The 71,740-nt window shown below is 45.6% G+C and overlaps 1 protein-coding gene across 2 annotated transcripts; it reads left to right on the forward strand.

Moving 5' to 3' along the window:
* The first annotated feature begins 539 nt into the window (after positions 1–539).
* Positions 540–50,691, forward strand: LOC129017679 (heparan sulfate glucosamine 3-O-sulfotransferase 3B1). 2 transcript variants are annotated; one of them, XR_008495103.2, is made up of 3 exons: positions 540–3,858; positions 46,333–47,007; positions 49,298–50,691. XR_008495103.2 is itself a non-coding variant. In XM_054458291.2 (2 exons), exons 1-2 carry the CDS (start codon positions 3,305–3,307, stop codon positions 46,949–46,951), a joined length of 1,173 nt encoding a protein of 390 aa, XP_054314266.1. In that variant the 5' UTR covers positions 540–3,304; the 3' UTR covers positions 46,952–50,691. The 2 variants fall into 2 exon arrangements, 1 of the variants encoding a protein (XP_054314266.1); XM_054458291.2 differs by having other exon boundaries at positions 46,333–50,691.
* The last annotated feature ends 21,049 nt before the right edge of the window (positions 50,692–71,740 follow it).

Below are 71,740 nucleotides of genomic sequence, written 5' to 3' on the forward strand. Positions count from 1 at the left end.
TAAGGGCAGAAGCTCAAACTGGGTTCACGGTTAATTTGGCTACCAGCTCCGTCCAGGTTTGAGCCTTGGGTTCTGCATCTGCGGAATGGGAAGACGGTTGGGAGAGACGGCGCTTGCCAAGGGTGGACCGAGAGCGACCGTCGCGCGTGGGAATTTCACGGCGCAGCCTGAGACTCTCTAGAGCAATGGGAGGATCAGCTAAGTGGGCAAAAGGGCCAAAGCGTCGGTTCGCCACCCAGGTAGTCCTCTGGCGCCGCTTCCCAGCCCGCCCGGGCGCTGTCCAGGCCCCAGACGACCCTCCGACCTTGTGCCGGGAAGGCCCCGCGGCATGGTGCGCACCGCGAACTCCCCTATGGTTCTCAATAGCTGGAATTGAAAGGACGCCGGGTGGGTCCGGCCCGAGACTTAGCTATGGGAGCTCAGCTCTGCGCTGCAGTCAGAGCAATTTCCGACGCCCACATCTTTACCTCCACTCCCTCCTTCCCTCAATCCACCCCCGGAAAAAAGAAACGCCAAATGTATTCAGCTGCCTCAATTTGTAATTGCTCACTTATTAGACTTTACTAATCCTCAGGACAGGGACTTTTTATATCGGGATTGTCAAAATCCTTAAAACACTGGAAGACTTACACCCAGGCAGGCCTGAAGTTAGCCACATGGGAGCTACAGTTCGCCTAACACACACCTATACAACATGAATTTTCCACCTAAATAACATAATTTTCCACCTAAATAACATAATTTTCCACCTAAATAACATAATTTTCCACCTAAATAACATAAAATTTGAAGACACTCCCTACAGAGACACTATTTTCTCCCCACGTTTCCAAATAGAGTCGGGCTAGTGCTCAGAAATATATTTGTTCTCATGTTTTAGAAGTTTAAAATAAATGGATTAGATTATAAAATTAAGAGCGAATAAGTCACTTCGAAGAACAAACACAACGTCCCAGTGAGACAGGGAAAGAAAAACTAGAAAGAAGTTATTGCTGAGAATATAAAAGCGGGAGGGAAATCCTCTGCCTAATTTATTTCTCCCTCAACAGTTTTGTAAGAAAACGTCTTGGGCTCAAAGTAGTTGCAAAGAAGTCTCCCGTAGCACAGCCAGGGCGCACGGGTCCGGTGCTGGCAGCTGTGCTATCTGAATCCTCTCTGATCATTACCGCTGCTCAGGCACATTTTCAAATCAGGGGTGCTAACGTCAATCTGGCTTTCTCAGTTTGCTTCCGACGAGGGGGGACCGGACCCAGGGTGGGGCTGCGTAAACTCGGGGACACTTGGGAACATTTACTCAGGAAGTGAGAGGGTCCGGCTGCTGGTGGCTGGTCCTGGACAGCGTGGTCGAGGGACCAGGGCTCAGGTCGGTTCCGCTGCGCCCGCCGTAGCCGACAGTGAAGTAAGTACAATGTGGGCGGCGGCTCCCGGTGAGTCACTTCGTGAGTGACACTCAGCCCCGGGGGTCGCGCTGGGGTCGGAGTCGGAAGGAATGTTCTGTCCCCGGAACCGCTTGCAGCCAGGAGTTGGAGGCCCTCTGGCCCCGCAGAGGCTGGGTTGCAGGCATCGAAAACTTCCTGAACACGACCAGTATGAACTTGATCTCGAGCTTCCGAACTCCAAACGCCTGGGCAAGAATTCAGCAAAGCGCAGCACCGCTCACCCGCACTTCCCCCAGCTAGCGGTTGCTGTTTCTTGCAAGACGCGTTTATCCGCCCCAGTCCCGGGTGGGTGAGTCATTTTGCCAAAGAAAATGTGGTTGGGGGTGCCTTCGAGTAGACTTTCACTATTAAATAAGTGCACCTCAGTGATGGATTTGTTCCAAATTGATGTTTGACTTTTAAAAAAGCGGTGGCGAATGACAACACGAAATAATCAGTGTCAGAGGTTAGCAAATCAAACTGTCTCAAATTAAGGCAAATGTTGGCTTTATATCTGTTCAGGAAAAAGGGGGAGAAGGAAAATTTTCTCAAACCTAACGTCTCCAACAAACTCATATCCAGATAAAACTTCCTACACATGACTCCCACACACATGTTTCGACCAGGAAACTTTTGTTTACCAGACTCTCTTCCTGGTAATTTCTCCTGTCTCTTTTCCCCTCCCCAACCTAGTTTCGGCAGTTTGGAAGGCTGGAGATTTTTGTTAAGGACACTTTACACTGATCTCAGTTAACCGGCAGGCCAAGCTAACCTGGCAAAGAGTAAGAAGGAAAGACACACACACACACACACACACACATACACACACACACACACGACGGCGATTTCCAAACATCCTTTCTACTTAAACTTCCTAATCCCGTGCCTGTCCCAGAAGGGTCTCCGAATGAGTCCCCGGCGTGGGTTGGGGGAGGGGGGCGGTTCGAGTGCCTAGTGCATCTCCGACCCTGCTCTCCCTCCTCCAACCGCTTCCCTACTCTGCAACACGTAAGCATCACGAAACCTGCTGCGAAACATCTGGATGGCGACTCGTGTCCCAACATCTGGGCAACTACCGCCAAGGCTGGCTTCTAGGGAACGAGTGCGGAAATGCGTGCGGGTGTGGGAGCGCACCACTCAGTAGGGTAGGACCTCTCCCAGCGCTAGGTCACTGCAGCATTCTTCCCACCATCTGCTCCTGTCACCAGCCCCTAACTCCGCCCCTCTGGGCCCGCCCCTTGTTCCGAAGCCAATAGGAACCCCTGACCGCCCTACACCGCCCAGAAGCCTTTCCACACCCCCTCGTCCTGGGAGCGGGTTGGCTGCTGAGCTCTCGGAGAAGCGCCTGTATTTGCATGGCGTTCGGGGTTTTTGGTAGGTAGAGCAGCCCGTCACTCTGGAAGGCCGGGACCGCCCACTCCACCTCGGTCCACAGCTCTCTTCCTGCGCAGTTCGCCTCCGCAGCCTCTGCGGAGAAGTGCCGGGGCTGCTCGAGGCTCAGTTCTTAGGACTGCAAGGAGGCAGCCCCGGCGTGCGGTGGTGCGCACAGTCTAGAGTGGCCAGGGCGCGAGAGTGCAACGTCCTCCTGGCCCCGAGCGCGTCGTCGCGCCCCAGGAGCAGACCCCCCCCCCAGCAGTTACCGCCGTCCTGACTTTCCGTTCCAGTTGCAGCTCCTGCCGGGCAACATGTCAAGAGTCGCCGCCGCTACAGCTGCCGCCGCCACCTGGGGAAGAGCAGCAGCAGCAGCGGCGGCCGCGGGCACACGGGGGCAATAAACCGAGCCACCCGGGCGTCCAGTGGGCCGGGGAACCCTCTCTGCGCTCACTGCCCGGCGGGACCCACGCCATGTGCTGAGCCATGCCCCTGGCCGCGCCCGCGGGCAGCGCATGGGGCAGCGCCTGAGTGGCGGCAGATCTTGCCTCGATGTCCCCGGCCGGCTCCTACCGCAGCCGCCGCCGCCCCCGCCGCCGGTGAGGAGGAAGCTCGCGCTGCTCTTCGCCATGCTCTGCGTCTGGCTCTATATGTTCCTGTACTCGTGCGCCGGCTCCTGCGCCGCCGCGCCGGGGCTGCTGCTCCTGGGCTCTGGGTCCCGCGCCGCACACGACCCGCCAGCCCTGGCCACAGCTCCGGACCGGACGCCCCCCAGGCTGCCGTTCCGGGCGCCGCCAGCCACCCCACTGGCTTCAGGCAAGGAGATGGCCGAGGGCGCTGCGAGCCCGGAGGAGCAGAGTCCCGAGGTGCCGGACTCCCCAAGCCCCATCTCCAGCTTTTTCAGTGGGTCTGGGAGCAAGCAGCTGCCGCAGGCCATCATCATCGGCGTGAAGAAGGGCGGCACGAGGGCGCTGCTGGAGTTTCTGCGCGTGCACCCCGACGTGCGCGCCGTGGGCGCCGAACCCCATTTCTTCGATCGCAGCTACGACAAGGGCCTCGCTTGGTACCGGTGAGTTTCCCTGCCAGGGGCAGGGTCTCCATCGTCGATTCAGACCCTGAGCTAAGGGAGACATGGCGTATGATAGGGAAGTGGCAGGGTTACATCTTCGGACCACCCGGGGTGGGGCAGAGAAACTACCGCAGATTGCGCAGCGCATCCTGTCCGAGTGCGGTGAGGGTTGCGCTTCGCTTGGTTCTCGTCACAACCCACAGAAAGTTCTCGCGGAGTACTGGTGCCCTTGAATTAATCAGGCGACCTCGCCGCAAAGAAGAAGGGCAGCGACTGAGACCGCCCTCAGCAAAGCGAGCCACCCTCTAACCATGGGTGTATCCGACTCGAATAGTATTTTATGACTCGTTTTAAATTTTTCCTCCCGGAGCCCGAGACGCTGGGAATGTTCTGAGCCCCTTTGGTCGGTCTCCGCCCTCAACGAACTTCTAGAGCAGCTTTTGCTTCCCAGATGGGGAGAGGAGGTGGGGGCCGCGGCGTCCCGGCGAGGCCGCAGAGTCTGTTAACTTTTTGTTATAGTCCGCCTGGTTACCGGAACCCCAAGGGGGTCAGACCCGCCTCGCTTGCGAGCCGCCTGGGCTCGGGAGGGTGAGCTGGGCGGGTGGCCCGGCGCCTCCGCCTGGCGGGCGGGCGGCGCGCGGAGCGTGGAGCTGTGCTGGTCCCTGTCGGGCAAAGGCGCGCACTGCAACCGGCTGGAGCGGCGCGAGGCTTTGAAGGCGTCCGGGCCCCAGGGCATCGCCGCCCGTTTCCGCCTCCCTGGCCTCGGTGCTGGGATAGGGAAAGCAAGGACGCGTGTCTCCGCGGGGCTTTTACACGTCCGGGGCAAAGAATATTCGGGGCCCATTGATTGAGAAATGAGGGTTGCTTCGAGGTCGCGGCTTCCGGAAATTCTGTACTCAAGTCGGGTTGCGGGTCAGGTTCCAAAGGGACAGCGGCCCCGGGGTCATAATCACTACCTCTGCCCACTGCTTTCCGCAGCTGCTGGTCTTTGGGGTGAGCTGTTGGGTTGCCCGAGCTTCGGGTAAGGCGCGAGTGGGCAGGAGGTCTAGATTTCGGCCTCCGATAACTGTCTTCGACTAGGGGCCCAGGTACCGACCCCCACATTTTCGGTGGGGTCTCCATCCGTAACCCCAGTCAGCACGACATTCAGACACCCCTCCAGGCCCAGTTAGCTTCACAGAGGCCCAAGACTTGGGAAAACAAAAGAGGAGGAGATGACTGAACCCCTCTCCCTGTGCCTATCCCACTGTCGGGACCTGGATGGGTTGGAGAATAAAAGAGGGCTGACCCCGCGGATTAAAACCGCTCGCTTCCCAGCCTCGTCCTACCCCTTCCCCTTTGTCCTTAATGTTTTTTTATTATTGTCAGGAGTTGCCCAAGTCTCGAGGTTTAGCCAGCCGTGACAGTCACCCTTCCCACCGTTCCCGGACTGTGACCCATTCTCGGGACACTGGTGGATAAGAATGGGGGCTCTGGAGTCCCACGCCTGGATTCATGTCCTGGTTAGTCGCGTGAACCTCGGTGCTCTCATCTGTGCAGTGGGAATAATGCAGGTTCTGGGCAGGGATGGGAAGAGTGAATGCGCTGGTACGGTAAGGTGCCTCGCAGGCACGTGAGGGCCTCTCTAATTGTTAGCTATTGTCACCGATTGTATTGTTATGACTTCTACCGCCACCACCACTCCGCCTCCTCCTGGGATGGTGATTCCAGGGCCAGGCGGCAGGCTATAACTAGCGCCCTTCCAGGTGGAACCCGCCAGAGCCCCGAGGCAGCCTAGGATTTTCTGAGATCAGACACACTTGGGGCCGGGTTGGGAGGAACTGGCAGGAAAAGGACTGAACCGTTAATGTCAGGCGATTTTGAAGCACCTGGGGCAAGCTGTGGAAATCCCCACAGGAAGGCTCACGCAGTCTCTTAGGCGGCTGCCCTCCACCTGCCACGTTCATTTTGATTGACTCAAAAATGCCGAATGAAGAACGAAGTCGCGTGGAAACCCTCGCCGCGCGCCTGCAGCGGAGATCGCAGCCCGGGAGGTTCGGGTGCGGACTTGCGCCCGGGGGCTGCGCTGCGAGCGGCCACGCACGGCGGCTGGACCCGGGGGGCTGCAAGAGCTTGGCTGGGCCGCGGGAGGCGGGAGGTTCTTCGTCCTCCCGAGCCCTCTCCCTGAACTGACAAGCAGGACTCCCGAGTCCAGGAGGCACAGGGCCCGGGGCGGTGACCCGGCGGATCGGGCAGCCGGAGGAGCCCACGGTAAATGCCGCAACTGGCCCCAAACACTGCGTTCCTGGACTGCACCAGCAGCTCCTGGCGCGGCCGCAGAGTTGGTGGATATTTTCCAAGGGGGAAAAAAATCTTTTAAATGCTATCTGTTTAAAAATTTTAATTACTTAAGAAAAATGAATGGATGTCTGGGCAAAGGTATGGACGTCACAATTATTTTGAAGGCGTCCTTTTTAACTTTAAACAGACCACGCCAGGAGGAAACTCCTGACCCAGAGCGCATTACCTAAAATCTGGTACCCAGAGTGCACCCTTCGCCCTCGTTGGAGTTCTCTCCTCTCTGCCAAGCTTTGCTCCGTGCCAGAGGTGTGCTCCATTGTACCTCCGCTCTGTCTCTGCAGTCAGGCAACCAATTGGAGAAGAGTATAAATAGTAATTAACCAGGGAGAGTTGTAATTCAGAAACCTAGTTAAAACAAGTCCTCAAAAACTAGAGAATATGAGAGTGGGAAGACATTTTGAAGCCATTAAGAACAAAAAACGATGGACACGGATGGTTGAGTCTGAGGATCAGCATCGTAATCTATTAGAGAACGAGGTCGTGGCTGTGTCTGTGAGTCGTTAATGGGTTTAATCGGTTGATACACAGCCTGCTAGTGGCCTAACCAGTAGCCCAGGGCCTGGCAGATTTGCATGACATCTCGGAGTTTGATTGCTCTTCCTTCCACTTGGAAAAAGGAGACACCATCAGCCGGATCAGGAGGGGTCATGGTGACATGGAACCCACCGAGGTGGTGTACAGAGCTGACGCTGCCACTGGCCAGAGTGGGAGCCTTTCTACCTCCTTAACCCTGCAAAAACCAAACGTGCTAGTACGCACTGTCCATCCACACTGGAATTCCAGTTGGTTTTAGTCTGCGATAATGACTCTTCTGGGTTGACTTTTCCAATTCATTATGCAGCCCTCTTGAAGCAGGCCTCCCAAACTTAGCAGGCACCAATAAGGACCCCACAGAGAGGCTCATCAAGCAGGCTGGTGAAACTGGGTGTTACCTCCTGTTCCATGGGTACCCCATAGTGTTTGGGAAACACGGGGCTGTGGTTCAGGAGAATTTCACATATGCTAAGGTGGAGAAGGAACCTGCCCTGTACATTTGGGCTTCGGATGTTAATTTAAAGTTTGAATGACCAAAAATTAAATCTGTAACTTTTAAAGTTTCTCTTTGTGATTTTACTTAAGTGTTGGTAGATACTGTTAAATTGTAATGACCTCGGTTTGGGAATTAAGTTAGCCAAATATTGTGTAATTATTGTCTGTTATACAAAAATATGCCTTAGACAGTACAGCGGCAGAAACTCCCTCTACCACCTCGGCCCCCCTTTCCATTCTGCATTATACAAAATAAGCTGACACCTTAATGCTGTGGCCCACATTAAACGAAGTATATTGTGTGTGTGTGTGTGTGTGTGTGTGTGTGTGTCATAATAAATGGTGGTAGCTAACACTTACCGAATGTTTTCCCTATGTTCCAGGCACTGTTTCAAGTTTTACAGGATTAGCAAATTTAATCCTCATTACAGTTCTGTGAAGTAGGTACTTTTATAGATGAGGAAACACAGGCACAGAAAGGTTAAGCAATTTGCCCAAGATCTCACAGCTGGGAAGTACCAAAGCTAATATACCAACCCAGGCAGTCCTGCTCCAGAGATCATTCTGGACCATTCTGGATCACGCTTCCTCGCTTAAGTGATCTAAGCGAGATATTTATCATACAGCATAGGTCCAAAACTGAGTTTGCTTTAGAAGTGTTTGACAGCTTTCTGACATGTCTTTAGTGGTCTCAGCGCAGACTGCAGATTTTGTCATTCACTTGAAAAGAATATCAGCCCCCAAACAGGATAGTTACTACATCTAACATTGGTTAATAACTAGAGTGAGGATAATCACACCACTGTGTCAGTTTCATTTTTCTGCAAAGGACAGTTAGAATCAAGGGAATCACTAAAATGACAAAAAATCCCTCAAGCATCTGGACAGAGAAAACATAGCAAGTGTCCCTCTTGAGGAGATTTATCCTCTGCCATTTGTCCTTTTTAAGGCTGGGAGGATGTGAGGTTAAATGACATGTTCCAGAACTTCTTGGAATTAATTTATTCATAAAAAGAGTGCCCCCAAATCAAGTTCGTAATTAACTTGTACTGATTAACCAGCAGACAGTTATAGCTAACACTTTTAGCGATTCATTTAGAATGAAAATAGAAAACCCTGTAACTTCAGAAATCTCTCTCTTGAAAGCTAATAGCTGAAAATAGCTATATTCCCTACATTTTAAATTTAACAAATGCTGAGAAAACAAAATTGCCTCCTATTTTTCTAGTCTACTTCAGAAAACCTGGTAGCAAAGAATGTTTCTGTCTTCACTGAGGGAAATTTAAGATAAGATCTGGTTGGGGATAATCCATTTTGAAGTAATTGCACTCTTAGTCCCAGAGTTTAAACCAAGTATGTAACTCACTTCCAAGATGCTGGGTGAAGATTAAAAAAAAAAAAATCTACATTTGTATGCAACAATTTGAAATACAAACCATCATGTTACAAAGCTCTCAAGATTTATTAGCAAGACAGTGGAGCATGTGTTGAACTCTGTTTTTAATTAGGCACCTAAATTAGACCATAAAATGGTTGATTAATCTTTTACAAGTTGAAGGGAAAATATAACATAAATTAACCTAATCATAAGTGTTTTCCCAGATGCTCTGAGTTAATAAAATAGTCAAAATTTAATAGCAACCCATTTGTTTTAGATAAATATGATGCTAAAATATATGAATTAGATTACACTTATCTTCCAAATGATATGTTATTATTGAACAGGTCTCTGAAAATTAGGTTGCAGTACATGTCTTAAAAATATTTATCAAAATAGAATACTGCAATTAGGAATTACATGTTGGCTGAACTAGATTATGTTTTTTAGTGGAAACTGATAATTGAAAATTTACAATTTAGCATAGACTAGTATTTGTGAAAGATATTTCTCCAGCTAAAGTTGTATTGCTTGAAACTTTAAAATGACCTGTCACAGCTTCTGTGTTTCTAGTTTGATGTTTTAGTCTGAAAAAAAAAAACTTTTTAATATTTTGAAAAGTCAATATGTCACATAACCTCATTCCACATATGTATGCTGATTTATCTTTTTGTTTATAATATGTTGTAGGAATAAGGTTTTCTGGTTATATGAAATGACTCCTTGAATCACTAAAATTATTTATAATTAAAAGCACACCAGGAATTTTTAAAAAGACAAACTCACCAGTCAGCTAGTTTTACGAATCAGGGAGGTGGCATTTATTTAAAGGTTCAGAACTGAAATACGTGACTCAGGCTGCTTGCCGACTGGTTTCTATGTCAGTAGTTTTTTGAATACTTTATGTTCTCACTCTATGAACATGGAAATTAAGTTGATTGACAGAAACACAAAATGCCTACTCTAAAGGCAGGGCATAATGAGCATTTCTTTTACTGTGAATAGACTTAGTTTCCAAATAGGGCGCTACCTCTCTCATTTAACAGTCGATGATTTCAGACAGTAAGAGAAATTTCAATCCTAGGCTGTTGGGATAGTCAGGAATTCCAGCAAAATGAGTCCCCCAAGTATGTGGCATATTTTCAAGGGTAATGAAAACAATATGCTGCCTACCTCGAATGAAAACATTTACCATGACTGAAAAGAAAGGAGATACTGATATCTTTGAAAACTAATTGTAAGTAGAGCATGAAACTTTTTATATATTTAAAACATTACCTTGTTGGAACTCTCAGGTTTCTCTCAAACTATGCCAAAATAAAACTAACATCCAATAAAACTGATGTTCGTGCATGCTGATTTTTATTTCTGATTTTTCTTGTCAAGAGATTTGGGGAAAAGTTTAGGACGTGAGAAGCAATTACCATCTTAATAAAATGATAATAAATAATTTTTATGGCAGCCAAGAGGCTATGTGTTAAAATACTGCTAATGCTAATAAAACCCACCATTAATTTTATTTGTACGTAGATAAAAGTGGTATTAATTTCCTTTATAAATTCTTTTAAATACAAATTTCACACACATTTTGGTAACTTGAAAAATATTAAAAATATCTTGTTACTGGCTCATTCAGAAAATGTACTTCATTGTTCATGGATGAAACATGTTTAAATAGCAAAGTCGTACCGCACAGGTTTTGCCTCCCAAAGATTGCTGTTTGTAAAAATTATGGGTGCATATCTTTAGATTTAGAGCTGGTTAAAGAGTACTGTCCGAGAGCAGTTTATATTTTCCGGACAGTAAAAAAAGTACACACACTATACATCGTTGGAATAAGATATTTTTGTTCTAAATATGGCAAATGTGAAAAAATAAGACTCTGGTGTAACATCAAGTTGATTGTGTTTCAGCCCAGACTCTCTTGCCAAGGGGTCACTATTTTAAAGGCCATTGCCTAGAATGTGAACGATTCCATGTGTGTCCATGAAGCACCTTACACGTAGGATTCAGAATCCCTGTTTTCTCCCAAGTCTTTGCCCCACACTACTTAATACTGTTACACTTGCTTAGAAACCCATAAAATGCTGAAAGATGGTTCTGGGCAATGTGAGGTTTGAGAAGCAAATGGAGAGTGAAAAAAACATTGGGAAGAGCAGTGAGAATCCCACTCTTGATTTAATGAATGGAGCCGGGGGAGAGAGCCGCCCCGCTTTTTCAGGTCTGCGGACGGAAGTGTCCAGCAGGGCCCCAGCTGCCCCCGACGTTGCCACGTGTCCGCTCCTTTCGGGAGCTAGGGGGGCGTTGGCTTGGACATCCCGTTCTGGAAGGGTGGCCGGGGGCGCTGCCACGGGCAGGGAAAATGGCTCCTAGCCACCCGGCCTCGGGCATCAATCGACGCGGCCCTGGTGTCGCGCGGGATCGCCGCCTCTGGCCCGGGGGCCGCTGAGCCGGAGACAGATGGCGGAGCTTCCCAGTGCGGGGGCAGGGCTGGCAGCCGAGACTGCGGCCGGGTAGTCGGCCGTGGCCACGTGACCAGCCCCGCCGTCCGGCCTCACCTGTTGGGCTGAGCCTGGCTGAGCGGCCCTCACTAGAGGTGGGCGGTGCCGGCGGGACCCGTCTTCGCGCTGATTGGGTGGAGGGGCCGCGGAGAGACCATTGGTGTTCCGCCTGCGAGGAGAACCCCGCCCAGAGAGGCGGGCTGAGCGGGCGCGTCCCGCCCCCGCCGGTGCTGGCCTGGCTGTTGGCAGCTCAGCTTCGACTCGGTGCTGCTGATTTGGTCCTGAGCTGCCTTCGCTTTCCAAGTCGAGCCTATCAGCTGTTCTATTGTACTCTCTTCCTTTGGTTCCTCTCTCTTTGTCCTGTTTGCACCCTCCTGCGCAGATTCTCCTGTTTTCTGGAGCGGAGATGTCTGTTCTCCGAATGCTCGGCTCCCGAGTCCTGCAGGGAGACCTCCTCGCCTTCTGCAGCCCTGGCTGGCAGGACCCGAGTGGGCCCGAGTGGATTCTTTACAGCCGGAGAGGACACTTCGGGTTTTTCGGACCTTATTTTGGGTCTGGGAAGCGGGAGGGGTTGCTGGCAAGAAAGTGAATTCAGTTGAGTCAATTTGCAACGAGCGTTTCGTTTCTCCCTTTTCTCCGCCCCCTTTTCTCTTTGGGGTGAAGAAATGGATAATCCTCTTTCCACCCGCTTCTATAATGGGTGCCTGTAAGGCGATTCCTCAGATTCAGTAGATAACAGAAAATACCTTCATTTCCATAATTTGGCCCATTAAATGACAGGACGGAGAGAAAGTGGGAAGGACTGGGATGGATAGGAGGAAAAGGAAAAGGCCAGTAACTCTCAAGCTCCCTCCGATCCCTGAATCTCACCTGGACTCAGGCCGAGTGGTACGCCCCCTCCCCAGCACCTTCCGCGCTGTTCACACACGCCAGGCTCGTCCTCCTAACCCTAAATCCTGTGCACAGAGCCCTGTAGCCGCCCCTACCCAGAGCAGGGGAAGGAACGCTCTCCTGGACAGCCTCAGAGGGGAGAAGGGATCTCTCCTCGTGGGCACTGACAAGCCCACCCATTTCTAGTGCTGCCCAAGGTGGTCTCAGCCCACAAACGCCCCAGCCCCAGCCTTTGCAGATAGGCTTCCTCCGTGGTGCCAATAACTCTTGTGGATTTGAAAGAGGCAACCTTTTTCCTCGCGTTTCTAAAGGCCTTTGAAAAGGGCATGTCGGGAAGTGCACATAAGACGTTGAACATTGTTGCATGAGATGTTAAAGAAATACAAGATTTCGTTCTTACTTCCATTAAAGTACAATCTCCCTGGGGACAGACACACAAAGTACACAATTAGAGACCAGTAATTCTCTTCCAGATCGCTCCTGGTGCCTTTTCCTAGCTAAGCAGCCTCTCCCTGCCCGTCCTGGCCTTGTGTACCGGAAACTTTCTTGGCTGGATCCAGCCATTCCTCTTGATATGCTGTCGGGCTGGTCCCTGGTGCCCTCTTCTCTGATTGTTCCAGTCTGCCTCCGGGCACTTAGCATATGCTAGTGCTGCCAGTTGACACAGATACACAGAGCAGTAAACATCCTGTTCCCACCGAAGATCCCCAAGTGCGTGGGTGGATGGGTGTGGGAAGGGATGGGGTAAAGAGAGAAAGACAGTGAAGTGATCATTACCTTATCATTGATTTAAAATACTTATTAATGGAGGAAGCCAAAGGTGACCATTTAAAATCCTTTTCTATAGTCAATGAATAATACATTCGTATAAATCATGTTTACTTACTTTTTCATTCATCTAACAAGGATTTTTTTTTTTTTTTTTTTTTTTTTTTTTTAAGGCAGGGTCTTGCTCTGTCACCTAGGCTGGAGTGCAGTGGCACAACCTCTACCTCCCGGGCTCAAGCGATCCTCCCACCTCAGTCTCCCGTGTAGCAGGGACTACAGGTGCACACCACCACGCCTGGCTAATTAAAACAAAAAACAAAAAACTGTAGCGATGAGATCTCACTATGTTAGCCCAGGCTGGTCTCAAACTCCTGGGCTCAAGCAGTTCGCCCTCCTCAACCTCCCAAAGTGCTGGAACTACAGGTGTGAGCCACCATGCCAGACCCAGACCATAGTTTTAGAGCCGTTTTAGGTTCACAGCAAAATTTAAGAAAGTACACAGATTTCCCAAATACCCATCAGTCCTGTACATGCAGAGCCTGCCGCTATCACCATCCTCTACCAGACTGGTACATTTGTTACAACTGATGAACCTGCGTTGACACACCATCACTCAGGGTCCATAGGTTTACATTAGGGCTCACTGTTGGTAATGTACATTGTATAGTGTTGGACAAACGTGTAATGACCTGTATCCCACATTATAGTATCATTCAGGGTAGTTTTACCACCTCAAAAATCCCGTTGGTGCACTTGCTCTTATCTAGTGCTCTTATCAAGTACGAGTTAGCACTTAAAACACTGAGGAAGTACAGAAGCCATGAACTTGTCCCTGAGAAGCCTGTTATAGTTGGTGGACTGAAATCTACAGGCTCGAGGAGATCTGTAGGCAATTTAAGCCTGATTTTTTTACTTTTATTTTTGAAATCATTAGTCCTACTAAATTACTAGTAAATCTGAAAACCATTTAAGGAGGAAGCAGAAACATGAGATAAGATAGTACGAATTTTAAAATGTGATTTTTGCATTTTACTTTTCCAGGAGCTTTCCAAAGAGACCTAAGGAGGTAAGAAGGGGCCAGAAAGTCAGTGACTGTGTGATTAAAAAAAAAAAAAAAAAAAAAAGGAAAAATATGTCTTAGCCTCTGTATGCAAGAATTTGCTGTGTGCAGGCGAGTGGGCCAGGCGCTTACTTAATCTTAACAGCGATGCTTCCTGTGTGATTTCCCTTATTTTCCAAGGGAGGAAACGGAAACTCACAGAGATTGCCTAAGGTCATACAGCTGTATCTGTAGGTGGCTCTACCTCTTGGACCTAAGGAAGAAGGGAACGACTCCCTGAGGGCCCTTCAAACTCCATAACTTGGAGGCTGTCTACCTGCCTGAAATTCAATGCCGTGTTCCTTCTGGACCAGTTTTACGCCATCTCTTCTGTTGTTTCTTTCCTCCCAAAGATGTAGACTTTTCCACTTAAAAGCATTTCCAAGATTCTATTTTTTCATCCTTTTTTCTGTCCCTATTCTCTTTCCCTCCCCACACTTGTTCCTAGCCTGTCTCTGTTGCTCTGATGTCCGTGTTGATGGTGGCAGTCTTCAACCACGCCATCCGTGTGCCAACCCAGCACTTTCTGCCATCCCTGTAGCCCTTGCCCCAACATCTGTGCGTTTGACTCCCCTTCTCTGACCGAGGCCTGCTCCCATCCCCTCCTCTACCAGCTCATCCCTTCTCTCCCACCGGTCCTTTGTGCTGCCCCCCACAACCACGCCACTCAGATTCTCAGCTCTTGGGATCACATTGACACCCCCCCACATTTTACACTCTGTGGCCCATTGCTTCTGAGCTGTATTGTCCAGCACCGTGAGCACCCCACCCATGGAGACACTGGGTTTTGTGCCGTCCCCAGCAGGTGTGCGTGAAAATGTCTTTTTTTTTTTTTCAGAGACAGAGTCTTGCTCTTTCACCCAGGCTGGAGTGCAATGGAGTGATCTCGGCTCACTGCAACCTCCGCCTCCTGGGTTCAAGCAATTCTCCTGCCTCAGCCTCCCGAGTAGCTGGGATTACAGGCACCCACCACCACACACAGCTAATTATTGTGTGTGTGTGTGTGTGTGTATATATATATATGTATATATTTTTTAGTAGAGACAGGGTTTCACCATGTTGGCCAGGCTGCTCTCGAACTCCTGACCTTGTGATCTGCCCACCTCGGCCTCTCAAATTGCTGGGATGACAGGTGTGAGCCACTGTGGCTGGCCAAAAATGTCTTACATAAAGCTGATCTGGCCCACCCCAGCTTTATGCGCTCCACCGAGAACTTGTCTCTTACTTACTCTGCAGCTGCTAGCCCTGCTACTCCACCCCTTACCTGTGCCGAGATGACTTGTATGTATTGTTTCTCTGCAGGACCTCCTCTTCCTTGAAGCACCAGTTAATTTAGCTCTCCCTACACAAAAGGAGAAACCTCAGAGAGATGGCAGCCTGTATATGAGCACCACTCTCTTAACCACTTCTCGACGTGGCTTTATTTTGTACCTTCCCCAAGACTTCCCTCCATCATTTATTTATTTATTTTTTATTTTTTTGAGACGGAGTATTGCTCTTGTTGCCCAGGCTGGAATGCAATGGTGCGATCTTGGCTCACTGCAACCTCCACCTCCCAGGTTCAAGTGATTCTCCTGCCTCAGCCTCCCAAGTAGCTGGGATTACAGGCATGCGCCACCAGGCCCAGCTCATTTTGTATTATTAGTAGAGATGGGGTTTCTCCATGTTGAACTCCTGACCTCAGGTGATCCACCCACCTCGGCCTCCCAAAGTGCTGGGATTACAGGCATGAGCCACCCTGCCCGGCCTGGGTTTCTTATTTAAATTTTTATTTACATACTTATAGAAAAGTATACAAATCAGAAGTACACAGCCTGATGACTTTTCTCAAGGCAAACATACAAGTATGTTGTTGGTAGCAAGCTCCAAGATCAAGAAGTGGCAGTTCAAGAACCCCCAAAGCTACCTCTGTATCCCCTTCTGGTTACTGTCCCCATCCCAAGGACAACCACTGTCTCACCTTCTACCACCACCAGTTAGTTTTGCCTGTTGTTGAACCTAATATAAATGAAGCCTAACAGTGAATATTCATGGGGCTTTAATACATGCACATTTACTGCCTATGTTGTTGACAGGTTGGGAGGTTTCACATACAAATCCAGATTTCCTGCTGCTTTTATAAAGGATCGGACAGTACCATGCCTGCCTTTCTCGTGGCAACAAATGGCTGGACCTGGTGAGCCCCTGGGCTTGTGGATGGGGGAATCGTCTCTCCTTCCGACATTCCACCCTCCCTGCCCCTTCCTGTCTCACACTGGGCAGCTTTTCTCATTTGTTACCAGAGTGGGGAGCTTCAAACAGTTTTCCCACTTTTTTCAGGTATGTATGTTTCAGGATTAAATTTCCTCAATCCAGTTCATCACGGGTATTCTTGTTAGAGTTGGGCAGGAGCTTTTATCTATTTGACTTTTTCATTTTACACCTTTGTAGGGATCCCAGGAGAGGCTGTGTGGAGAGGTCTGCTTAGCTGGCTGCCAATTAAAATCAGAATCACCTTGATGAAATCACTTTCAGTGACATGCTTCTCCTATTTTTTACTTTTTTAGTTCCCTAACTGGCTTTTCTTTGATCAGATTCCCCAGCTGGCAAATCTTAGGGTCAGCCTTTTGCTGTGGATAGTCAGGTCACTCAGTCATTCTGGTGTCAGCGGAATACCCGATGTGTACCATAGAAATTGGACCCAGCAGTGTTTCCTAAACCAGTTCTCAGCCAACTCTGCTGTAGGACCACGTTTTCCCCCAATCCACTGTGGCTCAATATGTTGTCCTATTGCATGTGACAAGCACACAGAGCATGCCGTGTGCCTCCTGCCATACAATTAGCAACACGCACACTGGCTAGTGAGTTTACTGATCATGGCGTTGGATGCTGTCGTAATGTCAAATTACTCATAATAGTTTTAAATGCTTCCTCTCAGGTTTTGCACGTATCTCCTCCAGGACAGTTTGTGGGGAGTCTTGCAGATCACACTTTGAGATACGCTATTCCACGTTTCTTTGAGTGAAGAGAAAGTTCTTCTGGGCACGGTGGCTCATGCCTGTAATCCCAGCAATTTGAGAGGCCGAGGTGGGTGGATTACCTGAGGTCAGGAGCTCGAGACCAGCCTGACCAACGTGGTGAAACCCTGTTTCTGCTAAAAATACAAAAAATTAGCCAGGCGTGGTGGCGGGTGCCTGTAATCCCAGCTACTCGGGAGGCTGGGGCAGGAGAATCACCTGAACCTGGGAGGTGGAGGTTGTAGTGAGCTGAGATCGTGCCATTGCAATCCAGCCTGGGCAACAAGAGTGACTCCATCTCAAAAAAAAAAAAATTAATATGTAGAGTATAGAAAAAAAGAGTTCCATGTTAGTATATTAGAGGCCCTGAGAAATACTGTAGCTAAAAACAAAACAATACAAATTTATAAATTAAAGTAAATAAATGTTTGTTTCACCTAGCATTTCCCCCATGAGTACAGAACCCTCCTTTCATTCATACCTACCAGCATCCTGAGGCATTGTGTCTATCCAGATGCCAACTTGGGCCATATTCGCCAAACAGGTTTCTGAGGTTTCTTGCAGTTCTGAGAGTCTGACCCTAATCCTGTGCTCCCGCTCTCTCTCCATCCACCTTTACCCCTTGGAGCAGGCTTCCTGTTCCTATGGCTTGAGTTATTCCTCTCCCACACATCTCCCACTGTGATGTCATCTCAAACCTAATATGTCTGCACCCTCCCTCTGGCCCTAGATGATTGCTGCAAAAAGAATAAAGAGCAAGAAGTGGAGTTGCAGTGAATCAAGGACCCTGGATAAAAAGTGGCTGAGGCTGAGGCCGAGGCCGGGGGAACAGACTTGCTGATTAGGATTTCAAGTCGGGTCTTGCTTTGCCTCCACTTGCTGTTATTCCGTAAGCAGGCTAATTGCAGGTTCAGCTTTCCTCCAAGCAGCTTATGTCTGTTTTCAAAGGTAAGTGTTCTGTGTCGGTGGTGTTTATGGAGCAAGATGTTTGATGGTGTTGGAAAAGGTGAAGCTTTTTTCCACCCTGCCTGGCACTGTGTAGCTCTTGTGGTCTGAGTATGTTTTATGCTAGCACCGACATGATTGCTCACCCTGGTTGTAATGTTGAGGTCTTCACTAAATAAGGTGAGTGCCACATGTAAACATTGGCAGCCTTGAGCTGCAAACGAAGCCAATAACTTTTTAAAAAAATGCGTTTTCCCCCTTTTGTGTGGCCAAGGGGAACACTGAAAAGTGTTCTGCAGTTCACACAGCACCGGAAACAAAGGAAACTTTCAGATTAGGTGTCACTGGGGAAGGAGGGCGAGTGGAGCCTTTTAACAGAGAGAGATGGGGATTGATTTACCTGTTTGTATAAAACTAAAGTTACAGGAGTATCTGGATTTCTCCTGCAAGCACTCTAAGCTTGCCATAGTTATCTTATTATCTCCTGATACACTTACCATAGGTTCTTCGTACTTGGGGAAATTCTAACATCTGCATGGATCGCCTGCTCACCTCTACCTGAGCCCTTGCTCAGGAGGAGGCGTTTGGCAAGGACGTTTCACATGGTTTGTGGGTGAACAGTTTCACACCAGAGTGGGATCCTCTATTGCATGTACTCGACTAGCTTTTCATTCTTATCACACTTCCCTTCCTATAAAGTTACGTATCTTTTAAAGGGAAATTTAATACCCACCTTCGCTTTCTGTGCGGCCTTGTGAAAATCAGGCAATAACAAGGACAGCCTTATTGCCAGTGTATGACCAGAGCATCTAGATGGCACTACTAGTGGAATGTGATCTTGTCTACCATTCATTCACTCATTCATTCATTCATGATTTTCTCTACCAGACAGTTTTGGAACTCCTAGAATGTGTCAGGTGGTAGGCAGGCATTTGGGAAAACAAGGTTTTAAGCCGTTGTCCGAATCCTCAAGGAACTCATCATCTTGGTCGAGGGGACATGGTGAGAGGTGTATAGAACAAGGTAAGAAATGCCGTAGGAGCAGAGAGAGAGAAAGAGGCCCAAAGAAAAAGCCACCATCCAGCTGGGTTCTGAATCATGGATAGGAGCTTGCTGGCTGGTTGTCCTGGAAACTGATCAGAATATTCAGGGCTGGGAAGCTCTGTGTGAAAAAGGCCCAGAGAAGCACAGAAGAGCACTGCAGCTTGGGCAAAACGGTGAAACAGTGAGGGTGCCTGGGACTGGGGGAGAGAGGAGCCAGGAGGCTGGCTCAGAGGTGGAGAGGCTGGAATGGCACATTAAAGAGAGGGCTTTTATCCTACAGACAAGGGAGTTTTTCAGGCCAGCACAGCTCCTATACCAGAGACATTCACAAGCTTTATATAAGTTGTGAATTCAAATTCTTTTCATGTATTTTCAAGGAAAATTTAAAAATTTGCGATTTCAAGACAAAAAAAGCAAGAAAACACATAGATGGTTTTCTAAGATGAACCACATTTAGCCCTGCTGGGTGATGCGAGTAAGGCTCCCAAAGGAACAAGCAGCAGTTCTCGATGGTGTTTGCAAATATGGCTGGGACATGCTTCCTCATCCCCACTCATTGCCCCTGCGGAATCCACACACCCCCTCCCTGCTGCCTCCTTGGGTAGCTTGGATGACTGTCCTAAGCACCTTCATTCTGTGATTTGAAGTATTGAGGGAAAGAGAGCCATTCTTCTCCAACTCCTCTCTCGTCTCCCCAGGCCAGCTTCTCCAGCCCGATGGTGTGGAGAGGCAGGTGGTCTGCAGGCTGGGCCCTGCCACCTCTCCTCTCTCTTCACCAGTCCTGCTGAGAGAGGATCCCTGTCATTCCTCCGGGAGCGGCATGTCAGCAGGCACAGCAGGAGAGGGGATGAGGGAATGCCACGTGTCCACGGCTCTCTGGCTCAACCAGGCAGGGTCGGGGCGAACCTTCTCCCTCTGTCTCAGAACTGCGAGCAGTCTAAAGAAGCCACGCTTGGCTCCTGCTTGCCAGTACTCCCAGTGTGATTTAGTCCTGGGCCCGTCACTCACTGTGGAGGAACTCAGCTAAGTTTGGGAACCTTCCATGTTAGCATATAAAAGTGATTGCAGTTATTGATAAGGTCTAGCTCAGAGTTGGGTTGCCCTGATCGGATCCTATTTCTGTTTAGAGGAGACAGAGAAGAGAGGCTGAGAGGTAGACTCAAGAGGCCACAGCTAGGAGGCAGCTGGTTAGGGGGCTGCCACTGTGGCTGGGTGGCCCCTTGCCCTGACTGTGTCTCCTTCCCATCTGTCTCCTCCAAGGGAATGTTCAGTCTTTAACTGTTATTTTGGGGATGGTGTTTTCTTCCAGTCCCAGCTGGAAACAGAAGTACAGAACAGGCCCATGACTATTTTGTGTTCTGCGAAAAGAGCATTTGCCAGGCAGCAGATGTACTGGCTTCCTCAAGACTGAAGCTTTCATTGGTTTCGAGGACTTTGATGGAAGCCACCTCATTTTACCCAGATGGTGTCTTTTGGGGATGTGAGTTTGGGGGATGGGAAGTGCAAAAGCACATCAGTGAGGGCTGTGAGTTGTTTGTGGTTGATCAGCCTCCAGATGTGGCAGATGGATGGATCGTAGGTCCCAGAAGCTCAGGTGCGGAGAGGGGCACTAGCAGACAGCAGCGGTCCGGGCTGCAGGTAAAGATGCCTCCTAAGTGATTGCAAGCTCAAGTATAGCGGTGGACTTAGATTTCGTCTCACGCATGCCCTCCATAAACAGTTTTCTAGCAGCTTGTCAGTTACATTCTGGTTTGGATTTGGTGCTGTTTTGCCTCCATTATACAATCCTTTGGCTTCTCTTTACTCAATAAGAGTGTATTGAGAGGACAGGCACCACGCACCCTCCTCCCAGAGGAAATTGTCATTAGGGCAATCCCTGAGGATTGATTATATCCATTTGGAAACCAACAGTGGACACAGGGAAGAGGGGGAGGAGTCAGGTTGATTCCAGCTAGTTCTTGGTTTCTCTGTATCTGAATGTCCACTGATTTTCGTTTTGTTCCTTAGAATTTAAGTACTGACTTTATTAACATATTGAGCATCTACTCTGTATCAGGCTCTGGGATTCAAAGATGTGTTCATTTCACAAATATCATTGGGTGCCTATTTTATGAGCACTGTTCCTGCCCTCCTGTAGCTTACATTCTAGTAGGGAGATGGGCAGTAAAGAAATAAACAAGTAGATTAATAAAAATATAATGTCACCAAGAGTGAGGGGGTAGACGGTTTTGTGGGAGAGGGTGATGGGAGAAAAGGGACACTATAGGCTGGAAGTCAGGAGGGCCTTTTTTTATTTCAATAGTTTTTGGGGAAAAGGTGGTTTTTGGCTACATGGATAAGTGGTGATTTCTGAGATTTTGATGCACCCGTCACCCAAGCAATGTACACTGTACCCAATGTTTAGTCTTTGATTCCTCAACACCCTCCCTGCAAGTCCCTAAAGTCCATTATATCATTCTTATGCTTTTGCACAAGAGGGCCTTTTTAAAAAGGTGAAAAGGTAGAAAGATGAGGACTGAGAGAGTCAGAGAGGCAGGTCTTGGTGTGAGATGCCAGCGTGTGTGGGGCTTTATGAGTGGAAGGGACAGGACCTGTCCTACATTTTAGAAAAACCCTGACTGCTTTGCAGAGACAGACTGTAGAGCATGAGAATAAAGGGAGGGGGTGAGATGGCTAAACACAGTATGGCATGATACATGCAAAAAGAGAAGTAGTTCAAAAACAAATCCTACAGAGGGAGAATTTCAATCTGTCTAGGCGGGATGGGGAGCTGCACTGGGAAGGCTTCAGGGAGGAGGTGACATGGGAGTGAAGTTTTGATGGATGAATAAGAGTTCATGAGCAGACCAGGTGGGAAAGAAGATCTTGGCAGAAGGAATGCATGTGAAAAGGCAAGGAGATTCCTATGAAAAAATATGGTTGGTGCAGGGAAGGACCCAGCAGAAGAGAGTGACAGCATGAGGGGGGTCGAGGATGTTTGTAAGTGAGCCTTAACCTCATGACATTGAAGGGTAACTAGTACAGGTTATCCTGTGCTTTTTTTTTTTTTCTTTTTCAAGTATGTCAGCTCAAAAGTGGGAATTGTAAGATGCTGTTGAATAGCATTGAACAGAAATTGCTTTTGCTGGTGATCAAAAAAGATGCCACTCAGAAAAAAGGGCCAGTGCTGGAGATCCTCTCAGGATGTGTTCCAGGTTCCATGTCTTCGAATCTGGTTGCCTTTTTCCTGTCTGGAAGGAGTCTTTCATTAGGTTGAAGCCATGTAATTGGAAATTCCATTTCTCAGCTCCGCGGACCTACAGTAGGAACAGCCCCATCGGCCACTCAGTTCCAGCATTCAGTTCCAGGCTGCCAGTGCCAAAATGCCAAACCTGGTAATTAAGAGGTGGCTCTGCAGGCACACACCTGTTCTGAGTGTGCAATTAGTGCCTGCCGCCCTTCTTACTGAGCTCAGCCCTCTGCACCGACCATTTGCAGGGATGGTGGGGTGTGTGTGTACAACCTTGATTTACTGTACTTTTTTCTGAACATCAAAGTAAGAAAGTCTCACGCCTTTTGTTGTTGTTCAAAAGAGAAAGTGTAAAGGAAGGCCAGCTTGGAGTGCCTGAGGATGGAGTTTGGGCAAGCATTCGGTGGTGGAGCTTTTGCCCAGGATTGCTCACTCATCAGACACTTTCCTGTCTACATTCCGGGTTTATAGCTAGGCTAATTTAATTTCCAGCTGCGAGACTACTCACCATATGATGGTAATCTCAAATAGTTAATGAGCTAGAAGAGGAGGCAGCCTATTGGATTGATTCTGGCTCCTCGGCTCAGTGGTTCAGCAGTACTAATTTATTAGCCTGTTTGTCTCCTGGTTAGAGAGGCTTGTTCAACCTGGCGCAGCTTCATGTATCTCCCCTCTTCTAAAGATGGATTGAGCTTGACTTCTGGCCTCTGAACCTTTAGGATCAGCTCTCTTTTCCATTTACACACTTCGTTTATTTAAAGGGAAGAAGGAGGGCAGAGGGGATAGCCTTGGGTGGGTTCATGAGCTCACGATACCTGTAAAGCACATTGTGAAATTCCAGTTCTTTCCTTCTCTCCAGCTGGGTTTGTATCACCAGCAGAGCCTTTTAGGTGAGCTGCCTTGAGCAGCTCTGGCCTGTGATATTAGTTCCAGGATGTGGGTAAGTGGTGTTTTTCTTCCATAGAACACTGATGGCGGTTGAAAAAAAATACAGGCTGAAGTACATAAAACAGAATAAGAATTGGGAACGAGGAATGAGGGCTGTGGTTTGGAGAGGCTAATCTAGTTATTTTCAGTTTTGTGATCATTTGTTTCAGTGGGATTAAGTGAAAAATGAACTCCTAAAATAAAGGCATTAGTGCCGAAGTGCAAAGAACTAGTAAGAGATTTAGCTTCCACTTTCTAAATTAATTTTTCTCACATATATATATACACACACACACATCACCATCATCATCATCATTATCATTATCATCGTCATCTCTTTTATATATGTATGTATAAAGTGCTGTTTATTTCATTATAATTTATAGGCCCTATAATTCCAAAAAATTAATTTAAACCCAAACCTTTTTTTTAAATTGTCGGATAGGAAAAGAAGATGAAAACCCCTTTAGAAAGGGGGTGGGTAATTAGAGATGAGTCAGAGGTGGGGTGGTTACTATATTTGAGTATTTTGATCTAGGAAGTTCTTAGAAATGTAGAGAAGTGGGATGAGCATGAGACTCAGAGTTTCACATTCTGGATTTGGAGTCCCTGCTTTGTTACATTGCCCAGTATTTGATCTGGGGCCACTTAATCTCTCCTCTCTCAGCCTCACTGTCCCATTCTCTAAAATGAAGTAAACAACCCTTCATTGGTATACGTTGAGCCAGTGAGATCCTGACCGTCTAGTCCTTTGCGGCGGGTAAAGTGCTATACAACTCTTAGAGCTGACATCATGATGGCCAAGGCAGGGAGAACCATCTTCTGATAAAAGGGAAGACTATTTATTCTTTCCAAGAGGCAAACTTATTTTTCTGTAGCATGAACTTTGAGTATTGGACTGGACAGTATCTTTGCGACTTCACAAAACTGTGCAGACTCATCATTTCAATGCTTAATAAAATATAAAGGCAGATCCCATGTGTATGTAGTTCAGACAGAGTGTTTGGGTGGGCCTAAGTGTTATGCTAACCTCCCAGATGGACGAAATCTAGAAAACCTGGAAGAGTCCATGTCGTCTCTCCCCCATTCACTGACCCCTAACACAGATCATGTCAACCAGGCTTTTGACCAGCAGAACAACCAACCCGTGGCTGCTGGACAGCTGCTGGGCTGTGCCAAGGCTCTTAATCTGGGCCCACAGTTGTGCTGGAGTCTGTGAATCTCCTGAAGTTCAGAAGCGAGAATTGTGTATATGTCTTTTTTTTTTTTTTTTTTTTTGAGACAGAGTCTCACCCTGTAACTCAGACTGGAGTGCAATGGCACAATCTCGGCTAACTGCAACCTCCGCCTCCCGGGTTCAAGCGATTCTCCTGCCTCAGCCTCCTGAGTAGTTGGGATTACAGGCACGTACCACCATGCTGGCTAATTTTTTTGTATCTTTAATAGAGACGAGGTTTCACCATGTTGGCCAGGCTGGTCTCGAACTCCTAACCTGGTGATCCACCTGCCTTGGCCTCCCAAAGTGTTGGGATTACAGGCGTGAGCCACTGCGCCCGGCCGTGTATATGTCTTATATCCGCATTTTGCTGCACAGAGGGTCCATCCCTTTACTTGGATTCTCCGGAACTCCTAAAAGCTCCAGAGCTCTGCTCCTTGGGTACTGCACTGGGGAATTTGCACACCTTTTTGCAGTCAGCAAGGGTAGCATTCTGTCATAATAGTTAACAAGGCCTATTTCTGTTCTGAACAAGTGAAGAATCATGTATCTTCAGAGGAAGGAGGAGCCCAGGAAAGGGGATCCTTTTTAAAAGCTGTGAGAAAGCTGTGAGTCAGGTCCATAGTCATTTGGGGTACATTTCTTAGGACAATTCTTAGGTCCATCTTATATCCCCACTTTTGGTTTTCTTCAACTGTCATGTTTTATGTGCTTCTTTTTTGTCTCATAAAGAAAGCTATCTCAATTCCAGATGCATTGAGATGACTTCATATTGGGTGTAAGGAGGCTGATGACTGCACCAGCTTTAGCTTTGTAGTCAGTTGATTCCGTTCCTCAGTTTGTTACCTGATAGTCCTGACTGTCTCCAAGTGACAAGTGAATTGATGTGCATTTAGCAAACCCAGGAAAACATTGTCTTTGGAGAGGTTTGAGCTTGATTAATCTCCAAAACGTGCTAATGGGGCAATAGAGAGCTCAGCTCTTGTTCTCTCCTTCAGGTGGTGTTTGCCTATGAGCTTAGTGCCCTGTGTTCCCAGCCCAGGGAATTGGAAATTGATTCATTTGGGAAAGTAACAGCTTAAAGGTCTTTATTTGATTTTGTCAGAGAATAGAGAACACCGCTGAGCTTTTCAGAGAGAGGCAGTAATTATTCTTGGTGCACCCCCAACCCCTGCCCCCAACCCCAACCTAGGCTGATTCATCTGCCCAGAATGAGCCTTTCTGGACCCAGGAACCCTTTTCTAGCCTATAATCTGGGGTTATTCTTACCTTCTCTCAGTTTTGATCTGTTTTTACACATGGACACAGGACCTAAATCTTCATTTGTTTATAACATTTCTTGGATGAACACCTAAATTCTTCCTCATCCCCCACCCTCAAAACTTCCTGGGTTACTGCTACTTCTGTGGGTAAACACAGAGTGCTTTAGTGTCATGCCCTCCATCAACTTTGCTTAAAAATCGAGGGTGCTCCTTGTCCCCACTTCTTTCTCCACATCTAACCTGTTACTGGCTTTTCTTTCTATCTTCCTGTAAAACATTTGTTTGTTTATTTATTTATTTTTAGAGATGAGGGTCTTGCCCTGTTGCCCAGGCTGGTCTTGAACTCCTGGCCCCAAGTAATCCTCCAGCCTTAGCTTCCTGAGTAGCAAAATGTTTAGAATTAGCAGCCCCTTCTTTTATATCCCCACTGTCCCCTCCCCATTCAGATCTACATATTTCATTTATTTTTATCTATCATTTGTTTTTTAAAAATATATTTTAGAGACAGAGTCTTGCTCAGTTGCCCAGGCTAGAGTGCAATGGTGTGATCATAGCTCACTGCAGCCTCAACCTCCCGGGCTCAAGTGATCCTCCTGCTTCAGCCTCCTGAGCAGCTGGGACTACAGGCACACCATCATGCCTGGCTAATTTTTAAAAATTTTTGTAGGGACAGGGTCTCCACTGTGTTACCCAGGTTGGTCTTAAACTCTTGGGCTCAAGCAATCCTCCCATCTTGGCCTCCCAAGGTGCCGGAATCATAGGTGTGAGCCACCATTAAGGTGATTCTCAAAAATGATACATAAAGCACAGAAAGCACATAAAACATGACAGTTAAAGAAGAAAACCAAAAGTAGGAATATAGGATGGACCCAGGAATTGTCCTAAGAAATGTACCCCAAATGACTATGGACCTGATCCACAGCTTTCTCACAGCTTTTAAAAAAGGAAAACCTTAATTACACAAATCACAAAAACAAGCTGTTTGCTCAAAGGGAACCATGACTGTTCTTGGTATTAAGCCGAGGGGTTGGCATAAAGAGGTTGCCATGGGGCAATGGCTACTGGCACAGATAGGGCCCCTCCAAGAAGCACATGGTTAATCCGGCCTTTTTGTTAAAGGATATTTTTCTTAGAAAAAGGTAAAATCGTGCTCTCATTAAGGTATACAATGACTGTGTTAAAAACCTTATTTCGCTCATTATTAATGATGGAACCAGGCAAATGTTACCATTGGTTCAAAGGAGAAGTCAAAAGAAGACAAATTTACTTGGACTTAAATTGACAAATAGATGAGAAACTGACTTCTTCCACTGAGTAGGAGGTAGAGAAGAAAGTCCAGAGAACTCCCACCAGAAAGAACTTATTTGTATATCTCTGGTCAAGAATCAAGAATTATATTGGATTGCTATATTGCTGTCTATATAATTTAGAAAGTTGCAGAGTCTCTCAAAAGCAATAAAAGGCTGGAGTCAGATAATCAGCGAACATGCTGTAAACAGTGCAGGTTTTCCACTGGAGACACCTAGTGATCTTTTTTTGCTTATTCCAAATTTCTTTACATTTTAAAAATACTGGTCTTCAGCAGGCTTGTGGAGTTTATAATCAGCTCAAAGCCTAAGCCTGTTTAAGATACGCTGCTGGTAAGCTCTGGCTCCCTGACACCTAACACAAGATTTTCATGCTGCCAACCTCCTACATTTTATGTGGCTTCTCATTGCCTCAGAGGTCAAATCCAAAATCTGTCTAGCATTTGTTCCTGCATTTGTTTACTCTTCCTTTATCTAGCAACCGTTTATTTTTGCCACAGTGCAAATAAGCCAGTCCTCACACCCTTGGAGGATTGCTGTAGCAGATGGATAGAGGTTATGATGACTCTGTGTGTGTGCGTACGTGTGTGTGTGTGTGTGCATTTTCAGGAAGGATGCTGGGAATGTAATAGTTATGAAAAAGGAACAAGGAGTGTATAGAAATATATTAGACGAAGGAGGTCCAGAAAGAATATTCCAGGAGGAGGGAAGTCCATGGGGGCCAAGAAACCTCATGATCCACTGGAGAAACCACAGGTGCTTCCTGATAGCTGGGGTGAAGCAGAGTTGGAAGGAGGGTTGGAAAGAGAGCGAGGGAGGAACTTAGAATTCCCTTGGAGTGAATTCATATATGCCCTGCCAGGGAGTTTGCAGATCATTCTCAACACAACGAGAAGCTATGAACATTTCCAGATTTGGCTTTCAGAAAGATGTCTGTGGAAGCAAGGGATGGAGGGATGGCAGAATGGACGAGGATATTCCCAGCCTATTTTCCAATCCATTTTTCTAACCTTATTTGCCATCATGTCTTAAAAACAAATACAAAAACAAAAAACAGAAACTTCAGTCCAGGCTAAATGGCCCAATGGCTGTCTCATTGAGTAGGCTTTGTTCATGTTCCTAAATAGGAACATCTTTTGTTCCTGATTTCCTCACTTCCACCTACTCTTGGGGCAGGCTCAGGGCCCGTGGCTCATGCCTGTAATCCCAGCAGTTTGGGAGGCCGAGGCGGGTGGATCACTTGAGGTCAGGGGTTTGAGACCAGCCTGGCCAATATGATGAAACCCCATCTCTACTAAAAATACAAAAAACTAGCTGGGCGTGGTGGTGTGCACCTGTAATCCCAGCTACTTGGGAGGCCGAGGCAGGAGACTCGCTTGAACCCGGGAGGTGGAGGTTGCAGTGAGCAGAGATTGTTGCAGTGAGCAGAGATTGTGCCACTGCACTCCAGCCTGGGCAACAAGAGTGAAACTCTGTCTCAAAAAAACAAAAAAAAGAAGAAGAAGAAGCTTCAGTTGTCCCGAGCACAACTTCTGGGTGCCAGTTTTTCACATTTCTCATTTTTGAGTCAAGTGTATAATATCTCTTGACTGTGACTGGAATTTCTCTCAACATAAACGGTAAGTCCCTGGAGGGCAAGAATCATCCCGATCCACAACACATACTGGCCATATCACTGACTCCTTCATCATCATGACAAATATTAAAGTTAAATTCGAGTTTCCTTTCCTCTTGCTGCTACCTAGGAGGCATTTGCCATCACTTGAGGGATGCTTGGGAATGCAAACTAACTTTAATAATAATTAAGGCAAAATAATAAGTAATAATTAACACAAATCTGCTAATTAGTGCAATTTTTCTCATTGTTATTAACTGTAACCATTTATTAGTCTGAACAGATGTTGATTACTGGCCACCAGAGGTAAAGCATCCCAAGTTCAATGCGGGAAGATGGGCTCAGGGTTTGCTGTGATCCACAGGTAAAATAAGGAACTCTGATCTTATCACATTTGTTGTGTGTTTTTGCTTAGCATTTAAGTTCAAGAATTTTATGGGTATAGCCACTTAATGTCATTGCGTCACTTAATGTAATGGGTGTGATGTTACATGTATGTGTCATCTTTGGACATCAGGATACTGGGACCATCACCCTTTTGAAGCCTGGCCCCACCTGTTTATTATTCCAAGTTGCCCTCGATTCACCCGAGTCTCTTGACATATTTGCATCATGACCTCCAGTCATTAGCTTTAAGCCTTGCTAGTTGATTCCTTTTCTTTCATTCATTTATTTATTCATTCAACAAATATTTTCAAGTGCTTGCGATGCCTGGTGTCTTGCTGTTTTTCTTGTATTTTTTTTAAGATAGTCTTTAAAACTCACAGTCTAAACAAATACGAGACAAAACATGGAAGGCAATAAGTTGCAATTAAATATTTTGTTTTTAGAAATGGTCATTAGGCTTAAAAATAGTCACAGTGTCAGTTTTTCACCAAGCCAATGCAGGGTAAAAGGCTAATCTCACTTGTAATTCTTAGCAGCTCTCTCACTAATGGTTTAGTTACTTAATCTCCTTGGTGCTTACTGTGTCGTTCCTTAGGGGTGGAGAATGGGAGACGAACGGGAATGCTTTGTCTAAAGCACAGAAGAGTTGCTGGCAATTTTAAGACTCACCAGTCAGGCAACATCATCTACCAAAAAGTTTTCGTAGAATGTAACAAATAATCATGGAACCTGCTCAAATAATGCAGAACCTTTGTCCATAGCTTCAGGCCTCCAACGCTTTCCTTCTCTCTTTGGATGTGAAATGCACAAGGCAGGTTGGGCTCTGTATACTGATCTGTTGCAAATGTATCGGGCTTTTAGAATAAATGGTTGACCACGACAATGAAAAGATGAGAATATAGGGAGGTTTGGCTTACTTTTCTCCTGCTGAAAGTTGATTCTGGGTAGCATCTAAACTTCACAAGCTGAGAATTCCAAAAAATCCGTAAAAAGAATGCCCCTAGGGAAGGGGGTGTGGACTTTAATTGATGGATGTCCAAACAGAGTTTCCATTGACATTGCCATGTCTCTTGTTTTCTGGAGACATCTCTTGGTCAACCTCAAGCGCATGGACAAGCCAATTAGGAAGAAGTAAGTACTGGTGACAAGAAGGAGTGTGAGATGAGAAACAGTAGCCTTTTCTTTGTCTGTAGCATCTCAAGTTTTATACTCTCTGGGATCTTCTCTCTGATTAGAAAGTGCTTCTTTTCCACCTGGCAAGGTGGCACACACCTGTAATCCCAACACTTTGAGAGGCTGTGCTAGGTGGATCGCTTGAGCCCAGAAGTTTAAGACCAGCCTGGGAAACATGGCAAAACCCTGTCTCTACAAAATAAAATAAAATAATACAAAAAAAGAGAGAGCAACTGCTTCATTGCTTTTCTAAAATGTTGTTGAGCTATTTAAAGCCTATGATAATGGGGGTTTATTTGCACTTACTTCCCTTCATTTTAGTTGAATTCAGGCTTATGTCTTCAGATTTTTATTGACTTAGTTACCTTATACTGTTTTTAGTGGATTGCCATGAAGTAGGGTTCTGTTGGTTGAGCACAAGGGAAGCAGAGAGCTGGATGGAGCCATTATCTCAGACTTAAGTCAAGCGCTGATTGAAATTTCTCTTGTCCCAAACTCCTACTGGTCCTGCACTCAGGAGGTAGGGAAGGTCGCTGATGATACTGAGTCTTTTCCACAGTACTTGTTTCTTTTTAGCAGCCTCAGACGGATCCCTGCCCCTAAACTGGGGCTGTTTCTCTCCTTCTCAACCTAATTGTATGCCATGAGAAAAAACAGAAAGAAAGAGAGGAAGGAAGGAAGGAAAGAAGGAAGGAAAAGAGAGAGAAAGAGAGAGAGGAAGGAAGGAAGGAAAGGAAGGGAGGGAGGGAGGGAGAGAGAGAGAAAGAAAGAAAAGGAAAGAAAGAAGGAAAGAGAGAAACAGAAAGAAGAAAGAAAAAGAAAGAAAGGAAAAGAAAAGAGAAAAGGAAAGAAAAGAAAAGAAAGAGCTTGTGTTAAAAGCTGCCTAATTTCCCGTTCCTCCTTGGCTGATCATCCAATTCACTCAGTGATGTCAACCCCAGAAGGAGACTCAGTTTTCCTTTGTCTCCAACATCCTCCAGGGGGACTAAGAAGGAGGGCACCAAAAATGGAATGCTTCATAGCACAAGGGAAAAATTATAAGAAATCCAAACTCCTTTAAATATTTGTTGTTACATGAGCCTTTAAATTTAAAAACCGATTTTATGTCTCTTCTTCCTTAATAGCATTTCTCTCATCCAGAGCCAAATGCCAACAGAGACATAAAGAGGGGGTACAAGTGGGATTCATCCCACCTTACCCTTAGGTAGGAATTTGCTGCTTTCAGAGTGTATTCATCTCCAAACTACACTGGATTCTTGGAAGAATTTTTTTGTAAAAGTGGCCGGACGAATGTTATCCTTTTACAGATGAAGAAAGATGGCACAGAGACGTTGTGCACTTGCCTGAGGCCACACAGCCTGACCTTGAACTCCACTTTTCTTTTGATTCACCAGGCTGAGTGCCTCATTTTAGGGTACATTTGACATTGAGCATCATCTGATGACACCTCCTGGGGGTGGTCTGTACCAATGCCCTTGGGGTGCGTTTTGTACATATTCAAACATCAAATATTTATAGAGGTTCTACTTAACATCTGCCAGCTTGTGCCACCCTACTGCTGGCTGTAGGAGGAAGTGGTATGTGGGGAGTGGTGGGAGAAAGGTGGTTATAATAACTTTAGAGCTGAGGAACACCCTTTTAAACCAGTCCATTAATTTTTACACGTGGAGAACTGAGCCCAAGCTTTTGAGTGTCTTGTCCAAGTACCTCTTGTCTGTGGCAGAACAGGAACTGGAACCTACCCAGTGCCCACTCTGCTTTCATTCTGAGCATTGGGCAGCCCCTCCCCTTGTCCTGTTTCTCTCCTGGTTTCCTGGTGTGTGTGTGTGTGTGTGTGTGTGTGTGTGTGTTGCTTGAGGGTGGAGGTTTAGTGATTTTCATCAACTCTGTGTTGACTGGTGTTGCAGAGTGTTTTGGAAGCTCTCTGGGTGAAGGCCTGTTTACAAACATTTACACTGTGCTACCAAGGGTACAAGGGAAGGCTGCTTTTCTTGGGAATGAAGCTGGGAGCAGGGAGGGGACTACAGAGGCATGCGAAAAAGAAAAGCGAATTGCAAGCTGCCTGCTGGAGGAATGGCCCTTTGTTGCCAGGGAAGTAACCCACACAGGGCTGGAGCCCCACCGGCCCAGAAAAAAGAAGGGTGTTAGAGACCAGGAAGCTAGGACTCATCGGAGACAAAACGCTGGCCCAGCGTGTACAGAGAAGAATCTGTCCAAGCAGGAAAGAGCAGAACTACTTCAACTGCGGCTGGATTTTGGTACCCTCCTCCCCTTCTTTCTGGGTACTCAGCTCTGCCCCGCCCCTGCCCATTGGCAGCACTGATTTTACTTTCTAAAAAGTCTGCTTCCCAGAAAACTCTTATTCTTTCTTTATAATGATTTTATTTTTAAGTTGGATTTTGTTTTGCTTTTTTTCTCCCCTAGGAAATAGGACACAGGATCACTGATTTCACAGGATTTGTCCCGGCATAAACAGGAGTTTGCAAGGTCCTGTAAACAGGAGCAGTACCCCAGAGAGCTCACCCACAAAAGACTATTAGCTTTTAATTGAAACCCTCCCTCCACCCCCACCCCCAGCCCCTTCCAGGAACAGGAACTTGTGGCCATTGTGAAGCGGGGCCTATAACCGAGGATTCTGCCCCAATGAAAGGGATCTTGAGTTGACCCAGAGAAGCGAGATGCTCTTTTGAGCCCCACCCCCTTATGGTATTCAAGGGCTTTTCATTTTCTGAGCAGTATTGAAATTCTAGGACAATGGAGGCCAAATCCTTGTGGTGGGGGTTGGGGGCTGGGCGTGGAGAAAGGAGAGAAGGCCTGGAAGAGGAGGAGGGCTGGGGAGTCCATCCTTTGTTACTTTTCCTCTTTCCTACCCATTACCTTTAAAACGTTTAAAAAAGGAAAGAGAAAAGGCCTAGTAAACTTTTAATGAGTAATGACATCACTTCCGGGAGCCCCACGGATCCCGCTGCGAAACCTGAAATTGAGAGCCAGTAACTATTTACAATTTCAGTTCAAATTATTTTAAACCCTCCCAAAGGAGTTCTTTGATATGCAAACATCTCCCCCAAATGGAGATAATTATTTATGGAGATGTGGGCCTTTGAAGGGAGTTCTCAGAAAGGGTGGCTTTGAGGCTTCCTAGGAAAGGAAGGAGGTTCCAGATAAGGAGTGGCAGGGCTGATACACATCTTCCGCCCAGCCGCCTCCCGCCAAACCCCACTCCCTGGGATGAAAGTTGCTTTAAAGAAGAAACTTCCCGGAGTCACAACTTGCAGTTCAAATTACAGCTCTCCTCTGTCATTGTCCCCATGTCTATGTCAAGTTTTCTGAGAAAACTTCCTTTTCGCATCCCTGGCTGGGTGTCTTATCTTTCAGTAGAAGAAGAAAGGGGAGAGGAGAGACTGTAACCTTTGTCTTTTTGACCCCTGAGGTTCCCTGGGATGTAAAAGGTCATGTAGAAAGATCCCAGGCTGTTTTTGGGGGGTGAATACTTAAGGTTAGTACATTGGCTTTCGGAGAAGACAGTAGTTTAGGCCATGCTTGTTACTATAGAAAATGCTGTGATTAGGACTGTAACGACCTTGCAGCCTACTCTTTCTTTTTTCCTTGGATTTTCTTTTGAAAATGCTTTAACGCATTGGTCTGAAGTACCAGATGCCCTCCCCCCATAACCTGCCAGCATCTTCCACCTCTAGGACTTGCCTGGCAGCTTGGAAGTTTGCTTCTTGGAAGCGTCCTCTACCCTCCCCCATTCGCAGCTAACCTAAAAGTCTGCAACCGCTCCCACCGCCCGTTCAAGCTGGTCACCTGAGTAGGTGTCACCGATCTTCCTGGAATGGAAAGATTGAGCAACTGGTCCACGGAATGCGGAGCCTGAAATAAGCCCTCAGCTTCCATCCCACCGGTTCTTGGGTCCCTCATTTCCCTTATTATCGCATTTCCTTCCCCAAGGAACAGCGCAGGAGCTAAGGATCCAGCTCCAAGCGGCTGAGTCCAAGGAGGGGCTTGGCAACCCCATTCAGCACGGTGAGGGTACACAGCAGAGTCCCTGATAACCGATGGGCGCCCTTCCATAAAAGAGGACCTTTTATCTTTTTTTTTTTTTTAATGTCATAGGTTAAGATGTGCTAACTTTGACAAGTCTCAGTTGTAAAACTGAGAAGGGTTTTTCTTTTTCCTGAGTGCTTGGCGGTGGTTGCTAGGGGTTTCAAGACCAGCAAAGCTGCGCATGCTCCCTGTTCCCCAGGAAGAGCCCGCAGCTCCAAGAAACCAGGTGATGAGAATAATACGCATGATGTTGGCCTTGGTTAAGGGGTGAGACCCTGTGCGTCCCCAGAGGAGAAAATGATTGTTCTCGTAGGAAAGAAGCTAAAGAGAGATGGGATCTGTCCTAGAAAACCAGAGCCATAGTAGTCAAAGCGGTATAAAAAACAGATTTTAGGCCGGGCGCGGTGGCTCACGCCTGTAATCCCAGCACTTTGAGAGGCCAAGGCGGGCGGATCACGAGGTCAGGAGTTTCATACCAGCCTGGCCAATATGGTGAAACCCCGTCTCTACAAAAAATACAAAAAAATTAGCCGAGCGTGGTGGCGGGCGCCTGTAGTCCCAGCTACTCGGGAGGCTGAGGCAGGAGAATCGCTTGAACCTGGGGAGGCAGAGGTGGCAGTGAGCTGAGATGGCACCACTGCACTCCAGCCTGGGTGACAGAGTGAGACTCCGACTCAAAAAAAAAAAAAAAATTTTGTTTAACAACTATTGCAACAAAGGAAAAGAGACCTCAGAACTGGCCTCAGTTCCTAATACAGCATAGACAAGTGGGGATTTATAGCCAAGGTGCTGTGGGTGAGGGGGTGGGGTAGGGTGTGGGAGGAGTAGGGGATGTCTTCGGGCAGGGGGTGAGAGGTTGTCAGTGGTTGGAAAATTACTAAGAGGAATCATCAGGGGTCCGGGGATTCTAGCTAAACCCACCTAGCCAGATTCTTACTGAAGACAGGCCAGGGTGACCCAACATCACCTGGGGGATGGTAGAGGCTGAGAACTTTTTTTTCTGAGACAGAGTCTCGCAATGGTGCGATCTTGGCTCACCGCAACCTCTCCCGGGTTCAAGCGATTCTCCTGCCTCAGCCTCCCCAGTAGCTGGGATTACAGGCATGTGCCACCACGCCCAGCTAATTTTTCTATTTTCAGTAGAGGGGTTTCTCCGTGTTGGTCAGGCTGGTCTTGAACTCCTAACCTCAAGGTGATCCACCCGCCTCAGCCTCCCAAAGTGTTGGGATTACAGGCATGAGCCACCGCTCCTGGCCAAGGCTGAGAACCTTTAAATATCGATGGTGATCAGCTATGGAGGATGGGGGATTCTAGCTAAACCAACTCAGTAGAATTATTGCTAAAATGGGACATTGCAGAGGCAAAGAGAATGACAAAAGTTGAGGCCTAGTTGAAAAGTTTGGGGGAGCCTGAGTCGTTTGATTGGGAGAAGAATCTTTGCCAGATTCCAGTGTTTTTTCATGTTTTTTTTTAATTGACTTTATTTTTAAGAGCAGTTATAGGTTCACAGCAAAATTGAAGGGAAGATACAGATATTTATTTATTTCTTGAGATATGTTCTCACTATGTGGCTTAGGCTGTAGTGCAGTGGATGTTCAGAGGAGCAATTATAGCCAGTACAGCCTCAAATTCCTGGGCTTAAGCAATCGTCCTTCCTCAGGGCCTCTGAGTAACTGAGATTACAGGCGTGCCAGCACGCCAGGCTCATCAGGGATTTCTTATGTACTCCTACTCACCCCCTACATGCATAAACTCCCCCGTTATCAATATTTCCTACCAAAGTGATACAACAGATGAACGTACATTGACATCTCATTATCACCCAAAGTTCATAGTTTACACTGGGGTTCACTGGTGGTGTTGCATAATCTGTGGGTTTGGACATACGTATAATGACATGGAAGCTGCATGATATTTTCCTGAAGGATAGTTTCACTGCCCTAAAATATTCTCTGAATCGTCTCTTTATGCCCCTCACCCAACCCCCAGGATCCCAGTGTTTTCTTTTTGAGTTTAGCTGCTGATATTTGTTGGTTTATCAGGCACTCAAAAAACTGCACTCTCTATTTCCTTTGCTCTTTTTAAGGGGGCATCCTTATTTCCTAGACAGATTTGTGACTGTGTAGATGCTAGGAACATGTTTTGCTTTGGAGTGGGGAGGGGGGAAACATAGCCTTCCTAGAAATCTTGATTCTTGTGTTTGTAAATATTTCTGTTTGTCACATTTTTGACTGGTGAATTCTCAGAGGCTGGACCTGGGCTTCCTGGAAGGTAAAGCAGATGTGACATCACAATTTACTGTCCCATGCTCTTGGGATTGGTGTGAGAACAGTTTATCAGAATGGGCTGACCCTCTGCAGATTCCACTGGTGAACTAATTTTATAGATGAGGAAGCTGAAGCCCAGGAAAGTAATCACTGGGACGTGCCAATTAGGAGCAGATATCTTCAAAAAAATGACTTGTCTTTAAAGAAAAAAAACAACAGTAAATATATCAGTTATGTGAAAATTTGGCCAGATGCGATGGCCTGTAATCTCAGGCTCACGCCTGTAATCCCAACACTTTGGGAGGCCGAAGCGGGTGGATCAGTTGAGGTCAGGAGTTCGACACCAGTCTGTCCAACATGATGAAACCCCATCTCTACTAAAAATACAAAAATTAGCTGGGCATGGTGGCGGCACCTGTAATCTCAGCTACTCTGGAAGCTGAGGCAGGAGAATTGCTTGAACCCAGGAGGCGGAGGTTGCAGAGAGCCGAGATCACACCACTGCACTCCAGCCAGGGCAATAGAGCAAGACTCTGTCTCAAAAGAAAAAAAAAGGAAAAAAAACTTCTATATCTCTACTGACGATTTTTTCATTTCAATCAATATTTTCCCCAAAGCAGTGTCAAAACAAGGATTTGGGCAAACTTTGGCCGTTTCAAAGGGAACTTGTAAAATCTTCATTGGAAGAGGCTGAATAAGTGGATTTGGGGGATTGCTAGAATTGTTCTCTATCTTGATGATAGTGGTGGTTACATAATTCTATGCATTTGTCAAAATTCTTGGAACTGGACACTAAGAATGATTTTTACTATATCTAAGTTAAAAAGTAAGTTTAAAAAACGAAAAAGAATCTTTGTTGGAGTTCAGAAAACATGGGGTATTTCTGCAACTAAACAAGGAAGTCATTTTCCTAACGGGCCAGGAGAAGTGGGTGGGGTGAATGTTTCCCTTGCTCTTCCCAGTTTTCCTCAATTGGCTTAGAAGACTGGGCCTACCCCAACTCAATGTGGGCTGCAGCTTGCTCTCCTCTCTAAAGCACATTAACTTCCATCATCTGTTTTACATAAATTTCCAGGCATCTGTTTGCCTGTTGTGAGTTAGGTTACGCCCATTTCAATAATCTTCTTTTTTATTGTTGTGTAATTTACCAGTTCAAACAGTTACTTCAATTGCTGGGCTATAGGAGGAGGGATATCACCCGAGGAAAGGAAGAAGCAGAAGAAGAAATTAGAGCAACATTTGGTACTGGGTAACATCAGAATTATAGGGCTTTTTAGAACTGCTCTGGTTCATTTTAATTTCCTACACCTTTAGCCTTCAAGGTTGGTTTTTAATAGTCCACTTCTAGCTGCAGTATTTAAGAGCCCCAGCAATAGTTGGGATGTTCAGTGGTAAAGTCTTGTGTTTCTCCAAAGCCCTGGGACCGCCATTCCCCAGTGGGAAATTGACTTGGCAGAAAGTCAGCTCATCTTCTCAGCTGGCCTCTCTGTTCTGGAGAGGAAAGGCAAGGGGCAGAGGCTATCTCCGACTGCAGATGGAAATTCTAAATCCTCAAACATGATTCTGAGCATCCTGCCTCAAGGGTGGGAAAAAGGAAAACAGGAATTTACGCCATTAATTCATCTTACTTTCATGGAATCTTTTCTTTTAAATGAGAACTTAGTGTCTTTCTTTCCTTTTCCTTCTTTCCGTCCTTTCTTTCTTTTGTTTATAAAGAAAGGAGTTTATTTCTTACAGTTCTGGAGGCTGACAAGACCAAGATTTTGGGGACGCATCTGGTGAGGGCCTTCTTGTTGGCGGGGACTCTGTTGAGTCCTGAGGCTGTTTAAGGCATCCGGTGGCGAGAGGCTAAGTGCATTCATATGCTCTAAAAGAGCACTGAGATTCATTTGCAGCCACAAACTCTTATACGAGCATAAATTAGACAATCTAATACTAGTATTATTCTTCACCTGTCTGTTTTTCTTCTGCTTAGGGTAATATTATTTAACTTTTGATGATGAAAGAATTAGATACCTCGTTAGCTTTTCTTTATCACACCAGTAGAGGTAGACTTATCTTTTTTCTAGTTTCCTTTCATTTGTTTTGTTTTACTGGTAGCCTGATTCACATCAGGTAACCAACTCTCAGAGGGGTGTGTGTGTATGTGTTTAGGGGTAACAAGTATCTTATCCTGATTGGATTTTTTTTTTTTTTTGAGATGGAGTCTCGCTCCATTGCCCAGGCTGGAGTGCAGTGGTGGGATCTCGGCTCACTGCAAACTCCGTCTCCTAGGTTCAAGTGACTCTCCTGCCTCAGCCTCCTGAGTAGCTGGGATTACAGGAGCCCGCCATCATGCCTGGCTAATTTTTTTTTTTTTTTTTGGTATTATTAGTAGAGACTAGGTTTCGTCATGTTGGCCAGGCTGGTCTTGAACTCCTGGCCTCAGGTAATCTGCCCACCTCAGCCTCCAAAGTGCTGGGATTACAGGTGTGAGCCATTGCACCTAGCCTGCCTGAGTGGAATGGATTTGTTCTTTTCTCTGCAGTTTGTAGACCATCAGGACACAAGCCCTCACTGGCCCTGGGAAGTGATCTCCAGGCAGCTGAGCATGTGACCTTCACACCTCTATCCATGACTCAAATAGCTAGTCTTGGATTAGCTGAACAACTTTCAGTTCTGCTGACAATGATGTTTTCTCATTTTTTCCCCCGACGATGGTGGACCTCTATACCCACATAGTATCTCCACTTAGGTGCCCATGAATATCAGCAGAATAAATGACTAGATTATGACAAGTTCCAGGCCCACAGATACCACAGCATAATGGTTTCCAGTCCTGGTTGCACATTAGAACCATCTAGAAGAATCCCATTTTTAAGCCCCACCCATCCAGGGCCTGATTCAATGAGTGTGGGGAGGGGCCAGGCATATCACGCTGATTAAAAGCACCCTGCATGATTTAAAATGCTTCCAGGGATGGAACTGAGTGCCACAGAGGTGGCATATACCATTTTTTTTTGAGACGGATTCTTGTTCTATCACCAGGCTGGAGTGCAGTGATGCAATCTCAGCTCACTGCAACCTCCACCTCTCAGGTTCAAGTGATTCTCCTGCCTCAGCCTCTGGAGTGACTGGGACTACAGGTGCGTGCCACCACGCCCGGCTAATTTTTTGTATTTTAGTAAAGGTGGGGTTTCATCATGTTGGCCAGAATGGTCTCAATCTCCTGACCTCGTGATCGACCACCTTGGCCTCCCAAAGTGCTGGGGATTACAGGTGTAAGCCACTGCACCCAGCTCATATACCTTTCTTTGTTTTGGTTTGTTTGTTTTTTGAGATGCAGTTTTGCTCTTGTTGCCCAGGCTGGAGTACAATGGCACCATCTTGGCTCACTGCAACCTCTGCCTCCCAGGTTCAAGTGATTCTCCTGCCTCAGCCTCCCAAGTAGCTGGGATTACAGGTGTGCGCCACTGCACCTGGCTAATTTTTGTACTTTTAGTAGAGACGAGGTTTCGACATGTTGGCCAGGCTGGTCTCAAACTCCTGACCTCAGGTGATCCAGCTGCCTCGGCCTCCCATAATGCTGGGATTACAGGTGTGAGCCACCACACCCAGCCTGGCTTATACCTTTCTTGAAATATCCTTAAACAAATTGAAAGCCTGAAATACTCCAAATCCTCCCGGTTCTCAGAATCATGCACTGTGGCTCAGTTTTTTGAGGCCACTGGTGGTCCTGGAAGTTCATTGTGCTTGTCATCCCCAAACCTTACTGGGGTGACAAGCCTGCTTTGCCCTTAGGTTTAATTAAAGAGGTAGGATCTTTCTTGGGTTCTGTCACCCTGTGTTCATGTGGGCGCACATACCTGGTTAGTATCTCCTAGGCTTGTCCCAAGGAATACTCTTGTGGGCTGTGAGCATTGTGCCTTCCTTAGCTTTGGACTGGAGATGCTTTCTAGCCCTATTGGCCTCACAAACATCTATTAGGAATATGTGCCAGGTTTACGTGCTTTTCAAAAAGGTATCCCTTCCTGCCCACGTGGTAAAGAGGGGAAGAAGAGGCAGGGCCAGGGCTGCTGGAGAGGAGGTGCTATTGCAATGATTGGTAATTTTCCAGGCCCCATAGAAGGCAGTTAACAATAGGAACATGTAAACCAAAGAACCTTATTGTTTCGAAATTGGACGCTTATTTGAACAATTATGATCGGCAGTGATCTGATTAGCACTGAAGTACCTATTAGGCTACTAATGTATGAATGAAAGAAAAAAAATACAGGAATCTATTTAAAGAGAGGACAGGTGTGTAGCTCTACGTGTTCTAAATCATATTAAGAAGAAGCAAAGGAGGGTTGAGAGAGGATCATCATGAATGGAAGAAGGCCCATCAGGAGAGCTGACTACAAGTCCCAACTCTCTGACCTGCAGCCGGTGACCCATCTCCAAGCAAGTCACCCTCTCTCCTTTAGACTCAGTGTCTTCATTTGAATTGGAGATTACAATAACTACCACAAAGGCGTTAAAGTAGATGATAAAGCAGGTGAAAGTTTGCAAGCTCCAGGGCGCTGTATAATTATGAGCTCTGACTATCCCTTTGAGAAGCTGGTTTTTACGATGAGTGACTCAGTTAACCTGCATCATGTGCTCACTCTGGAGGCCAGCCTGGGGCTGGACAGGCTGCTGAGGTTGCTGGGATGGGCACGCAGATTCCATGTGAGGGGGTCTTACCCTCGGCCACATCCTCATCCTTTCTTCTCTGCCACTGTTGAGATCAGAGAGGTTTCTGAGAGTGAGGGCAGGAAGCGTGCCCAGAGGAGGGGAGGAGGAAGAGGAAGGTGTGCCCAGTTAGTGAATGGAAAGAACTTGATTCCAGGACTGCGCGGTTGTGGGGTGAGGGTGGCAGAAGAAGAGCAGCCAAAGGGGCAAAGAGGGACTGGCCTGGATGGTTCTGTGCAAGGAGCCGTTGACACACTTCTCAGGCCTGCCATGCTTCTCACTTGGTGTGACAAAGGTTCTTTGCTTGACCAAACTTCAGTCCGCCTCCTGAACCTTCTCCCAGGACCTCCTGTGCACTTCCTTGTAAAACCCAGTCTTAGCAAAGGGCCCTGATAAGTCATTTTGGCATGAACTCCTCACCCTTGATATCTTATCAGGTTCCTCAGCCTCCACCAGCCCCCACGTGATGTCTGGTCACTTTGGCCAGTCTTCAGGGAGAGTCCTATTAGATCGGTTTAGCCAGAATTCCCTTTACCCCTCATGGCGCCTTGTAGTAAGTTTCTGTCCACTGACCCCCACCCTGCTCCTTGGCTATAAAGCCCACTTGCCCATGCTGTATTCGGAGTTGAGGCCAATCTGTCTCCCCATCACTGCAAGACTCCACTGCAGTGGGTCTCTATACCTATCATGACGGTCGTGAATAAAGTCTTTGCTACTGTGATTTAACAAGCGTGATTGATTACTCTTTTCTTTTTTTCTTTTTTTTCCTTTGAGACAGAGTCTCACTCTGTTGCCCAGGATGGAGTGCAGTGGCACGATCTCAGCTCACTGCAACTTCCGCCTCCCAGGTTCAAGAGATTCTCATGTCTCAGCCTCCCGAGTAGCCAGGATTACAGGCGTGTGCCACCATGCTCAGCTAATTTTTGTATTTTTAGGAGAGACAGGGTTTCACCATGTTGGCCAGGCTGGTCTCGAACTCCTGACCTCAAGTGAACCACCCACCTCGGCCTCCTAAAGTGCTGGGATTCCAGGCGTGAGCCACCGAGCCGGGCTGAGTAATTTTTTTCCTGGCATCTTGGGAGATGTCAGGGTCTGAGCCCAGCACCTACTACAGATGTGCCCCGGGAAGCCTTTGGAGAGGACTCAGGAGGCATTTGCCAAAATGATAAATCCTGTTGTGGATCTCACTTCTCAGCCACTGCTTGTCTGCACCCAAGCATGCCGAGGGGAGAGTGGCCCCGGAGCCTCCACTGGACAAGGGCTTAGGAGTCTCTTTATCACAGCAGTAGTTCCCCTGGCTCCGTTATTTTGACAATAATCAAAATAAATTCTGAGGCTCCTTGAGTGCTTTCTGACACATGTGGACAAACACCAGACTGTCCTGGGGAGAGGGGCCCTCATATGGTTTGGGGGACCAGCAGGCAGTCGAGCACAGTAAATCTGCCCACGGCTCAGGGAATCTTTATTTATGGTTGATCTCTCATTTCCTTTTTACTAGCTTTATTAGGTGGTTTCTTATACACAATTGCCAATTTAGCATCCTGTTCAGCTACTGACAAGCCCTTCTTTAGGGCTAGTGAGGAAATTCCGGCTGCAGAGTTCAGGGAAGGTTGTGGACCCCAGGCAGGCTGAGAGCAGAATCCAGCATTCCTGTACTTAGCCTCTTCCACGAGCCAAACCTCCCTCGTTGCCCGCCTGTGGGGTAGAACTGAATGAGTGACAAGTCCCCTGTGCACAAGTCTTGCTTCCTTACATCCTTTCCAAGATCCTGTCAACAGAAGATAATTGATAACATTTTTCTAACAGCCTACTAGGTACCAGGCTGGGTACCAAAGCTAACTTTGCAGTTCTTTCAAAAGCCCTAGGAGGCAGACATCATCTTTTTTTTTTTTTCATTATTCAGATGAGAAAACTGCAGCACGGACAGATTGAGTGATGTGTCCCCCAGGGTCACACACCTTAGTAAATGGAGGTGCTGAGAGTCAAACTCGGTGGCCTGACTTCCAAGCCCATGCTAAGTCAGACTGACATCGAGATGCCCCTAAACCCCCTTCTCTGCAATGGCCCCGAAGAACCTTGGGGTTTGATATTCCTTCAATCGTGGTGATAATGCTTTGATTCTGAATATTAATGTCTTGTAAACTGTCTAGTTGCAGATGGTTTAACACAGGGGAAAAAGAACTTGGGCTTTATCTGACTTGACCTGCTTTTTAGTCAAATGCAAAATAAGTTGTGAGCCGAGACTCTCTTTAATCCTCAGTCACATTAGCCTGATGACACTGCTACATTAATTTAAGTGGTTAATGGGCAAAGTGGGTCAATCCAGCTTTAGCTTAAACCAAGGCTGACTCCAGTGCTGCTGAGCAGTCTTCCTTAAGGGAAAAGCACCCTTCTTCAAACTCCCTGTTGGCAGTCCGGAAGAAGGAGTGTCCGCCCTCCAGGGAATTGCCTTTTCTGACTCCTGTGATAAAGTTTCTGTCGTTTCTGTATCAGTGCTAGATAGGAGAATTGTGGTCTCAGTGGATTAAGATGGCTTGAAGCTTAGAATGCCTTACTGAGAGGTAAATACTTGGTCAAAAATAATGGGAAATTCTCTTTTTTTTCTTTTTAATTCCTGTGCCTAGGCAGGAATCAATCAGAAATCTCTATTCCATAGTAGATAGCTAATAGATGATATAGCCTCTAACATGGTATCCAGAATAATAGCAGGCACCCAATAAATTATCTGACTTGTAAATAATAACTTGTCTGATTGTAGATCTGTCACCAAAGCTTAGTATCCACTTAGTTAACACACCTCCTTTTGATGTATACACATAGTGCTTATACACATATGCTGAATTTTGGTCACATGATATGCCATAAACTGTGTATTGAGCAACTTAATAATGATAATAATAATGACAGTAGTAGTGGCTGATATTTGTCAAGTATATTCCATATGTCAGGTGTATTCTAAGCATATTATAATTATTAATTGTTTAATCCTCATTAAACTTCCATGAATACGTATTGGTAGCTCCATTTCTGTGGACGAGAAAAAGATGCCCAGAAAAGTTAAATAAATTATTCAAAGTGACGTAGCTTATAAGAGGTAGAGCCAGAATTTAAACCCAGGTAGTCTGACTTTAGATCCCAAATTCCTTAACTAATTTAAGAAGCTAATTTGAGCTAAACTGAGTCAGCTTTATGAATTTCATTTAATTTTTTTCCTTTTTTAAAAAAAGTTATTTGTGAAATAATTGTGCATATTTTGGGGGTACACTGTAATATTTTGATCTACGTTTATATTCTAGAAAGATTTAATCAATGGCCGGGAGCAGTGGCTCACGTCTGTAATCCCAGCACTTTGGGAGGCCGAGGCGGGTGGATCACGAGGTCAGGAGATCGAGATCATCCTGGCCAACATGGTGAAACCCCATCTCTACTAAAAATACAAAAATTAGCCAGGTGTGGTAGTGGGCGCCTGTAGTCCCAGGTACTCAGGAGGTTGAGGCAGGAGAATTGCTTGAACCTGAGAGGCGGAGGTTGCAGTGAGCTGAGATCATACCACTGCACTCCAGCCTAGGTGACAGAGTGAGACTCTGTCTCAAAAAAAAAAAGAAAGAAAGATTCAATCAAGCAAATTAACATATCCTTCACCTCACCAACTTATCATTTTTAGTGTGTGGTAAGAAACTTGAAAATCTGTTTTTGAAGAAGTTTTGAAATACACAATATATTATTATTAACTGTGGTCACTGTGTAGTGAAATAGATCCCTACAACTTATTTCTCCAGTCTAACTGAAACTTAGAACCCGTTGATCAACATCTTGTCTTTCATCATCTTCCCTTTAATCCGCCAACCAGCCTCTGGTAACCACCTTTTTACTCTCTTTCTGTGAGATCAACTTTTTTAGATTCTACATATAAATGAGATAACACAGTATTTGTCTTTCTGTGCCTGATTTATTTCACTTAGCATAATGTCTTCCAGTTGCATTCATGTTATTGCAGATGACAGAATTTCCTTCTTTTTAAAGGCTGTATAATATTTCATTGTGCATATATTCTACACTTAAAAAATCTATTCTCCATTGATAGACACTTCAGTTGTTTCCATATCTTGTCAATTTTGAATAATTCTATTATAAAATGAACAGGGAAATGCAGATATCTATTTGACATACCAATTTCAATTCCTTTGTATATCTATCCAGAAGTGGGATTGCTGGATCTAACCTCATTTAATTTTTTTTTTTTTTTTTTGAGCAGAGTTTCGCTCTTGTTGCCCAGGCTGGAGTACAATAACACCATCTTGACTCACTGCAACCTCTGCCTCCCTGGTTCCAGCAATTCTCCTGCCTCAGCCTCCCAAGTAGCTGGGATTCCAGACATGCACCACCACGCCCGGCTAATTGTTTTTTGGCTTTTAGGAGAGATGGGGTTTTGCCATTTTGTCCAGGCTGGTTTCGATCTCCTGACCTCAGGTGATCCACCCGCCTCCGCCTCCCAAAGTGCTGAGATTAATGGCGTGAGCCAGTGTGCCCAGCTTGGTTTTTTTTAATTATTATTATTATTGTTGTTTTATAATTTCAGCTTTTATTTTAGATTCAGGGGATGCACGTGCAAGAATTTGTTACATAGGTATATTGCATGATGCTGATGTTTGGGGTACCATTGATCCCATCACCCAGGTAGTGAGCATAGTACCCCCTCAAAAGTATTTTTGGAGGCTTCTAGAGTTGTGTCTTGGGAATTTCCTCGTGGCATGTTTGTATCAGTTTACTTACCTGATTTCACTGGATTTTTTGGCTGCTGTGTGCCTTGTTGCTTTGTGAAGTAAAGGCTTTGTCAGCAGTCACTGTGATAAAGCCGGAACAACTGGGCGGGACCCGAGGGATGTTTTCCTTCCAGTGCCCAAGGCACATCTGCCTGGGTTTGATAAGTGTGGGAAGGCAGACTAATGGCAGGACTCATGGACAGTGAAATCTCTGGGAGTCCTGGGTGCTATAGTTTTAGGAAAGGCACTTATCAGAGGCCAAAGGCTTTTGTATTTTGGCATCAGATGTTTGGGGCAATCTGAAAGCTGGGAAAATAAGGGAAAGGTTATATCCACAAGAGGATCTTAGAGAAACAGGTAGCTTGCACTTTCTACCTTGCATGAAGGGGCCTTCGTGTTTCCGGTAGATGGTACCTGCCCTCCAAACCAGGTGGGATGCTAATGTACCTTTCAGCTCTAAAGTTCTACTTGCATTTTACATGTTTCTACCACTGCTTCCAGAAATAAGAGGGAGATGGGATTGGAAGTCGTGACCTTAAGACGCGTGGCCAGAGAGGCGTCACCTTCTGATCCCGGTTTGTTTGCTTGCGTTTCTCAGGGACCTGATGCCCAGAACCCTGGACGGGCAGATCACCATGGAGAAGACGCCCAGTTACTTCGTCACGCGGGAGGCCCCCGCGCGCATCTCGGCCATGTCCAAGGACACCAAGCTCATCGTGGTGGTGCGGGACCCGGTGACCAGGGCCATCTCGGACTACACGCAGACGCTGTCCAAGCGGCCCGACATCCCCACCTTCGAGAGCTTGACGTTCAAAAACAGGACAGCGGGCCTCATCGACACGTCGTGGAGCGCCATCCAGATCGGCATCTACGCCAAGCACCTGGAGCACTGGCTGCGCCACTTCCCCATCCGCCAGATGCTCTTCGTGAGCGGCGAGCGGCTCATCAGCGACCCGGCCGGCGAGCTGGGCCGCGTGCAGGACTTCCTGGGCCTCAAGAGGATCATCACGGACAAGCACTTCTACTTCAACAAGACCAAGGGCTTCCCCTGCCTGAAGAAGGCGGAGGGCAGCAGCCGGCCCCACTGCCTGGGCAAGACCAAGGGCAGGACCCACCCTGAGATCGACCGCGAGGTGGTGCGCAGGCTGCGTGAGTTCTACCGGCCTTTCAACCTCAAGTTCTACCAGATGACCGGGCACGACTTTGGCTGGGATTGAACAAACCCAGTCTATGTACCTTACCCACGTGGCTTATCTATTGACAGAGATTATATGTATGTAAAATGTACAGAAATCTATTTTATAATAATTTATTTTTAATTCATAAGCAATTAATTCACTAAGCTGCCTAGCCACACTCTTTAGAGAGTTAGCTTCATAGTCTGTTAACATTCCAAAGTGTTTAACTCTAGTATTTCGTTCTCTTCTTCACAATTGATGGTGCTTCCATTTTTTCTTCTCCGCTACCTGTTATATTTAAAATGAAGAAAAGCACAACTTGAGATTTTTGTTGTTACGGGTATTCAGCCTTCAGTCACCGTCTGAGTTCTCCAGTTGCTGCCTCCTTGTCTTGTCTTGGGTCTCCCATTCCAGCTTCCCTGTCTCTTCCTGCCTGTGTACCTCGTAGGAACGCTGAGCTGCCTCAAAAGGACTGTATTCTAAAGGGCAGACCTCATGTAGCAGCCTCCTTGCAGATGTGGTGTCCGGTCCAATGATGTAGCCTGAAAGCCACAGCCCTAGGGTTCTGTCCCCCGCTCCATTCAGCACATGGGGAAATTTCTCACTCCCTTTACAGGGACGTCCACATCCTTTTTTTTTTCTTTTTTTTTTTTTTTTTTTTTTTGAGATGGAGTCTTGCTCTTGTTGCCCAGGCTGGGGCGCAATTGTGTGATATATGCTCACCACAACCTCTGCTTCCCGGTTCAAGTGATTCTCCTGTCTCAGCCCCCCAAGTAGCTGGGATTACAGGCATGCACCACCATGCCTGGCTAATTTTGTATTTTTAGTAGAGACAGGGTTTCTCCATGTTGGTCAGGCTGGTATTGAACTCCCGACCTCAGGTGATCCGCCTGCCTTGGCCTCCCAAAGTGTTGAGATTACAGGTGTGAGCCACTGCGCCCTCTATCCACATCCTTTTAGAGTCAGAATGCTAGGGTCCATTGACTTCAGCTTTTGATTTTGCAGGATGGCCCTGTATCCTCCTCTGCCCCGTTCCCTGGTTTGAAGTGTATGCAGATTGTTGCCCCCTCTTTCCCAGGTCATGTGTGTGAGATGCCTGGGTGCTGCTTCAGAAATCAAGATGATCTCCTTTAATTTGCATGAAACTACACCATGCTGCGTTCCCCAGGCAGACAGTTCTGCTTTGACACACCAAAGAATCCGGAGGCTAGCAAAGCCGCCAGCACAAACCAAGGGCGCTGGGTGTCGAGACTCAGAGGGGTCAGCTGTGTCCCGCGGCATCAGCGTCTACCAAGGTGCTGCTAGGTACAGAGCCAGCCAGTGTTGGGCAGCAGGCTCACAGCCTCAATAGGGAGAAAAGACAAAGGCCTCAAAATGACAGGCAGCCTGGCAGAGGAAAGGAGTCTGACACCTCAGCTTGATGCATCTTTGGAATTCCTAGCTCATCTCAGAATTATATCTCAGAGTGATAATATGGGCAGTAGCCAGTGGCCAAACAGGAAGAACTAAGAGTGGCCCTTGTAAAAAAAGATTGGGAAAGCTGGGCCCATATTGCCTGTAAACCCTTGAGCCTAATGCTCATACAGCTGTCCCTTGTTTTAGCCAGGTCTTGACAGAAGGGTTACCAGCACTGTCACTGCTCTACAGAATGCTCTCCCCATGCCTCTCTGTTGATTTATAACAGCTGGGTAACCAGATAGCAATATAGTGGCAATTGAGTGGCCATATAGTAATACAGGGGCAATTGGTTAAACATATAGCAATATCACATAATGATATGTTTAATTTAACCTCAGTTTTTTAAACCAGAATGCTTCTACCATAAAAGAATTGTGATTTCAGTTATATTTCCATCAAGGACTATGTGGGAAGATATACATGTTGTCAAAATGGTCGGGATGGGATAGTTACAAAGGACACTTCTGTATGTTGTATGGAATCACTTGCCTGATAGTATAAGAAACGTTGTATGAAAAGAGGAAAAGATAAATCATTTTTAGAAACTGATCAGAGATGTCACTAGTCTTTAAGTGATGTCTTGAAAATCCAGTTTGTATTTGCCCAAAAGTTTTAGCCTACATCTAGCTAGCTTACACTTAGCAGCCAAACCATCATTGTGTAGGTTCTGTTTTGGAGAAAGCTCATGGGGGATCTGTGTATTTCTTAGGTTTCTCCCTGTTCTCCAATGTTTTATCCATTTCGTAGCTTTTTTACTATCTCCAGAAAGTAGTGTAGGACCTGCACTTAGGGGAATACCAGAATCATAGCGTGGTTCTGCCTTCTTGATGAGTGATTGTGAAAAACACCTGCATAAGGGTGCTAATTGGTTGTGTATTTTTTCATTTATTTGAAATCAAACTGAGAACGCCTCTTTTCGGTTTACAGCATAACATGGCTTGAAGTAAAAGGCAGTATCCAAGTCCTTCACGTGGTCTTGCCCTGTCTACTTTCTGATCATTCTGATGGTCTGATGTGGCAGTCGATGTGGAACTGCAGAAGAGTTCGGAGAAGAGTATGCAACAAAGCCATAGGAAAACACGCAGGAGCTTTTCCCTCCCCTTCAGGTCCCTGCCCTCTTTCCAAGCTGGACAATTTTTTATTAAGTTGTTTATTCCCTGCCTTAAAACTGAAACAGGAAATTTTCTGGTAGAAGGAGGATCATTTAGTCATGAACACTGAAGTGGGTCAAAATTCTATTCTGGGTCAAATCCTTGAATTCAAACAGATGTCCATATTAGTACTGATGGAATAGAGCAAGTTTTTCTATGTAAGACAAATAAATCAAACATCATGTGCATCTCCTCATAAGGGTCTGATGGCTTAAAGTTCCTAACAGATCTGGTTGCAGCATCTGCCGGAGCTTGCACCCCATCATCGGACGGTCATCTTCCTCCTGCAGAAGTTAGGTAACGTAAGACTTAGATTTCTTCCTGTTCTAGCAATCTGCAAGACCACCAAGCTTAACTTTTTAGCTGCCAGAAGACAAACACCCTTTTCTGTTTCGGCAATTTGTCCTGGCACGTGTTTTGGACTTCCTCCAATTTACACGAAAAGCTCTGATATTCATTGGAGTACTTTATTTTTTTTCCTCAGTTTTGTTTCTTTTCTCATGTGAAAACAAACAAAAAGGTCAACAAAAAAAAATTGGGAGGTTTTTCTTGTTTCTATCTACTTCATGCTTTCTTTGCGGTGTTTGAACAGTAGTCTGTTAACTTAGTAGGTGGTACCTGGAAAGGTACTTTCAGTATAGTGACTGTTTAATAAATACTTAATTGGACGATGGAGGAGGAGAAATTGTTTTCTTCCCAGGATTCTCTTTGGGGGTCATTTTGAGTGACAGATATATTTTAGACATTTGGAGAAACAGTTTCAGATCCTGCCAGGATATTTTTGTAAGAAAGGAAAATGGAAGGTTCCAATAAACTAGAAACATTACGCATCTAAGATGCTGACACAGAAGCTAATGTGACTTTTCAGCTTATCAAGAGGATGGCCAATAAAACTTAAAGGTGTGGTTAGATGTTTTCTCACTTTTGTGACATTAATTTATCACTGAGTCTCATTCAACCAAGTAATCTAAAATACTGTGCAAATTCTAGCAGTATGTCTTCGATAACTTGGATGTTAGGATAGCCAATATGTACAAAAAATTAAATCAAGTATTTTGTCCTATGTATAACACAAATTAATTTTACACAGAGAAAGATGTTTCTAGGCAAATGAAATTCTGGTAATTCATACTATTTCTTTGTATGAACAAATAAAATATATTTTGCCAACGTGTGGGTACCTTTATGTTTTCTTAAGTATTATAAAAGGACAAGGTAGCAATGTTTTATTTAATAATCCCATGTGCATGCATGCATGCGTACACACACACACACACACACACACACACACGAGTCATTCTGAGGGCAGGCTGACCTTTCAGATTTTAAAGGGTCCAATCCAATGTACAACTAATCCACAAGCATTTAGGGTGGATTTTTTTTTATAAATGACTCTGAAGACAAGATCGGTGAGAGGGGCTCGTGTGCCCTAGTGGAGCTTCCCCGCAGCCCCCAGGAAGTGCTGTCTATTACACAGGATTCCAAGAACACTGAAGCCGCTGCCTGCCCCAGTCTTTTGGTGCCGCAGGTTCGTGTGCATGGGCAGCCACATGTCACACGACAGGTGCAATGTGAGCACAGCACCTATGGCTGGGTGGATTTTGACAATAGGTGCCTTCTCTTCTCACTTTTACAGAGTGTTCTCCTATTAGGTGGAGATCCTTATCTGCAAGACAGAGACAGAAAAGACTCAGATGAGGCAGCATTTCTGTGTCTTTAATCCGTCTCAAACTACCTTCTGCTTACTTTTTACCTGGCACACCATCTGTACAATTAGTATTTGCTACTTTAACCATTTGATTCACTCTCTGATTTTACTTAACTTTAAAAGGAAACATATTTTAAGTAAAAAGCCATGATGTCTTGCCAACAAGAGGAGATCATCATTTTTAAAAGGCACAATGAAAACAAAGCAATGCTGTTAATTTCTAGCCCAGATAGTATCACTAAAGCCACACTAGCCTCACCTTAGGCTCACTCGCTGCTCCTGGCAAAGATTCTGCTGTTCAAGACTGGCACATAAGTGAGATTTGCATCTTGCCATGAAGAATAAATGGGACTTGGTGAAGGAATGACTTACTCAATGTTATTTATTGTTGGTTCTATGTATGCCTAAAATATGGGCGTCCACTCCCCACCTCCAAATCATCTCTCACAGTTCTCTTGGTTTTCTGACACTTTTGGAAACACAGTACCTCACACTAAGAAAATGCCTTGGAGAGGCATGGAGTTGAAAATTAGTCTAGCATTTTGGGAAAGCAGTGGAAAGAAAACCCTGACTTAACTAGAGCAGGGTGTAAGTTCGTCAGTCAGAAAACAAGCCTTACTTAAGATTTGGTTTTCAAAAGCTAGCATTCTATGGAGACCAGTTTCTTCAAAGCTAGAAATTTGCCACTCAGTGAAATAGGTGTGTGAAATAGAAGTGTTGACTTTACTTTGCACCCCATCTCATCAATTTTATGCTTTTTCTACAGAAAGGTACTAAAATGGACCTAAAATCTACATTTTTTATTTTTTTTTGAAATGGAATTTTGCTCTTGTTGCCCAGGCTGGAGTGCAATGGTGCGATCTCGCTCACCACAACCTCCACCTCCCAGGAACAAGCGATTCTCCTGCCTCAGCCTCCCAAGTAGCTGGGATTACAGGCATGTGCCACCATGCCTGGCTAATTTTTAGTATTTTTAGTAGAGATGGGGTTTCTCCATGTTGGTCAAGTTAGTCTTGAACTCACGACCTCAAGTGATCCACCCGCCTCGGCCTCCCAAAGTGCTGGGACTACAGGCGTGAGCCACCGTGCCTGGCACAAATCTAATTATTAATCTGATGACACAGTTTAGAGCAGTGGTCGTCAAGCTTCAGGAAATATTCGAATGACCTAAAGAAGCCTCAAGAGATTCCAAAGCCTGGCTGGGCACGGGGGCTCACGCAAGAAATACCAGCACTTTAGGAGGCCAAGGTGGGTGGATGGCTTGAGCCCAGGAGTTCAAGACCAGCCTGGGCAACATGGCAAAACCCCATCTCTACAAAAAATATAAAAACGAGCCGGGTGTGGTGGTACACCCGTGGTCCCAGCTATCTAAGAAGCTGAGGCGCCCACTTGAGCCCTAGAAGTCAAGGCTACAGTGAGCTGTGATCGTGCCACTGAACTCCGGCCTGGGTGATAGAGGGAGACCTTGTCTCAAAAAAGAAGAAAAAAAAAATTGTGAAGCCTGAACACAATTCAGACCAATTACATTTAGAATCACTAGGGGCTGAGGCCTTAACATGGGTATATTTAAGAAGCTCCCCAAGAGATTCTATGTGTATACAAGGTTAAAAGCCATTAGTCTGGAGTAGTTCTCAAAGTGTGGTCCCTGAACCACAGAGCATCGCATAGAAGCTTGGTAGACATGCAAATTCCTGCCCTCCTCAGACCTACTGAATTAGAAACACAGGGTTTAACAAGCATTCTAGGTAATTCTGACTCATACCCAGTTTGAGAACCACCCAGCTAGAGCGTAGACTTCCTATTTTTTTAAAATTAGAGAGCCTGAACTGTTGATGACAGCTGTTTTCCTCTGTACCATGCTTCTCACCAATCAGGTCAGCTATGAAACTGTCTCTTCATATAACGCTAGATCTCCTTTAAGGAAACTCCTGCGTAGTTGCTGTTGCAGCATTTCAAATAGTTCCGAGACTGCTGGGCCCACTTTTATCAGTCAGCCCTTAACTGTCATCTATAATATGTTTCTGGAAGTGCCTGAAAATCAAACGATAGACTTGTATATCATAAGGTATTTCTTTTAAGAGAGCTAAAAAATCTTTCACATCCCTAATTTCCCCTCACCTAGGTTCAACTTCCAACAATGTATTCCCAATGTTTTGTACATGATTAACCATTATTTCTTCTTATCCTTTACAACCAAACCCACAGTTGGCTACCTAAAGCACACTAGCTGGCCATTCAAGGTCAAAGATTTAGCCTGGCCATCTGGCCATCTTGTTCTCAATTATAACAAACTCATGTAAACCTACAGTTGCTATCATTAGCATCTAGTTTCATTTTTCCATTCATACTTACTATTATGTACAAAAGATGATTAAGTAATCATCTTATTGCACAAAGTCAGCTGTAATTCCATATCTGTGGTCTCACAGACAGCCTTCCCCATTTGAGAGTTTGGAAAGTTTTGCTTCTACGCAACAGACTTTTTTTAATGAACTAAAAGTGGCTCAAGGACTTCAACGTACCATGTCTCCTGAGAAAGGTGCATATAAGGAATTGAAAGTTCCTCCCCCTGGACCTGACTTTATACCTACAAGAAGGTGTTAGAGGGGGCCAGTCGCAGTGGCTCGCGCCTGTAATCCCAGCACTTTGGGAAGCCGAGGCAGGCAGATCACGAGGTAAGGAGATCGAGACCAACCTGGCTAACACGGTGAAACCCCGTCTCTACTAAAAATACAAAAAATTAGCTGGGCGTGGTGGCGGGCACCTGTAGTTCCAGCTACTTGGGAGGCTGAGGCAGGAGAGAGGCATGAACCCAGGAGGCGGACGTTTCAGTGAGCTGAGATCACGCCACTGCACTCCAGCCTGGGTGATAGAGCGAGACTCCGTCTCAAAAAAAAAAAAAAAAAGAGAGAAGAAGGTGATAGAGGCTCCTTTACATCTTCCCTGTTGATCCCCAGTGCCTCCTGCTCTGGTGGCTCCTTGGATGTGTAGAAGCTGTTTATAATTCCTCACTTGTTAAGAAATCCTGACCTCAAAACACGCAGGCCTTGCATGCTTTCTGTTTCCATATATTCGAAAAGAGAAGAGAAGGGCATGAAGCCTCTTTTGGAAGCAGTAAACAACAGGAAGCCTCCAGAGCTACTGAGGAAGGGAGGCATCTTAGGAGAGGGATGTCCAGAGTAGTGTACTTTGGATATGATATCCTCTGTGAATTGGAACACGAAGAAGCTGAAGTCAGAGGTCAATTCATTCATCCAGCATTATTTACCAAGTGTCTACTGCTGCTAGGGACACAACCCTAAACAAGAAACACTTCCTGCTTCAAGGAATTTGCATTCCATGGGGAAGTTGAAGGACAAGGGAAGATGCAACCACAATGCAGTGTGACAAGGGCCCTGAAGAGGTGCCGTGGGGTGAGAGGTGGGGGATGGGGCGCACAGTAGAGGAAGGGTCAAACCTATAAGTCTGGTAAGATGTAGCCATGGGATGGGGTAGTAGAGGGACATTATCCCATGCAAAGATCTAGATGTGAGAAAAATACTGCCTATAGGAAACTGCAGGCCATTCAGCAGGGAAGCAGCCTGGAGCGGATGGTGGGAGGGGTGAGGATGGCTCTGGAGGGGATAAACAGAAGATTGTGGCCGGGCGCGGTGGCTCTCGCCTGTAATCCCAGCACTTTGGGAGATCGAGGCGGGCGGATCACAAGGTCAGGAGATTGACACCAGCCTGGCCAACATGGTGAAACCCCGTCTGTACTAAAAATACAAAGATTAGCTGGGCGAGATGGTGTGCGCTTGTAATCCCAGCTACTTGAGAGGGTGAGGCAGGAGAATAGTTTGAACCAGGGAGTTGGAGTTTGCAGTGAGCCGAGACCGCACCACTGCACTCCATCCTGGCGACAGAGAGAGACGCCGTCTCAAAAAACACAAAAACAAATAAACAAAACCCAGAAAATCGTATTGCAGGCAAATTAAGAGCAATCCAGCTGCTTTTGAGCTCCCAACTCCTTTCTCCAGTTGCCCACCTGACATCTCTGTTTGGATGTCTCCATAAGCATCTGAAATATAAACATGCCCTGAACTGAACTCTCAGCTCTCGTTCCTAAATCTCCACTAATCTCTCCTTCTGGGAGTGCTCAAGCTAGAAAACTTGGAGTCATTTTTGACATCTTTTTCTCCCACATTCTTTACATCCAATCCATCACCAAGTGCTGTCAAGACAACTTCCAGAAAATTTCCCAAATCCATCCACTTCTTTCTATCTCCCCTGACACTATCACCCTGTATAAGCTATGGTCCTATATGCTGAGCCACTGCGGTAGCCTACCCCGGCCTCCCATGATGTCCTCCTCCTACTTCCTCCAACCAAGTTTGCCTATAACAGCTGGAGGGATCTTTTAAAACTCAAATTGGACTGTGTACTCCTCCTGCTATCAGCCCTTAAATAGCCTCCCCTTATGTTTCAGATAAATGTCAACTCTTTAATGTGTCTGGGAAGGCTCGACTCAGTCTCGTTGTTGTATACTTATGCCTCCTTGGTCCCCCTGCTCCAGCCACATCATTTCTTTCAGCACCTAGAAGGAGCCACGTTCCCATGTTGGATGCATTTCTCCCAACTCCTTTCCTGGCTAACTTATACTCTGCTTTCCAATCTCGACACCTCCCCACCCCTGCCCATGTCTTTCTCAGTGAGGAGTTCTTTAAACTCCCTATGGTAGACTGCTACCCCAATGAACCCTGCCTCCCTGCATTCACACCCTTGGCTAACCCTCTCCAATGCTGATCTAGTTGCTGGGCTTGTGACAGAAGACAACAGAAACACTCCTGAGCCCACTCCTGGACAAGCCATTAATTGGCCTGCCCAATTCTGCTTCCTCTCTTCTGATGCTCCCTTTTGGAAGCCAGCTTCTATGCTTTGAGAAGCCCAAACCACATAGAGAGACCACGTATAGGCATTTTGGTCAATAGTCTCATTTGAGCTCCCAGCTGGCAGCTAGCATCTGCCACCACATTAATCATCCCTCTTGGGTGTTCTAGCCCTGTTGAGCCCCCAGTTGACTGCAGTTCCATCATATGGAACAAAACAACCACCCAGCTGAGCCCAGGCAACCAACAAAATCAAGAGACATCATAACTGATTTTTCTTTTAAGCCACTAAATTTTGGGATGGTTTGAAATTCAAATAATAGATAATTGGAACAATCCCCAGTCAAATTAACTTCTGCTCTTTTTTTTAGCTCAGAAAATCTAATCCCCTTTCTTCAGACCGATTGTCACATTTGTGGTTATGTATGTATTTGTGTGTTTTCTTATTGTCTGTCTTCAGCACTAGTCTGCAATTTCCATGACGGAAGAGATCATGGCTTCTTACTAGCCAGCGAGGTATTTTCAATAGCACCTAAGAGTTGCTTAATTATTTGTCGAATGAAAGAATAAGGCGTTTAGATTATATCCTGAGGGGGAAAGGGTAAGAGTTTTAAACAGATGAGTGACAAGATAGTTTTACGTGGAAGGAAAAAAATGATATTTGGAAAGCTAGCTTTTAATGAGGGCACAATGCTTCTAAGAGAGCTTTTCTCATGGTTTAGAAACAATAAGATCATTGGGGTCTGAAATGAGAAGACTTTGGGCATAGTTTGGGTGAGAGAGGATAAGACAGAGAGAGGTTAAAAGTGTACTAGAAATAATGTGAAATGTGACTTCCTTGGGCAGAAAAAAAGTAAATTAAGGGATTCTCATTTTCTTGTGATGAACTTTGGTGATAGGCATTTAGGGAGGCAGCTTCTGGTAGCCCCAGGCATTCCTTGGCTTCTGGCAGCAAAACTCCAGCCTCTGCCTCTGTGGTCACATGGCTGTCTTCCCTCTGTGTCTGTGTCTTCACATGGCATTCTCCTCCCAGGGGCTGTGTCCAAATCACCCTTTTCTTATAAGGACACCAATCATATGGGACACCTAATGACCTCATTTTAACTTGATTACCTCTGCAAAGATCCTATTTCTAAATAAGCCCACATTCACAGGTACTAGGGGTTAGCACTTCATTGTATCTTTCTGGGGGTTACAATTCAACCCATAACAGCCTGACACCTAAGTTAAGTTGTTATTGGGAGGTGTTCTCATTCCACTCTGGTATGCAACCCCAAAGTCTGTCTTAATCACTACATGCTTTGTGAACCTTGACAGTGGAATATTGGAGACCTTGGCTCTGCTCTTGGGAAATGAAGAGAAGATTTGGGAATTGTGTAAGAGAGGGAAGGGATCCATCACAATGGAATCCCAGGAAATGGGAGCCTCAGAAGTAAAAGATAAGCAGGGACTTCCTGCGGTTCTGCTCTAGTTATTTTATTTGTTTATGAAAGAAAAGCATGAACTCTGAAGGCTGTGGAATTTAGGAAAAACTCAAGTTACCATCAGATTAGCACTTTTAAAAGATGATGTTGGCCTCTGGGGAGAATAGATTGGAAGAATTAGGAGTAGAGACAAACGGGTCCCTTGGAGGGACAGCTGCAGGGACCTGGATGGGCAATGATGGTGGCCAGGACTACGGTAATGTGTTGAAGATGGAGGGAAGTCAATGAGTTTGGGAACCATATAGAGCAAACTGAAGGAATTTAGGGGGTAAGGAGGCAGGAAGGAAGACAAAGAGGCTTATAGGTTCAACACTTGGGTGAATATTAAGGCTAAAGCTTTGATGGGAAACTAACAAGGGGGAACACATTGTTGCAGTAATGTAGACTGCAACATTACTCACTTAAGAATGAGGGCTGGCTGGGAGCGGTGGCTCATGCCTGTAATCCCAGCACTTTGGGAGGCCGACGCAAGAGGATCACGAGGTCAGGAGTTCGAGATCAGCCTGGCCAACACAGTGAAACCCTGTCTCTATTAAAAAAAAAAAAAAATAGCTGGGTGTGGTGGCACATGCCTGTAGTCACAGCTACTCGGGAGGCTGACGCAAGAGAATCACTTGCACCCAGGAAGCAGAGGTTGCAGTGAGCTGAGACTGCACCATTGCACTCCAGCCTGGGTGACAGAGCGAGACTCCATCTCAAAAAAAAAAAAAAAAAATGAGGGCCTACACAGGGTGGTAGCTGGAAAAGGTTCCAACATGCTGACTAACCCCTGCTTTTCCAGTTGGTTTGCTTTCCCAATGTTCTAATATGGCCACTGTCAGATTGCATGAGGTCCTTAAGTGTCTGGGAACCCAGAAAATCAGGTTGAACCTTTAGAAGTCAGAGAAAATCTTGGCTGAACTGAGGACTCTGGGGAAAAAATTGTATTATTTTATTAAGTTTAAAAAATAATCATTTATTTTGTTATAAAATTTTACTCTGATGTTGTATCAATTTAGCTTTTTCTCATTAATGATCCGTGGACCAGAAAATATATAAACATTGATAATGTGCTCAATAGTTGCAGAACATTCTCACTTTAAATGTTTATTCTTCAGTGATTCTTGGGCTCCTACAAATCGTGGCATTTGTACAACATCAAAGCAACATATTATATGGGGTGTTGTATTAGGCAGGGTTCTCCAGAAAAACAGAAACAACGGGGTATAGATAGATAGATAGATAGATAGATAGATAGATAGATAGATAGATGTATACACACACACACACACATGCACACACACACGTTTATTATAGGGATTGTCTGACATGATTATGGTGGCCATAAAGTCACCATCTACTGCCTGTAAACTGGAGAACCAGGAGAGCTGCTGGTGTAATTAAGTCCGAGTCTGAGGCCAGAGAATCCATATCTCCAATGTTTAAGGGCACAAGAAGCTGGATGTCCCAACTCAAGAAGAGAGAGAAAATTCACCCTTCCTCCACCTTTTGGTTCTATTAGGCTGTCAGTGGATTGGTTGATGCCCACTCATATTGGTGAGGGCAGATCCTCTTCACTCAGCCTACTGATTTAGGGGATAATCTCTTCCAGAAAGGTGGTCACAGACACGCCAGAAATAATGTTGTCCCAGCTATCTGGGCATCCCTTAGCTTGGTCAAACTGACACATAAAATTAATTATCGTGGGTATCAAGTGATTTGAACTGGCGATTGCTGACATGGTATACTGTGGTTCAACTTTAATTTAACCCTCTTTATAACATGGTGATTTTAAGGCATCTAGTTGATACTCATTAAAATCTGTCAAGCTCTTTCAATAAGATGGACTATCTTTTGTATCTGTATTTATGTATGAGTAATGAGCTGTATTTGAGGCCTGCAAGTGCCATTTTAAAGACCTGAATGTGGATGTCCATATGAGTCTGTGTCTTAGGCTCAAATGACCCTCTGTTTATGTTATGTTGGGGTCTGAAAGTTGGTTCTGTGAGAAAATAGGAGAAAGGGAATCCAGTAAGGATGGGATCTATGCACAGTCTAAGAATAGGGGACTGTTGTTGCTTCAGTTCCCCCAACTTGAGATTCTTTTTTTTTTGAGACCGAGTCTCGCACTGGTGCCAGGCTGTAGTGCAGTGGCACGTTCTCGGCTCACTGCAACCTCCACCTCCTGGATTCAAGCGATTCTTCTGCCTCAGCCTCCCAAGTAGCTGGGATTACAGGCACGCACTGCCATGCCCAGCTAATTTTTTTGTATTTTTTTTTTTAGTAGAGATGAGATTTCACGGTGTTGGCCAGGCTGGTCTTGAACTCTTGACTTCGTGATCTGCCTGCCTCGGCCTCCCAAAGTGCTGGGATTACAAGCATGAGCCACCGTGCTGGGCCTGAGATTCTTATACCTTCTACCCACAGACTCAGTCCATTCTACTCCAGATTTGAAGCTCTGCACCGTCATTTACTAGTTCCATTGCCTTGGGAAAATTACTGAAGCTCTCTGAACCCAAGATTCCTTAACAGTAGCATGGAGTCCATAATACAGGCCTAACAATTATAAAAAGATTAAAAGAGATTTCATCTGCAAAACACTTCCCATACCATCTGGCACACAGTTAATATTTGATAGACATTGCTTTCCTTCATTCACTCCTCTTGAGTTAATTTTGATCAGGGTGGAATGAATAGTAAAAGCCTAGGGTTCATTTTTGGTAGTATCTAAAAGCAGTTCCATTTTTATAAAGCTGGTGTTTGATGGTCCAGGGTAAGTCCTTCAAACCTCAGTAGGCTCAGAGCTGTGGAAGTCCCTTCTGCCCTTGTGCCATTGGCTCAGACCATCTGAATGAGATACCGCCTCGGTTTACCTGCTTTAGGATTTCCTGTTTCCTCTGGAATTAGAGACTTCCCGGACTTCAATCTGTTTGGGTCCCTGAGGCCCTGGGCAGCTCTTATATCACTGAGATCTCTGTTCCTCCACAGACACGGATTTGAGCCCAGCTCTGAACAGCCAGCTGGTACTTTGCAGTCCTCATCCTGCTGCCTGTCAGCTTTGTGCATTCTGAGCCGTCGGTTCTCCATGCAGAGCCCCTCTTGAGGATTAAACCCCCATGAGCGTTGTTGAGGCACTGCCCGACAGCAGCACCAGGAGGCCAGCTCTCGGCCAGGTGGGTTTCCCCAGCCTATGCACCCCATTCACCCTCAGAATCTCTCACTTCTACAGTCCCCTCCCACCACTGAGAGGATGGTGGGGATGTTGAGGGCAGGAAAGTCACACAGTCACCCAGGTGTGAAGAGATGATGCACGTTGGGACTCAATCTGTGCCTGTGAAAGAGGAAGCATAGTTGTTAAATCTGAGATCACAGAGGAAGAACTACGAGCCAGTGACTGATATGAGGCAGTCTGATCTCTCCCAAGCAATGGACTCTGCTTTACCCTGCAAAAGGACACACTTCCAGTTAGCTCCTCCCTGGCTGCCTCCCTTAAATGCAATTTTGTTTCCTTCACCAGCCTCTGGCTGAAGCCCCAAGCCTTCCTCCCCTTTCTCCACGTCCCTCCCTCCTTTTGCAGCCCAGGTCAAATTCTGTTTCCTTTTCGAATTCATTTTTGGAGACTGAAGTCCACATGTTGTCATCTCCCTGTTTTGAACATCGGTTGCCTATTTTCCCTATCATGTACTCTTTAGCATTTTGCAATTGTGTTACTCGGAGTTCTCCAGAGAAACAGAGCCTACAGAATGTGCATAGATACACAGAAAGAGATTTATTATGCGGGATTTGCTCATGTGAATCATGTGAATACGCAGGCTGAGAAGCCCCACAGTCTGTCCTCTGTAAGCTGGAGACCTGGGAAAGTCAGTGGTGTGGTTCCAGTCCAAACCTGAAGGCCTAAGAGCCAGGGGAGCCAGTAGTGTAGGTTCGAGTCTGAGTCCAAAGGCTCAAGAACTAGGAGGATTGACATCTGAGAGCAGGAGAAGATGGATGTTCCAGCTCAAACACAGAGCAAATTTGCCCTTCCTCTGCCTTTTTGTTCTATTTCATCCTCAATGGATTGAATGATGCCCACCCATATTGTTGAGGGTAAATCTGTTTTTTTTTTTTTTTTCTGAGACGGAGTTTCCCTCTTGTTGCCCAGGCTGGAGTGCTTATTGCAACCTCTGCCTCCTAGGCAACCTCTGCCTCCCGGGCAACCTCCACCTTCCGGGTTCAGGGTTCAAGTAGGGTTCTCCTGCCTCAGCCTCTGGAGTAGCTGGGATTACAGGCATGTACCACTATGTCCAGTTAATTTTGTATTTTTAGTAGAGATGTGGTTTCTCCATATTGGTCAGGCTAGTCTTGAACTCCCAACCTCAGGTGATCCGCCCACCTCGGCCTCCCAAAGTGCTGGAGTTGCAAGTGTGAGCCACCGTGCCCGGTCATGGTGAGGGTGAATCTTCTTTATGCAGTTGGTGGATTCAAATGCCAATCTCTTCCAGAAACACCCTCACAGACATACCCGGAAATAATGTTCACCAGCTATCTAGGCATCCCTCAGCCTGGTCAGGTTGACACATAATATCAACCATTACAGTGATGCAGTACTATTGCCTGTTCTCTAATCCTATCCATTAGTCTATTATCTCAGACAATTTCATCCGCTGAGGGATCTCACAGGCTTCCTTGGGTCTCTGCCTGCAAAGATTCACTTCCTATCATCTTGGTCTCCCTGCCTCCGTGTCCCTGATCCTACCTTGTCACAGAGTGCAAGTTGGGATATTTCTAATTTGCTGTCAAAAATATTCTTCGGTGGGTCCCACCACTTGCAGAAACTAGTCTACAGTAAATATCTTTTGATTCTCAGAATACAGCGTGTGCCTTCACAACTCCTTGCCTTTGCATAAACCATTTCCTCTTTCTGAAATTCTTTCCCCCGTGAACTTTCATTGTCTGTTCATTTCTGTTTTTCCTTTTTCCACATTTTAAAATTTGTGAAATATACATGCAGACAAATGCATAAAGCATTTGGAGACAGTTGAACAACAAATTTATATCGACCCAGGTGAGGAAATAGCTCATCATCAACACCCAGAAGCCCGCTGCTTGCTCTTCTCTGATGTCTCCCCTCCCTACCTCCCTAGTGGTTACCATTATCCTAGCAGTTGTGATCATTATTTTATGACTTTGAGTTTTGTCCATTCGAATATGGATCCCTAAACACTGATTAGTTTTGCCTGCTTTTCAACTTTATATGACTGCAATCATATTCTTTCTAAAAATTTGTATACATATGTGTGTGAGATATATATATTTCACACACATATACACCCATATATATACACACACACACATATATATATATATACATTTTTTAAGAGACTAGATCTTGCTTTGATACTCAGACTGTAGTGCAGTGGCATGATCATGGCTCACTGCAGCCTCAAATTCTCCCAAATTTGGGCCAAAGCAATCCTCCCACTTTGGCCTCTGGAGTAGCTGGGACTATAGGTATGCACCTCCATGTTGGGCTAATTTTTACTTTTGAAGAGACAAGATCTCGCCATGTTGCCCAGGCTACAATCATATTCTTTTGTATCTGCCTCCTTCACTCAGTTGTCTGCTTGTTGAGTATGCAGCTGTTGTTCTTTCCTATTCTCTCCTGTATAGCTTTACATTCTACGAATAAACCATATTTGATTGATCCACATCACTGTTAATGGACATTTGAGGTTTTCCTTTGATTTATTCTTCTTCATAGTGTTTTTCAGCCATTAAGCATATTGTTTAAAGTTCATCTTCCTCAAACTGAACATAAACAGCCCGAGAGAAAGTTTGCTTTTTTGTTCAATCCTGGGTCCCCAGAACCTACACAGTGACTAGAATATAGTAGGCACTCAAAATATGTGTTGAAAGTACGAATGTTTACTTGACAAATATTTTCTGGCTCTTTGAGGCATTCCTCAATCATTTCCTTCTGGGTGAGGGCTTCATCAACTTCTCCCTGCACACTTTCCACAACAGCAATGATATTAACAACAACTGTGGTTGTGGAGAGCTTCCCATGCTAAACACAGGGGTCATCTCATTCAATCTTCCAAAACTCTCATGAGGTAAGCAATCATCTTATCCCCGTTCTACAGAGGCAGATGGTACAGCCCAGGACAGCTAAGTCATTTGTCCAAGGTCGCACAGTTGAGAAGGCAGGAGTCAAAGCAGTGACTAAGTGTCCAGCCAGGTTCTTACTCTGAGCAACACACTGGCTCCCACAGCCCCACCCATAGATGTGTTCAGTTGTGTAAGAATTCTTATCAACATATTATGCATAGACTGAAGTCTCAGAGAGGTAAATATCTAAAGTTGTTATACAACTTCCAGGGAGCCAAACCAGGGCTTAGACTCCAGTCTCGCTCTGAAGTCTACATTTTTTTCCAATACAATACTCTGCCTCAACTGGTAAAACAAATATAGACAGGAAGAATAGTGGATCCCTGGGGCCAGTTGTCTCTCTTGGAGCTGCTTTATTCTTCACGGGCAGCTCACCCCCATCTTGTTCTTCTATTTCCAAGCTTATCCAAACTGCAGCCCATGGGCCGTATGTGGCCCAGGATAGCTTTGAATGCGGCTCAACATAAACTCATAAACTTTCTTAAAACATTATGAGATTTTTTTTTGCAGGTTCTTTTTTTTTTTTTTAGCTCATCAGCTATCGTTATTATTAGTGTATTTTATGTGTGGCCCAAGACAATTCTTCTTCCAATGTGGCCCAGGGCAGCCAAAAGATTGGACACCCCTGCTCCCCTTCCCTCCCTTCTTATCCTCTCCCCTCCCCTCCTCTCCCCTCCCCTCCCTTCTCTCTCCTCCCCTCCTCTCCCCTCCCCTCCCCTCCCTTCTCCTCCCCTCCCCTCCCCTCCCTTCTCCTCTCCCTTCCCAGCTTCTCTCCTCTCCTCTCTCCCATGGCCTTGTGGGCTGGGCTGTTACTTGAGAGTTATACTGCAGATTACGACATCTATTCAAGAACTTTGTGCACCATTAACATCTTTTTAATTTTTGTTTATTTTTTTGCCCGCTGTTCTGTGAATGGGCTGGACTGTGTTGTTTTAGAGAATAGAAATATTTTAAGTCTCTGAAAAAAATAAATTCTGAACTGAAGAGTTTGTAAAATCCAATTCCTTATCTTCTTGATCATTGCCAATCCCAAAGTTGGTGGAATAACATTTCAAAATGTCATCCAGAAATTGGCCTGGATATGCAGTGACTGATGAAGGGCCTGACAGCTCTGGCACTTAGCTTGGAATTTATGAATCCAAAGCTTTAAAACTTTACCCAAGAAACTTTTTTCAAGTACCGCTATTTCCACCTAATTAAGGACTGTCACACAATTATAATTTATTTACAGCTATCATTCATATGTAGAGTTGAATTATCTAAGTTTTAAAAAAATTTTCTAACGATTTTTATGCATTAACTCAATCAAGAGGCTTTCTAAAAATCATATCTTTCCTCTTCTGGATAAAAATAATTAACGCCTACTTATTATAGGAAATTTAGAAATTATAGAGAAATATGCTGAGAACGTAAAAATCACTGGAATCCTACCACCTGGAAATAATCATGGTGAACACTTTTAGGATAATATTTTAAATTTTTTTCTGTGTATAATTGTATGTGCATTTATATGTGTGTATAATAAAACTGGATAAGAAGATATAGTTTGTGTCTTGCTTTTTTTTAAATTTTTAAATTTTTTTATTTTTTTTTGAGACAGAGTCTCACTCTGTCGCCCACGCTGGAGCGCAGTGGCGTGATCTCGGCTCACTGCAACCTCCACCTCCCGGGTTCAAGTGATTCTCCTGCCTCAGCCTCTCAAGTAGCTGGGACTACAGGCACCTGCCACTATGCCCTGCTATTTTTTGTATTTTTAGTAGAGACAGGGTTTCATCATATTGGCCAGGCTGGTCTCGAACTCCTGACCTTGTGATCCACCCACCTAGGCCTCCCAAAGGGCTGGGATTACAAGCGTGAGCCACCGCGCCCAGCCCATTGTTTTATTTATTTAACATTACAGTGTAAATTATTACCCTATACCAATAAACATTTGCAGACAACATAATTTTTTAAAATTTTATTTTCTTTCAACTCATTTCACAGCCAAGAAAACAGAATTTTTAATGACTTCAAGGTAGTTCATATTATGGATTTATCATAATTTGTTTGGCCCTTCCTCTATTATTTGAAATTCTGGATGTTTCCAATTTTTTACTACTTTAAATCATGTTTTAATGAAAATTTATACATACTTTTCTATTTTGGAATTTTTTGGAATTTTTTTTTTTTTTTTTTTTAGATGGAGTCTAGCTCTGTCGCCCAGGCTGGAATGCAATGGCATGATCTTGGCTTACTGCAACCTCTGCCTCCTGGGTTCAAGCAATTCTGCCTCAGCCTCCCGAGTAGCTGGGATTACAGGCGCCCGCCACCATGCTCAGCTAATTTTTGTATTTTTAGTAGAGGTGGGGTTTCACCATGTTGGTCAGGCTGGTCTTGAACTCCTGACCTTGTGATCCACCTGCCTTGGTCTCCCAAAGTGCTGGGATTACAGGCGCGAGCCACTGCACCCAGCTGGAATTTTTTTAGTTTAGATATAAATAGAATCAGTAGAATGCATACAGATTCAAAGGTTGTGATCTTTATGCAGACTTCAAGTCACTGTTTTCTCTCTTTGCAAGCAATAGTTACATGGAGAAAGTGGTTCTTCTCTAGTAGTGAGTGAAAAAAGTAAGATACAAAATTAAATTTTTATTATCTCAATGATTTAAAACACATAAAAATATTGGAATGATATATTCTAGTGATTGCCTCTGAGGAACAGATTATCTTTCACTTTGCTAGACATTTAAATGTTTAAACGCTAAAGATTCCTATGTATAGGCATATCCATTGTGAAACCCCACCTCTACTGCTAAAACTGAAAAAATTAGCCAGGTGTGGTGACATGCGCCTGTAGTCCCAGCTACTTGGGAGGCTGAGGCAAGAGAATGGCTTGAACCCGGGAGGCAGAGGTTGCAGTGAGTCAAGACGGTGTCATTGCACTCCAGCCTGGGTGACAGAGCAAGACTCTGTTCCCCTCCCCCCAAAAAAAAAAAAGTTCTTTGGGAAACAAGTGATCTACCCTGTACTATGCTCTATGCTGTGTCCTATCTAAATGGAATCATAAAACTTCAACATGCTCTCTGGGAAGAAAAATGGTTCCAGGATCAAACTTGTTTAGAAAACACTGAACTTAGTAGAGCTAAGCGGGTCTGCTAATATGTGTGCAATTGCCACAATATAGCCACAGCACTATTTTTGAAACAGAAATAGGATCATGTCACTCTTTGACTTCAATACATTCCCAGTGCACTTAGAGTCAAATCTGAACCTTGTGTGGTGACCTTGACGGCCCTATGTCGTAGATCTCTCAGCCTCTTCAGCCTCATTTTGCATGCCTCCCCCTTTGCTTCTAATCTCTTGACAGGTGTGTCTTCTTGATTCTTGAGCAGGTTAAGTCCTTTTCTGAATCCAGGATTTTGTTTCTACTTTGTATTCTGCCTGAAGCAATACATTCTCATTCTTTAGGTCTCCAAGAGGCCCTTCTTGACCACCCCATCCAAAGGAGGCCCCTCACCACCTGGTTCATTTTCCTCCAATGAGCTCACAATACAAATGCAAACCTGCTGAGTGCATTGGAAAGGGTAGAAATTTTGGCCTGTGTTGCTTATAATGGAATACCTGAAACTGGGTATTTTATAAAGAAAAGGAATTTATTTATCATAATTGGAGGCTGAGACATCCAAGATCGACGGCTGTATCAGGTGAGGGTCCTCTTGTTGGTGGGGACTCTGCGGAGTTCCAAGGAGGTGCAGGACATCGCATGGCGACTGGGCTAAGCGTGCCAGCTCAGGTCTCTTCCTCTTCTTGTAAAGCCTGCAGTCCCACTACCATGATAACCCATCAATCCACTAGCCTATTAATCCATAAACCCATGAATGAATTAATCCATTTATGGGAGTAGAGTCCTTGTAACGCAATCATGTCTTAAAAGCTCCACATCTCAATATTGTCACATTGGGAATTAAATTTCAACACGAGTTTTGGAGGAGATAAATATTCAAACCATAGTAGCTTATTTTCCAGATTTGCTTCAAATCTCTACTGCCAAAGACAATTGGTCTTCATTTGTCAAGTCAATAATCCCTTCGTGTTTTCATTGATAACTCAATGCATTCTAAAATTAACTGAGTTTGGAATATTTGTGATGCCATTATGAATATCTACAATAAGAGAAGACAATTGCATCAAACCAACCAGCTACTTGATCTCTATTGCATCGAATGACTCGTTCGCTAATTCCCCATCCCCCACAGCCCCTGTGAACTCACTAAACGAAACCACAGTATTGATTGATGGAATTTCTTTGGAATTTAATAAGAACATTAGATTTTTTCCTGAACTGGGGAGTTTGAATGGGCTGAGCTGGAGCACTGTGTAGCCACAACCCAAGTGCTGTCCTTTCATAAGTCAGACCTGTAACACTACCTTCATTTGAAAGTCCTTGAATGTGCTTTCATTGGCTCTGTAAGTAAACTTTAGCTCATCAATCAACTAGTTGGTGCCAACCATATAGGAATCTCCAGGGGGTTATAGAGTGGCACACGTTCCTGGTCATCCACTCAGGTATTTGTGTACTCTTTGGAGGAACAGGGCAAGAGGATAGGATGTTAGAACTTGAAAAGCCCTTGAAGATCCCAGAGCCTCCCCCTTGACTTTGCAGATGGAGGAACCGAGGTCCAGAGATGTGGGAAGAAGGGTGGTGGAGAGGACTTGAAGTCAGAGCTGCTGAAATACAGGTCTCTTGATTCTTTGTCTAGAGACCTTTTGTATTAGTCCCTTTTCATATTGCTATGAAGAATTGCCAGAGACTGAGTAATTTATAAAGGAAAGAGGTTGAATTGATTCAGAGTTCAGCATGGCTGGGGAGGTCTCAGGAAACTTACAGTCATGGCGGAAGGTGAAGGGGAAGCAATGCACCTTCTTCACAAAGCAGCAGGAAGGATAATTGCCAAGTGAAGGGGGAAGAGCCCCATATAAAACCATCATATCTTGTGAGAACTCACTCATTATCCCCAAAACAGCATGGGGGAACCACCCCCATGATTCAATTACCTCCACTTGGCCTCTTCTTTGACACATGGGGATTATAGTGATTACAATTCAAGATGAGATTTGGGTGGGGACACAAAGCCTAACCATATCACCCTTCCACTACAATGCAGTCATAATACCAGAAATTAATACTCAGTACAACAGTGGGGGCAAGTCCACAATGCATATGTAATCAAGAGCCAAGCAAGAGGCCCAAAGGATGAGGGCCAAGCAGTGGAGGAGTTAGCACTCTACCATGACTAGGAGCAGGCAGGTGGCTTGGAGAGGTCAGGAAGGCTATGCTTGCAAAGTGGAATTGAATCCAGAGGAGAAACAAGAAATCAGGGCATAACTGGTGGGAGGATTTCAGGGAGGGTCTCAAAGAACCAAGGAAAAAGTGAATGCATTCCTGGCATTCCTGATGCTTAGGGATCCATCATTGCTGTCTGTAGGCCCTGGGCCTGCATTCTGTCCCAGAAACCTTGAACAGCTTTTTTTTTTTTTTTTTTTTTGAGACTGTGTCTCACTTTGTCACCCAGGCTGGGGTGCAGTGGTATGATCATGGCTCACTGCAGCCTCAACCTCCTGGGCTCAAGCAATCCACTCACCTCAGCCTCTGAGTAGCTGGGACTACAGGTGTGAACAACCATGTCCAGCTATTTATTTTTATTTTTATTTTTTTGTAGATACGGGGTCTCACTATGTTGCCCAGGCTGGTCTGAACTCCTGGGCTTAAGTTATCCTTCTGCCTCAGCCTCCCAAAGTGCTGGGATTCCAGGCATGAGCCCCTTTCCCTGGCCTTTTTCCTTTGTAAAGCTGGTAAACATTCCCTCCATGCATATGCCATGTTTTGTTTATTCGTTCATTCATTGATGGACATTTGCAGAGCTTCCACCTTTGGCCACTGTGCATATTGCTGCTATGAACATGGGCATGTAATCATCTGAGCTGAGACCTTGCTTTCAGTTCTTTTGGGTGTACACTCTTAAATATTCTTTTGTATGGGTTCACACTGGTAAATTCTCCCCCTAAGGAGAAACTCACAGTCATACCGATCTCTCCCAATTCACAAAGTAGAGGCAGAAGCGCCTTACGCTGATTGGGGTGAACAACTCTCCAGGGTTTACATGGGGCTAAGGGTTTTATTCCTCCCTTAGAGGTGCAGGAGGCCAGAGGACCTTTTTCCCTGATGACTGTCAAGAGTGCACATTACTACAAGCTACAGGGCAGTAATGGGAACTCTGGGCTGAATGTTATGGCTGCCCTCTGCCACCTCCCTCCTAAATGGTTGTAAAAATGGGGGAGTGTGTGGGTGAGGGATGGTTGTTACCTTAATTATTTTAAAATCTTGAGAAATTAATCAGTGTCCTGATGATTGTTTACACTGGACCATGCAAGGACCGACGGCAGCACAGCGAGCTCATCCAGCTGTTCCCAGATGTTGAAAGGAGCCGTCAGGAAAATCGAGGAGGCTCATGAACAGTGAAGCTGAGAATATTTTCCTAATGATGTGTAACTAGTAAAAAATGAACTATTTGGTTTCTACCCTAAATTTAGTTTAATCCATGACCTTTATTTGCTCAGAAATGAGGGAGGTTGTGACTACTGGACCCCTTCAAAAATGGTAGCTTTCTTCCTGGATGCAATGAGGGTTTCCTTTACCTGAAAAATATGGCCATGATACAAAGGCATAGATTCTCAGAGACCTGCTTTATTTAGCCATGCAAACGACTTGTTAATAGCACATAATTGTTTTATAAAAATCAGAAGATGCAAATTTGCCATCAAATTTGGTTTTATTGATTCCTTTCATAGGCTTGTTTATTGTAATACTTTCATACTATTTATGAGAAAAGGGTTCACTACATGCTATTAGCCCCAGATGAGGCACAGTGAGAATTTAGTCACTCATCCACCTGTTCAAAGTATACTGATCAAAAACCTACTAGGAATCTGCCGGGCGTGGTGGCTCACGCCTGTAATCCCAGCACTTTGGGAGCCCAACGCGGGTGGATCACTTGAGATTGGGAGTTCGAGACCAACCTGACCAACATGGCGAAAACCCGTCTCTATTAAAAATACAAAAATCAGCCGGGTGCAGTGGTGGGCGCCTGTAATCCCAGCTACTTGGGAGGCTGAGACAGGAGAATCGCTTGAACCCGGGAGGCAGAGGTTGCAGTGAGCTGAGATCACACCATTGCACTCTAGCCTGGGCAACAGAGCGAGACTCCGTCTCAAAAAAAAACAAAAAAACAAAAACCTACTAGGAACCATAGGTCTCAGTCGGGCTTACCTCTAAGCAGAGCCTGAGGAAAAGAATGGGGGTTCAGATAGTTTATTTGTCAGGTCACCCCAGGATGCACGAATGAGGGAGGAGAAAAGTGAGACAAGGAAGGACAGAGAGCCCATGAAGTTCGTGTTAAGGAGGAGGGCTCCGTCCTGCTGTGGGCACTCTGAGAAAACATGTGGAGGGTCTGGAGAATTGTCCATGAAGGGGATGGGGGTGGGGGTGGGGCATTACTTCCTGCCCCTCATTGGTTGAGATGAACCCCTGGAGACATTAATGTGTCTGCATATCTCTAGCAAATTCCTAAATAGAAAGAAGCAGAGACTTGAGGTAGGAGGCCATCGGTTTGCTGGGACCTGTCCTCCTTCCCTGCAGGTGAACCCAAAGGTGGGGCATGATGACACAGAGCTGGGCATTGCTGACATCTACTATCATATGTGCTGCTGATGCTAGGGATAGAGGGAGGCACAAAACAGATACCGCCTCTGCTGTCATGCATGAGGGAAGACAGGCTCTAAACAAAGAAGTGGATGTGAGAGTCATATTGTGATAAATGCCATACGGGAGATGTCCTGGGTATGTGCATTACGGGGAGTCTGACCTAGTCTGGAGATTGAGATTATTTCTAATTCCAAATAAATGGAATCTTAATTTGTATGGTTCACAGAGTATTTAAATGTATGCTGTAAGAAAACTGTAAAATTTGGTGTTGTGACTAATTCCTATAAATGTCTGT

This window comes from Pongo pygmaeus, chromosome 19 (assembly GCF_028885625.2).
Source record: "Pongo pygmaeus isolate AG05252 chromosome 19, NHGRI_mPonPyg2-v2.0_pri, whole genome shotgun sequence".
NCBI lineage: Eukaryota > Metazoa > Chordata > Mammalia > Primates > Hominidae > Pongo > Pongo pygmaeus.

Excerpts from the sequence above, each read along its gene's own strand:
- LOC129017679 (XM_054458291.2), top strand. The coding sequence starts at position 3,305 with ATGGGGCAGCGCCTGAGTGGCGGCAGATCTTGCCTCGATGTCCCCGGC. Across the intron at positions 3,859-46,332 it reads AAGGGCCTCGCTTGGTACCG|GGACCTGATGCCCAGAACCC; the intron begins GTGAGTTTCCCT and ends TGCGTTTCTCAG.